A 72,089-nucleotide genomic window follows, 5' to 3' on the forward strand; every position below is an offset into this window, starting at 1 on the left:
CTCCTATACAATGTGTCTTTATAACAAAGACCATAGATTGTCTTATGAAATTGGAAATTTATGGCTCACAGTTATCAAGGCTGGAAATCATAAGATCAAATTGCCTAGCAGATTCAATGTCCAGCTGGGGCCCATTTCCTCTTCCTCCCCCCACCTTCATCATGTACCTTCATGTGGTAAGATGGGCAAGGGCACTCTTTTCATCATGTGTCTTCATGTGGTAAGATGGGCAAGGGTGTAGCTAGAGTTTTCCTGCCTGGCCCACAGTCAGGGCAAATCTCTCTCACCTGCCAGTCCCACAGCCACTCAGACCCAACCAAGTAAACACAGAGACTTATATTGGTTACAAACTGTATGGTCGTGGCAGGCTTCTTGCTAACTGTTCTTACAGCTTAAATTAATCCATTTCCATTAATCTATACCTTGCCACATGGCTCATGGCTTACCGGCATTTTCACATGCTGTTTGTCATGGTGGCGGCTGGCAGTGTCTCTCTGACTCAGCCTTCCACTTCCCAGCTTTATTCTCCTCCTTGTCCCGCCTACACTTCCTGCCTAGCCAATGGCCAATCAGTGTTTTATTTATTGACTAATCAGCAACACATTTGCCATACAGAACATCCCACAGCACTCCCCCCCCCCTTTTTTTTTTTTTCAAAAAGGAAGGTTTTAACCTTAACAAAGTAAAATTACAAACAATTTGGGAATTTGGGCGTAGCTTCTCTTACTACTTCCTGCTGGAGGGGGGCGCTGTATCTTATGGGGACACAAAGAAACTTTTAGGATTATGGAATAGTCCTTGAGGCTGTATCATCTGAGCCAGTTGCCTTGAAACCATTCCAGATGTTGGATCATCTGGGCCATGGTGTCATCGGAGACCTTTCAGGTGGTTTTGGCTGGTCAAACCTGATGTATCTTAATCTGGAACAAATCCATAGCCTTTGGCTTTCTGTGGGAACAAAAGCAGAGACTCTTTTCCAAAACAACATATCCTTATATCCAAATTCTGAAGTCAAGGTATTTTTAAAATATACACTTTGGCATAACTCAACAGCTTTTACAATCAAATGTTTTTCTGCAGTTAAAAATCCCAAAGACAACACAGTCCAGATTCTCTGTGTAATATTCATCTTCATGTGGCTTATTTTTTATATTAATTTTACTGTATCTTTAAAGACTTTATTTTTAAAAACTATTTATTTCTTTATATAACTGTATATATCACCTTTTTTGTCTCTTTCAAGCCTATGTATATTTTACACACATTGTAAACTATTACATCTGAATCTGTCTTATTGTGAATCTATTGCTTTAAACTGCAGCAGCTGTGGCTGCTGGCTCCACCCACCTCAGCTTCCCAACATGGCTACGTTTACCACCAGCTCTGGGAGCTATTGTGGGTCTATGCTTTTATCCAAGCAGCTTGTAGTCCAGAAACCTCTTTTTTTTGTTTTGTACCTGCAAAGGCTAAATCCACCATGCAGCTTAGTGTGCCACTTGCAGAGGCCTCATTCCTGCCATACTGCAGTTCGAGCGTGCACACCAGAAACCCACAAGGAGCTTAAACTGGCAGCTGCCGCTCATTTGAGAGAGACAATTAGGAACTGTTTGCCCTGACCGCGGGCCAGGCAGAAAAACTCTAGCTACAAATGGCGTCCAACGTGGTGGCAAGAGTTTCCACCTAAAAATTGAGAAAAAAGATTCTAAAACGGAGCTAAAAACAGCTTCCTAATTGTCTCTCTCTCAAATGAGTGGCAGCTGCCGGTTTGAGCTACTGGTGGGTTCCTGTGTGCGCTCGACCTGCCGTATGGCGGGAATGAGGCCTCTGTAAGTGGCAGATTAAGCTGCATGGTGGATTTAGACTTTGCTAGCACAAAACAAAAAAAAAAAAAAAAAAGAGGTTTCTGGACTACACGCTGCTTGGATAAAAGCATAGACTCAAGATAGCTCCCAGAGCTGGTGGTAAACATAGCCATGTTGGGAAGCTGAGGTGGGCGGAGCTAGCAGCCACAGCTGCTGCAGTTTAAAGCAATAGATTCACAATAAGACAGATTCAGATGTAATAGTTTACAATGTGTGTAAAAATGTACGTAGGCTTGAAAGAGAAAGAAAAAGGAATATATACAGTTATATAAAGAAATAAATAGTTTTTAAAAATAAAGTCTTTAAAGAGACAGTAAAGGTAGTATAAAAATAAGCCATGTAAAAATGGATATTACACAGAGAATCTGGATTGTGTTGTCTTTGGGATTTTTAACTGCAGAAAAACATTTGATTGTAAAAGCTGTTGAGTTATGCCAAAATGTATACTTTAAAGATACCTTGACTTCAAAATTTGGATATAAGGATATGTTGCTTTGGAAAAGAGTCTCTGCTTTTGTTCCCACAGAAAGCCAGAGGCTATGGATTTGTTCCAGATTAAGATACATCAGGTTTGACCAGCCAAAACCACCTGAAAGGTCTCCAATGATACCATGGCCCAGATGATCCAACATCCAGAATGGTTTCAAGGCAACTGGCTCAGACAATACAGCCTCAAGGACTATTCCATAATCCTAAAAGTTTCTTTGTGTCCCCATAAGATACAGCGCCCCCTTCCAGCAGGAAGTAGTAAGAGAAGCTACGCCCAAATTCCCAAATTATATGTAATTTTACTTTGTTAAGGTTAAAACCTTCCTTTTTTGAAGAAAAAAAAAAGGGGGGGGAAGTGCTGTGGGATGTTCTGTATGGCAAATGTGTTGCTGATTAGTCAATAAGTAAAACACTGATTGGCCATTGGCTAGGCAGGAAGTGTAGGCGGGACAAGGAGGAGAATAAAGCTGGGAAGTGGAAGGCTGAGTCAGAGAGACACTGCCAGCCGCCACCATGACAAGCCACATGTGAAGATGCCGGTAAGCCACGAGCCATGTGGCAGGGTATAGATTAATGGAAATGGATTAATTTAAGCTGTAAGAACAGTTAGCAAGAAGCCTGCCATGGCCATACAGTTTGTAACCAATATAAGTCTCTGTGTTTACTTGGTCAGGTCTGAGTGGCTGTGAGACTGGCAGGTGAGAGAGATTTGCCCTGACTGTGGGCCAGGCAGGAAAACTATAGCTTGTACTCTCTTCATCATGAGTCTTCATAGTTAGATGGGCAATGGCACTCTCTTGGGCCTCTTGCATGTGGGCACTAAATCCATGCTTTAGTCTTCTATACAATAAGTGAAACCCATTACAGAAGAAGAGTTACTGATTGGGAAAAAAGCTTTGTGCATGTTGGAACACCAAAATACGCAAAAATAAAAATCACAAAGCAGGTGCATTCATGAAATCATTCAACATATCCTGTATATTCAACAAAAATTCATGTAGCATCTGTGACAGATATTGGGGGGGTCAGGACACAACAATGAGAAGAAAAGGTCTGTGGTCCAGCAATTCCATCTTTGAGAATATATAAAAGGATCTGAATTCAGCATGGATGTCTATATTCTCAAGTCAATTACAGCATCATTCTTAATAGACAATTATGTAATAACTCTAAGGGTTCATTAAACAGTCTGTGAATAATTAAAACACAGAGCATGTACATAATAGGAAGTCAGCTTAAAATATTCTTATTGTGTGTACCACAGCACGTGAGTGGAGGTCAGGTGACAACTTTGAGGCGTTGAGTCTCTCCCACCTTTGCACGGGTTTCAGGGATCAGACTCAGGTCAAAGGTCTGCAAATGCCGGCACCCTCTGGGATATCTTCAATGGCTCCTATTCAGCTTTCGACAAGAGAAACAACGCAATTTGATACAACATGGGTGAACCTGGAGGACATTGTGCTAAGTGAAATCAACCAGGCACAGAAACACTTACACTGCACGGTCTCAGTTACGTGTGGAAAATAAAAACTCAAATACGTAGAAGTCGAGAGAATCCTGTTAGATATTAGGGGTCTGGGTTGAGGAGGCATGGTCAAAGTTAACGATATTTCAAACAGACAGAATAAAAAAAGAAAGTGATGGATATGTTAACACGATAGTTTAAGCGTGGCTATTTAATTATTTGTGAAAACCTTGATACCCAGTATATCAATGCAAAGAGGTGGCAGGTCTTTAAGAATCGGGTCCTGGTCGAAGGTTGCTGGCCTCACTTCACACTCTGGATCCCTGACTGGCCACTTGCTCTCTCCCTGTCACATGCTTTTTACCATGATGCCATTCACCACGGTCTGATACAGCCTGAAAGTTGTCCTTGCCAGGTTGATGCTGTGTTGTCTGGACTTTCTACATCTACAATTGTGGTAAAATGCACCTCTCTTCTTTGTAAAGCTGTCATGATTGAGTATTTTATTATAATGACAAAGAATGGAAGAATACAGTGAATTGGCTTTATTCCATAATTTCACACTGTATGCATACATCATACTGTATTTTATAGTTTCCAGCATTAAATAAAATTAACTAGCCTCAAATTCTGAGAACCGCATTACCCAGGGTTTGGATTTACCATATATAACTTTATACATATAAAGCACCATCCTTGTGCGCACATGTGATGGTTAAATCAGTAGAATGCCAGCCACGGGTCGATGACAGAAAAACAGTTTCTAGCTGAGTCTTGCTTGAGTTTCTCTCCTCTTTCTGTAGATTCAACTCTCCTGTTCTCCTCCCAGCCGATAGCAGTATTAACATCTGGCCATACTCTACAAACTGTCTGACCTTGAATTCCTTTAGTTAGCATCCTGCCCTCATCACAAACTTCACCTCCTTTCCAAAGGAACTGACAGAATGGCTTAACTGTGCGTGTATTAGTGGCACCACTGGACCTGTTGAAGTATTCTCCATCACTAGACAACAGGGCAGCTCGCTCTGGAATATGCTTTCCAGTGCTAGATCAGATAGTAGTCGATAAAGACATCTACAAAATGTTTATGTTAGTCTCAAGAAGTGCAGCATTTTTGGAATTTGTGGTTCTACACTGGCAGATGAAAGCCTTTTATTTATAAATATAGAAAGTAACGTATGTAGAATTAAACAAGAGTGCTGTGTTCATAGGTAAGTGAATAGGTTTGCTATACACGTTCAGAGCCTAGACATTACTGTTTGGCACAGCCACTGTTACAGATGGGAAAGAAAAAGTTTGCATAGTTCATTATACAGTTTCTACTAAGGACATTAATAGCCCCTTGCCTCTACCTTTGCTACACACTGTGTGGACAAAGATCTTCACATTACCAGGAAAGAAACACCATTTCTTATTGGTATTCAGAACCCTAAGCACTCATGCATGCCTCCACAAGTCAAATTCTATGTAGATCAGATGATTTTTTACATTGTTCAGTGACAAGGCGGAAATTCTTTGCTGTGAGTTTCACTGAGCAACGTAGGGTGAATAGTGTTGTTTTCTAATTTTTTGTAGCCTTAATAAAATTCACATTCCCGAGACCTGTGGTTGCCTGTGAAACTATTTCACCCAACAATAAAATATTTGGATTGGCTGACATGGGCTACCAGCTGGCTAAACACTGACGAGACTGGATGCATTGTAATGCCATCATGAGTAGAAGTTGGCAGATAGTTCCTGAAGGTAACAGCCACTAGGTCAGGACTGTATCCACAAATAATGGGAAATAGTCTAAAGAGGGAAGGTGTCACTCCAAGCCTCCACTGTTTGTAAAGTGCTGGGCAATTGTAAATGGATTCACCAAGCCGCTGCTCTCCTTCTTTTTAAGGGCTTAGTGGCATATCCAACATGTACTACCCTGTTACAAAAGGGAAATACTCTTTTGTGGAAACAATGGTGGTTTGTTAAGGGTCCCAGACCAAATTCCCCAAGAGACCACCTCATTGTTATTGTTAAGGTCATATTGACCTGCGCTCAGAAAGCACATTCTCAGCAACAGTCTTTACTCTTTATATGCTAGCTGTCTCCCATGATGAGCCTTTCAGGGCATAAAACAAGTGTATACTGGAAACTCACTGTTTGTTTTTCCTGGAGTTCTCTATAAAATGTCAGTACTTATTGAAGGGTTCTCCTTGAATTGAACTCTTGAGGTAGGAGAGTTCTTAGGTTGATTTATGAGTTTGAAATTCTGGAGTATTTCTATAAAGTGAGGATTTACAGTTCATAAATATAATGACAAAGTGGAGAAGATGCAGTCTTGTATGTGAAACACTGTTAGAACAAAAGCATTTTTCATAGAACAAGCAAGTGCTGTCATTTCCTTCAGACAGTGGTCTATCATGACCGCATGAAGTGGCTTTTTATTGCCACTTGTTTAAGATGAACTCCTTCCCAGTCCATGGGAAGCCACTTCCTCCTGAAAGGTTCACAGATAGAAAGAGGAACTGTATACAGGGACATTTGAGCAGTGACGAGCATAAAGCAACATCCTGGAAAAGCTGTGGAAAGATGGAGCACATTCTTCCTGTTTTGACCCATGCCTGGGCTCTGCTTCTAGTGCATTACAATTGGGTGCTCTAGGTCACACAGATTGGTGGTTGCAATCTTTCCTGGATACATCAGCAAGTGACCTGGTTATTAACTGATGCTTGATTTTCTGCTGTGTCAGGAAACATGTCATGCTCCGGTCTTTTATAACATCAAGGAGAACAAGAAGGAAATTGTGTTCTAGTGGACATTGGCAGATGATAGAGTGATAAGAGACTAAATAGCTCAGCAGAGAAATAGCTATGAACTCACAAATCTGGAAGAAAACATCTCACTGGGCAGCAGTGGCACACACCCTTAATCCAGAAGGCAGAGCCAGGCGGATCTCTTTGAGTTCGAGGCCAGCCTGGTCTACAGAGCAAGATCCAAGACAGGCACCAAAACTACACAGAGAAACTGTCTTCAAAAAACAAACAAACAAACAAACAACAAACAGAAAAAAACCAAACAAACAAAAAACCAAAAAAACAAACAAACAACAAAAACAACAACAACAAAACTCTAGACTTTCTTTCAATGTAGTTGTGAATTGAGTAATTGAGTTGACATACTATCCAAATTTAGGACAAATGTTGGAGCTTACCCTGAGGTTAAAGAAGGAATAACCTTCCAGCCTTGTTTATTTTATCCAAATTCTCAGAAAGGCAGAATTTTGTCTTCATTCTTATCTGCCCAAAGCACCTCTATAATAGCCTGATAATGTAGGAGGTCATTCTGTACCCAACCCCCTTGATGTCGGTGTTTGGTCCTAGTTAAGAAGAACTGATACTGTAGGAAAGAGCAGCGAACCAGAGGCCAGAGGAACTGGGTTCTGGTCTAGGATTCATGAGCAACAGTAACTAACTGTTCAAACTGGGATGCACTGAGAATGAGAGAGAGGGAGGGCGTGTGGCCCAGGTTTACTCTCACCCCATAGGAGTAATCCGGTGCCGTCCTGAGGAAACTGAATTCTTTCACCCAACTGTGCGTTTGGATAACACATTATTTTAAAGAAATTATAAAAACTAAAGTAGGATGGGTTGTTTTTGATAATCATTTCCTGTAAACGAATATAATTTTTTGAAGAGTCAACCTCAACGTGAGGAGAAAGGTGTATTTAGGGAAGGCTTAAGGGATCTCGTACATCGTGATGGGGTCATTAGGCAGGTCTGTGTCGTGTATATTTAGAATCTGACCTGCAATCTAAAGATCTGACATTTGGGGTAATTAGTTCTGTTGTTCATTTGCTGCAGTCATGCAGGTTAAAACGAAAGGACTCTTGGTTCTTCTCCTTCATAATTTGATGGTTCTTTGTCCAGTTTTGTGCTTCAGCCTTGAGCCTTCCATCGTATTGTTGTCTAGAAGATTGGAAGGAATTAATACACCTTTTGTAGAGCCCCTGTTCCCCTGCTGGCATCTGTGGTCATGGTTCATGTAGCCCACACGCCCCAGCCATCTGTTCATTCTCCTCGTTATGGATTCGAGCTAAGCAACAGGAGGCTAGTCATTAACAAACACCTTCTGTTGGCTTACAGACTGTGACCAAGAACCTTCAACTGAAGATCGGAGGTCAAATGAGCTATTCAACTTCTAGATGTTGGATGAGATTCAAGTACCAGGGCTGGGAAGATAGCCCAGCAGGTAAAATGCTTGTGGCATAGTATCAGGCCAGAGTTTGGATCCCCACAACCTAGGTAAAAAGGCAGGTGGGTACTGCAGCCCGTCTATAATCCCTGTCTGGGAAAGGTGGAGACAGGAAACCTCTGGAGTCAACTGGCTAGCCAGTCTGGCTGAAAGGTCAAGCAAGCTCTGGCTTTAGTGAAAGAGCCTGGCTTAGTATGTCAGGGAGAGCATGACGAGAAACACCCAGGGCTAACTTTGAGTCTCCAAATGTATTCGTGTGTGTGTGTGTGTGTGTGTGTGTGTGTGTGTATACCAGCACACCTATGTGCACCTCCACATATGCAGACGTGCACTTGAACACACATGACATGCACATACATATGCAAGGATTTTAATTAATAGATATTGTCATGTAAGCACCATAAACATGTTAATTAAATAATGCTAATTTGAATTCCATGGAGAGGTTTATACAGAACATAACTTTTTTTTTTTTTTTTGTAAAGGAGGTTCCAGTGTGGAAGAATTATCTGGGTCATGTGTCTTCCCTACTTTTCTCATTTCTGAGACCACATACCTGATGAGAAGCAGATTAATGGAGAAGGTGCAGTTCATCCCAGCAGGGAGCGACTCCAGCTGTGGTGGGCTCCACATCAGATTCTTCCTGGAAATGAAAAGAAATACTATTTCCTAAATACATTTATATGATCCACACATCTTATAATGTGCTAAGTTCTGAAATATGGGGGGAAAAGTTCCCTGGAATTACAATTTGAAGCACATCTATTCTACAGCATATTGTGTGAAGAGCACTGAGTGGGTACCAATAAAAATGAGACTATGTAAATTAGAATGTAAGGCTAATATCAATGAGAATTTAGAGCAGAGATACTAAGGCTATGCTATTATAAAGTTGGACTCCAAATTAGATTCTTCCTGGAAATGAAAAGAAATACTATTTCTTAAGTAAATTTATATGATCTGCCTATCTTATAATGTGCTAAGTTCTGAAACATGGAAAAAAAGTCCCTGGAATTACAATTTGAAGCACATCTATTCTATGTCATGTTGTGTGATGAGTACTGAGTCTCAGCCTAGTGGATAAGGTTCTCAGTCATGCCCTCAGTAAACAAACAGTGAAGTTGGTAGTTTATTGCAAACTCCTGGCAGCTCATGTGTGGATAGGATGCTGTAGCCTACACAGTGACATACTATATGCATAGCTTCCATAGTTGTAAATGAAACCATACCCTGACATAGAGACATGCTACACAGTCCTAATATGGACTCATAAGCACCAAGAAAGAAGAACTAAACATGTTAAGATTAGTTTTGTAAAGCGTTTCTTTCTTTCCTAAATTATTCAAAAATAATAGTTTTCATTTCTTAGTTTTATTTATTTATTTTGACAAAACAACTTCCTAGATTGGAAAAAAAAAGATGAGTGACTCAATACTTGAGTAACTTTAAAGATTCTAAGTGCTACTCTTGGAGATAGTACAGAGAGAGCAGGTACAGGTTCCAGGAAACATGAGTTTGCATTCTAGTGCTCACATTTATCATGCATGTGTGTGTTTATGTGTGTTTGTGTGTGTGCATATGTGCACATGCATGTGAGCAGGCTCATGTGCAGGACAGAGGTGTACATCCCGTGCCATCCTCTTCCAGGGATACTTTAGCATAGGGATCACAGGTGTATGCCACCACACATGCCTTTTACACGGGTGCTGGGGATTTTATCTAAAAACTTAAATTAAAAAAAAACCTAGAAAAGATCTATTATATAAACAGTAATAGAGATGAACCAAAATGGTTTTTATCAATATTAGACAAGAAAAATTTCAGCTGAATTGTGGCCAAAGACAAGGGAGGACAGTACTGATATATTGTGTGCCCTAATAAACTTATCTAAGGATCAGAGGACAGAGCCAGCCACTAGATTAGACATAGAGGCCAGACAGGGGTGGCACATGCCTTTAATCCTAGTACTGGGAAGTACCCACACCTTTAATCCCAGGAAGTGATGGCTGGGTGGAGAAAGGCATATAAGGTGTGAGGAAACAGGAACTAAGGCAGTTCAGCTGAGGCCCTTCCAGGTGAGGACTCAGAGGATTTTAGTCAGAGGATTCGTGGAGTTGGTGAGGTACTAGGTGGTGGCTGTGGCTTGCCCTACTTCTCTGATCTTTTAGCTTTCACCCTGATATCTGGCTCTAGGTTTTTTATTAAAAGACCATATAAGATTTGAACAACAGAGGACATTTCACAAAAGTAAGCTGATCAATTCATCAAAACCAATCCTAAATTTTTGTACAACCAAGGCATTGGTTATTGCTGTGGATATTGCTCTGTATGCTGTGAATGTGTTGCTCTGATTTGGTTGATAAATAAAATGCTGATTGGCCAGTAGCCAGGCAGTAAGTATAGTATAGGTGGGACAAGTAGAGAGGAGAAGTCTGGGGACAGGAAGGCTGAGTCAGGAGACGCTGCCAGCTGCTGCCATGAGAAGCAAGATGTAAAGATACCGGTAAGCCACGAGCCATGTGGCAAGGTATAGATTTATAGAAATGGGTTGATTTAAGATGTAAGATTTAGCTAGCAAGAAGGCTGAGCCATTAGGCCATACAGTTTGTAATTAATATAAGCCTCTGTGTGTTTATTTGGGTCTGAGAGTCTGTGGGTCCAGGTGGGACTGGAGAAAATTTCAGCTACAATACCCTATTTCATAAACCAAAACTTGATAATATGGATAAGAATAAATAAGTTATGGTTAGAAACTTCTTTATTATAATTGGAGCATTACTAATCACAGTTAAAAATTCCACTTTTTAAAATATTTTTATGGAACCAAAAGCAAAGTTCAGAAATGTATGCTCAGACTTAAAACTACTAACTAACTTGGCCCAAGTGATATTTATGGAATACCCCATACTTAGAAAATGAATCACAATGCAGTATATGTTTATTCATTAAAGACATCTCAACATCTTAAAAAGAACAAAATTCTGAGGGGTATCCTCTGACATTTAAGTACTTTATATATATTAAAGTACAATTAAGTAGTCCTAATTGTCAGTAACAAATACACAAAAATGTCTGAAAATATTTGGAAATTAAATACTGTATTTTTAGGTAACCCATAGGATGTGAGTCACAGGAAGTTTTAAATGCATAATATGCATAATAATAAGTGTCCAAACACATCAAGACTTGTAAAATAGAGCTAAACAAGTTTATAGGATTAAATTCATTGGACCAAATGCTCTCTTTACAAAAGAAAAATAAATGTTGTAAAGCAATGATTTAAGCTTTACTTTTAGAAATCATGAAAAAGGAACAAAAATAAAGGAAGCAAAACCACGCAAAAATAAAAACAGAAAGTACAAGAAAAAGTGATGTTTAAAAGAGTCAGTAAAACCAGTGACTGTGATAAATTCCTCTCCAGAGTGATGAATTGAGAAGAGAGAACACACGGGTTAGCAGTACCAGGAAGAAAAGCGAAGGCATCATTGCAGGTCCTCATGATGTAGTAGAAAAAATCACGCAGAAGGATACGGAGACAACATGGCAATAAATCTGACTATCTCAATGAAATAAACCAGTTTCATGAAATATGTCGTAAAAGCTTTCTCAGGAAGAAAGAGGTAGGTTAAACAGTTCTGTAATCAACGAATGAATGAATTTCACTGTTACAAATCTTCTCACCTGATCTGACAGGATGGCTCAGTGGGTAAAGGCACTTGTTGCCAAGCCGGACAGTCTCATTCTGAGAACCCGGATGGTGGAAGGAGAAAACAGACCCTAGCAAATTGTCCTCTGATGTCCACATGCTCATATTCTCTCTCCCTCCATCTCTCTCTCTCTCTCTCTCTCTCTCTCTCTCTCTCTCTCTCTCTCTCTCTCTGTTTCTGTCACACACACACACACACCATATACTCATACACATAACATTATATGGATTAAGCAGGTCATATTTATAGATACATATATATTTATATATTTAGGAATATATATAGTTATGAATATGTAACATATATGTAACAGAAATTAATCAAAAGAGGCCATGAATTTTAAGGAGAAAGGGGCAAGCAGGTGGGAGGATTTAGAGGGAGGAAAAGGAGGGGGGAAATGACATAATTATGTTATGATGTCAAAATATTAAAAATATTTAAAAAGTAAATGATTAACTAAATGTAAAAAAAATTTAATCCTCCTATTAAGAATGCTCAAGGCTTAGATGACTCAGTGGCGAGTTCTATCAAACAGTTAATAAAAAAATACTCTTTAAAAATCTTTTAGACAATTGGAGAGACTATTTCCCCCTCATTCTGTGAGGTCAGGCTCACTTTGCTACTAAAACCACATAAAAGCAGTACAAGGAGAGAAAACTACAGCCTTTATCTTTCTGAAGACTTCAAGGAGGGCTAGAGAAAATAAAACAGGAAGCATTAATGAATCTTGGTAAATATAAAATGTATTACCAATAGATCTTTAGGTCAAGAATGTAGAGGTAGGTATTTATAATAGTCAATATGTCAATTTGCTCTCTATCTCTGTATATCATTTCAAATGATGTGGAAAAAAGATTTGACAGAACTCAGCATCTATTCAAGACAAGAAATTCTTTGCAAATTAGATTAGGAAGAAATTAATCTAATAGGAAAAAATCTTTTAAAACAGAATCTTCGACTATTTTTATTCAGTGACAAAATCCCAGGAGCATTTTATTTAAGTTCAGGAGCAGAGCAAGAACATGTGCTGATGTCACGTGACCAGCCTTGTTCCAGCAAGTCCTTGGACATTCATTGAGAAACAGACAGGTTGTATAAATACAGAACTTGAAAAAGAATTGAGACTCATTTTATTCACAGATAATGAGTAGAGAAGCCATAAATAAACAAATTAATTAAAATCACATGAAATAAGTGAGTTTCAAAGGTCAGAGAATATAAAACCAATATACAAAATTCAATTATATATGTATAGATTATGACCTAATTCACTTCATTTTATGTGTATGAGTGAGTGCCTGTACGTGTATATGTGCATCACATGTGTGCCGATGCCTACAGAAGTCAGAAGAGGGTATCATGTCCCCTGGAACTGTAGTTACAGGCAGTGTGGGCCACCACTTGGGTGCTGGCAACCAAACCTGGGTCTTCTGCAAGAACACGTGCTCTTAATCTCGAAGCCACATCTCTGGTCTTCATCTGTATTTTCATTCAGCTGTCAAATAATTAAAAAGTGAAAGTTTTAAACTCCACGTAAATGGAGTTGAGCTTTAAAACCATGAAAGGTTTAGCAGTGATGTATCAATCAGCCTGCAGAAATATAAAATGCAAAGATGGAATACATTCGTGTTTGCTTTGGGTTGAGACTAGGTCCTCCTCTGCAGGCCCAGACAATGGGGAAGTTGCTCTTTCAGTTCAAAGGCTCACTATCATCTCTAGGTTTAGCCCCCCCTCCACCCCCCCCTCCACCCCCCCCCCCACCTTCTGATGAAAAACCCAAGGCCCAGAAAACTGCTACACGTGAGTGTTGTTGAATGGGTACTGACCCCAGATCGCTCCTCCCATGGGGCCATTGTGTTAAGTTCCTGTAAAATCTGCTTTCCGATATTGGAGTTGCACAGTAAACAGTGACTGGTTTTTTATGGAATGCATAACAATGGAAATCAGCGCACATACGTTTGTTTAGCTGCGAAGGTGCATTTAGCTTCTTTTTAACATAATTTTTATTGATTCATTGGAAACTTCACATCATGCACCCTAATTCTGCTCACTTCCCAGTCTCTCCATATGCTCCCCTCACCCCTGTACCATGCCCCCAAAAGAAGATTAAATATTAATTCAAAACAGAACAAGCAAACAAGCAAACAAAAAACCCACTGACTCTTTAGCACCTCTCAGTGGCGTTGGGAGCTGTGGTGTCACTCAGTATACCCTTTTGTCCACTTAGCTTTATTTGCAAATGGTCATTGTAACGGGTTATTGGTCTGGTTCTGTGGGTTCCTAGGGCCAGCAAAGGAAAGGACAGGGCCAGCTCAGCACAGCCCTTGATTTCAACATGCATGGTTCCTACGGCTCCCTGAGGTAACATGGGCCACAGAGATCAACACAGACAGCAGCTGAAGCAGGACCCAGGCCTGGCCCTTGGCAGCAGCTAAGCCAGGAAGTCACTATGGCCCCAGGTGATAGCACAGGCCACCCAGATCAGTATAGCCCTGGAGGCACAGCCTTCAGACATCAACATGGCCACAGGTGATGACCCAGACCCATGTGAACCTGGTGGCAACTCAGGCCAGGGACATTAACACAGACCCAGCTAGTGTAGGACCATGGACCCAGACACGGTCCTCGCCTGCAGCTCAGGCCCAGACATCATCATTGCCTCAGGTGGCATTACAGGCCGCTCAGCTCATGGAGCTTCTTTAATCCTGCTTCTCTGGACTGTTTCCTGTGTCATGTGACAGTGACTCCGTGACTGTTTCCTTTACCATTTTAGTCACCAGTTCCCCAAGAAAGTTCTAGAGAAGACAGTTCTCAGGGAATCAAGTTGTACCGCGGTTCTCGGCTGTGATTCTCCTGCATTTAAAAATGCAAATAATTTAAGAGGTATACCAACCTTCTGGGTCAGAAAACGATATTATTTTTTTGATACTAATTCTCATCCAAAGAACATATAAAATCAAGGCATTCTTTAAAGAAATCTCAACAGTCAGTTTCTACCAATATGATATTTTATTTGCTTATTTTTGGTTTTATATATATTTGTGTGTGTGTGTGTGTGTGTGTGTGTGTGGTGTTGGTGTATGTATATATACATGCTCAACTGTGTATGAGTGCATGTGTCCAGAAGCTGTCATCAGCTACCTTCCTGGACATTGAGGCAGGAACTCTTGCGAGAGCCCCTCTGCCTCCCAAGCACCAGGTTTTGTACGGGCGTTGGGGATTTGAACTCTGGCCCCCATGTTTACATAGCACGTGCTGGATCTAAGAGGGGGTGCCTCTTCCCTCCACCTCAGCAGTTATGTGAAATCGATGAGCTGTTTCTAAAGTACATACGGAAATGGTAATGATAGTTGAATACCTAAAATAATTTTTAGAGAGAAAAGGAAATTTTACACTATTTATTTTTATAATTGGTATAAAGTTATAATAATCAGGACAGTGTGACTTAGTATAAGGATAGATAATTGAGACCAATGTAATTTAATAGAGTACAAATAAAATGTGTGTGTGTGTGTGTGTGTGTGTGTGTGTGTGTGTGTACAGATACTGGTGCATATGGCTACCTGATTTTTGACAAAGTTGTTAAGATAATTTATTAGGAAAAGAATAAATTTTCAACAAATGGTGTTGGAATACCTGGATAAAAACTCAAACTAACTCACTAGAGAAATACCACCTTGAATGGCAGCATGATCCTAACTAAACCTCAGAGCTAAAACCACATGCTCCCAAAAGAAAACAAGAGACTCCTTTGTGATGTGAGTGAGACAAATCTGTTAAGAAACAAAATCATAAACTATAAAATGAAATAGATCATTTTAACTTCTACAACATCAAAGCTGTTGTCCTTCAAAAGGAATGGTTTTGAAAATGAAGGGTAAGCAGTGTTCTGGAAGACATTATTTTAAAAACATCTGTCTGATGAAGCATTTGTACTCAGAGTATATGAAGAATACTTTATCTAGAGAATAACTTAAAATTTCAACGTAATTTAAAAATGAGTAAATTGAAAAGAAATAAGAGATACAAAAGGAAAATAATCTCATAAAAAGATGCTTGAGGTCAGTTAGAAGAGGTCACTCCTGTTAACTTAGCATGCAAGGAGCTAAGACAGGAGGATTTTTGTGAGTTTGAGGTTAGTCTGGGCTACAGAGTGAGACATTGTCTAAAAACACAAACAAAAGAAGAAGACAAAGACTCAGGATCATTAGAAGAATGCATATTAAACTATAGCAGAATATTCTGGTGTAGGCATTTGAACAACTGTAGTCAAAAAAATGGCAGAGAGCTTGGATAAAATTAAGTAACATTTTTAAAGTCAAACACTTACTGTATGCATATCTGTAAGAGAATAAAACCTGTCTCCACATCAAGATATGAACATAAATATTCATAATATTTTCATTCATAGTAACCCAGAATCAATTGTAACATATTCATACCTTGGGATATTATTCAACATGAGGAACAGACTGCTGGTACACAAAACATGGATCAATCTCCAGCAGAATGCTGAGTGAAAGAAGCCACGCATAAAGGAATGGGTACTGTGTGATTCCATGCTGTGGAGATGAATATGATATGCTGCCCAATGGTGCATGCGTTAGTAGCTCTCAGCCATGTGGCAATGTTAGCTCATTCTATTGGGGTTCTGACCTAGTGGGCGAACATTAGACTGCAGGGTTGAATGCCCTCAAAAGGGATTAAGGTGGCTCTCATGGGACCGGAGTTAGTCCTGTGGAGACAGGGCTTTTAATAAAAGAGTAATTAGGCCCCTCCCCTCTCTGTCTTCCTTTCTTGCTCTGTAACTCAGTCGACCTATCTCCTGTTCTCTGCAATGGCATCTCTATGAGGTAAGGCCAAGGTATGCCCACCCATGCTAACGCTGCTGCCATGCTATTTGGATTTTCAGAATTCAGAGCTATGACTTAAATAACCTACTTTCTTGGTGAATTTCCTAGTGTCAGGTATTTTACCATAATATTCTATAAAGAGCAGCTCATAGTAATAGAGAGAAGATTCACTTTTTTTTTTTTTTTCCCGTGGCCACAGCAGAAGACTGAAGATCAACCAGGAAGATGCAGGAGAAGTTTTTGACATTGGGTGAATAATTTGACTACAGTGGTGGTTACAGAACTGGGAACACTGAGCTGCATATATTAAATTAGTGCATTTATTACATATGAATCCAGTTAAAATAAAGCTGGTTTATTTATTTAAAGAAAGAACCAGGAGAAATGGTTGATTACAGCTCTATGCAAGGAAAAGCAGCGAATGGGTCCAAGATACATGTTTCGTGCTTGTCAAAAGCAAAGAAATATGAAATGAGTAATCCAAATAAGGTATCCAAATGATTGAGAAGGATAGTGAAGTTCCACTGAGCTGTTTAAGGATACCATTTGTACCCAAAGTGATTATATAATGCACTGTAACTATTGGTGGGGATAAGAATCAGTGAATCCCAAATGTCATGAATAAATCAATGAAACAATACTCCTTAGTGGCACCGGGAAGGCTCTTAATAGCCAAATTACCATCAATGGATGGTAAAACTAGTAAGTAAAGCTTTTACAACAGACAGGATGATTACAAATCCAAACATGTTCCCTCCACTTAGCACTTAAATATAAAGTTGAAATAGTATTCTCAGTGGAGAAAGCTGGCCACCTTACACACGTGATCATAGACAACTACTAAGACTTGAGAGAGGTACGAACAGATTGGAAGGCTGAGAGATACTGTGACAGAGATGAACTTTGAGCCCTGCTTGGAGGTGTTGGGGAGTGTGCCAGCCAAAGGGGGCAGAGGACACATTGAGACAGACAGTACAGAAAGTACAGAGGGACGGGGATATAGGGACAGGCATGTTCAAGCTTGCTTTCAGTGGCTGAGTAGATGGGAGAGGGAGGGGGGTAAAATATGAGGCTAAAGAAGGGCCGGTGTAAACCAAGAGACTTCTCAATGGTGTATGCTGAAGAGATTTCACTATGCCTTGAGGGTGAGAGTTTTACACAATACTCAATAGACATGTTCGTCAGGATTGAAAAATCTACACTCAGAAGGCAATTTGAAGGCTGGAAATGTAAATTTAAGGTTTTATTATTTAGTTATTTGCATAGTGTGTGCATGTGCGTATGTGCATGTGCATGTGTGTGTGTGTGTGTGTGTGTGTGTGTGCATGTGCAGCCATGTATATGCCACAGCATGCATATGATGTCAAAGGGCAACTGTTGGGAGTTCATTCTCCTTAAATTGTGGATTCCTGAGTTTATGCAGCAAGTGTTAAATAACTAGTTTTTGAAGAAGAAGAAAGAGGAGGAGGAGGGGAGGAGAAGAAGGAGAAAGAGGAGAAAAACAAGAGGAGGAGAAGGAAGAGGAAGCATGCTGAGGAACAATCCTTCTGTACATTGTGAATATGAATTATTCTGATTGGTTTAGTAAAGAATCTGACTGGCCAGTAGCTGGGCAGGGTAAGGTTAAGTGGGAGAGCCAAACCAAGAATGCTGGGAGGAAGAAGTTCAGGGTAGTGGAGCTGCAAGGAGAGACATAGGGAGCAAGACATGCTGGAGGACAGATAAAGCCACAAGCTACCTGGCAATACATACAGTAGTAGAAATGGGTTAATTCACATTGTAAGAGCTGGTTAGTAATAGGCCTGAGCTATTGGCTGAGCATTTATGATTCATATAAGCCTCAGTGTGCTTATTTGGGAGCTGCTGGTGGGACAGAAACTTCTGCCAACAGAGGAAGAGGAGGCAGAGGAGGAAGCAGAGAAGGAGGAGGAGGAGGAGGAAGGAGAGGAGGAGGAGTCTAGGGAGGGTATACGGCCTGAACCATCTGTAATTGTAGTGCTTGGTAAAGACAGGGTGGGATGGAGTCCCCCCATAGAGAGGCTGGGATGCAGTCCCCCCATAGAGAGGCCAGGATGGAGTCCCCCCATAGAGAGGCCGGGATGGAGTCCCCCCATAGAGAGGCCAGGAGAACTGGGAGCGAAAAGGATGTGCATGCCCACAGGGTCATCAGTAGTTACAGGATAGCAAGAGGAGGAGACAAATGAACCGCTACAAACAAACAAACAAACAAACAAACAAACAAACAAACAAACAAACAAACGCTCGCCAGGGCAATGCTGGAGGACCTGGAGAGAACAGGACATTAACAATTACAAAAAAGGGAATAAAGGAAAAATTCAACGCTTTTACCCCAGATGCAATTGCCGGGCATAGTACTGAGTACCTGTGAACTCTCACCTGCAGCCCCCTTACAAAGTCCTGAGCTGAGGTAAAGGGACACAGGAGCTCATTCCCTTCTGTTTGTTTTGGGGGATCATCCTCAGAACGAGCATGGGAGACTTGCCAGCAGGGTAGCTGAGCTCTTTCCTGCTTCAACTCTGATACTATATATGTTTGTTCTGGGCCTGCAGCTCTGATTTCCTGTTAGGAGGAAACAATGTTAAATGCTTCAGTTCTCCATGGCAGGAACTGCAGCTGCCAACCACTTATTTTGAAAGGAGGCAGAGGCAAGCGTGTGGGAACATCCTTAAAACTTCTAAGACTCTGCAGCCATGTGAAACTTCAAGAGTTTCAAGCCGCCGTGGAAGAAACAAGCCTGCTGTTTGTTAGGGCAGCTCGACCACATGGCTTTAGTTACATCCCTAGATAGCCTGTGGTGTAGGGCTGAGGTTAAAAGTTTAAGAGTTTAATCTTCTGATAAACCAGGTGATTCAGACACCGTGCCAGACAGAGGCTCAACCAGACAGCCTCACCAGACCATTTCTGGTTTTCAAAAGGAAACTCACCATTCGTCTGCTTGGAAGTGTTTGTATACAGATATCATTTCTCTGCATTTTCGGAATCAGTTTTGCTTAGCAACAAGCTAATCAATGTAAGATTTGTGTCAGCTCTGCGCTGCCCACTTTTGAGCAACAGAAGGTTGAAAATGACACAGCCCAAGACCACAAGGAACTTCCAGTGCAACAAGGGCAGACAGACGGACATCTGCCTGTGTGTGCTCTGTGGGATAGAGTTGAACTGAGATCATGGCAGAGGCTGGAAAAGGAATCTTATCTCCATGTGTTCCCTTACAGCCACAAACAGTGCATTAGATAGCTAGGTTTGGGTTGTAATGGCAAAGGGCCTTTGAAGATAACAGGCACTATGCGTTTAAGCATGATCTCAGCAACGGGATCAAGTACAGGAGACAGAAAGAAGGACCCATATTTGAGACAGGATAAATCCCTTTGCCTCCTTCCCATGGAAAAGAAAAAAAGGAGTTTCCTAAAGATTTGGCATTTGTACAGTGAGGCGCCAATGCTCTGGTGGTCTGTGAAAGTATTGAGGCTTGAAGTTTAGAATGTTTATACATACAGAAAGCTCTGGAAAAGTCAGACATCGTATATTTAACAGTCACCTAAGCAGCACTTACTCTGTACCAGGCACTACGCCAAGTGACTGATAAATAACAACTCAGTGCCCTTAACAAACCTGTGAAGCTTTATTATTCCCATTTTGCAGCTAAAAATTGAGACACAAAGAGGTTAAATAATGGGCCTGAGTAACATTTGTCTTTTCATTTTATTGAAAGGTCTCCGGGGGAAAACAGCCTAAAACACAAGGAGGATGGGAAGTGCACCTCCTGACTAACGGCACTCCAGATGGCTGAGTCCCCAGGATCACAGTATTGATCCCGTTTTCTCTGCTGGATCTCCACCTACATCTGCGCACTATTCTGTCTCTATTGCTTATTTCTAAATCACTTCACAGTACTGCTGGCAGACGTGGCAAGTGGGGTTCCCTCCCTGTTCCACACTTCGAGGCACCTTCCCCAGTTCTTTTGTCTTCTGTTGCTTGAGTTTAGTCTAATAGTGCTGTTCCTGGGTGTGTTGTAATAGCAGCAGAGGTTGTTTGTGGTACCTGGTACCTATTGTTCTCTTTAGGCAACTGTCTGATCCTTCCCATTAGCACAGGCCAAAATGGTACTGCTGTGAGGAACTTCTTCCCGTCTGGTTCTTTGGAAAAGACACCACTTCCGTTGGCCAGTGTACTTCTTTCATGAGACTATACACGAATCGTGATGCTAAACCCACCTGTGTTGTGTTGGTTTGAATGAAGATGGTCCTCAGTGGCTCATACGTTTTGTCTCCAGTTGGTGGAAGTCTTTGCATAGGATTAAGAGGTGTAGACTTGTTGGAGGCAGTGTGTCACTGGGGTGGTGTTGGAGATTTTAAAAGCCCAAATCATTCCCAATCACCCCTCTATGAGCCTTGTGACTGTTTGTTATCTCAACATGTGAGCTCCCAGCTACTGCTTTAGGGCCAGGTCTGCATGCCGATACTACAATCTCCACCATAATGGTCATGAACTCACTCTCTAAAACTGAGACCCTCAATAAACTCTTCCGCTCTACCACTTGCCTTGATCATAGTGTCTTATTGCAGCAATGAAAAAAAGTAGTTCCTGTTCACAGAATACATGGGATGAGTTCTCGGTGCTGATCCATTGTCAAACATGTATGAGACATTCATCAACGTTTGCCTATCCATGTTCTGATTATGGTGCTGGGTCAGGAATGGTGGCCAGCGTCCTTTACACTATATGCACCCTACTACTAGAACCCACGGGGGTCCTTGAGTCCATCTAGAGGCTTGGTGGCCCATTTCCGAGATCAAGGATGACCACTTTAAAAACAGCTGAGGACTCGAGGGTCTACTGTCCCATAATGCCTGTAGTCTTTCCAACTGATATGTTCTGCTTCAGTTTTCTGTACAAATGCAGAATTCTATCCAATCTGTCCTTTTCCAGGGTAGATGAGGGATGTAGACTTTTTTTTTCTTTTGCATGAATAGAACAACTACTTTTGCTCTGTCCATGGCCCCTCAACTGCTCTTCTTGCTATTGCTGGTGTGAAAATGGTTGGAATGAATCATATTCTAGAAATGCAATGGTCATGGACTAAGGAATTCAAGAGAGGATATCACAGAAAGTTAACTGTTCTATTCCTAGTCATAAAATTCCAAACGGTAGACTGAAAATGATGAGTCCTTGGTCTTTCAGTTTGTGCCTCTTCAGCACATTCCACCTGCCTGCACCACACCAACCTACTAGAGCAATGCTTCTGAAGGTGTAGTTAGGACCCTTTGAGGGGCTGAATGACCCTTTCACAGGGGTCACATATCAGATATCCTGCCTATCAGAGATTTATATTATTATTCATAACAGTAGCAAAATTGCAGTTATGAAGTAGCAATGAAATAATTGTATGGTTAGGGTCACCACAACATGAGTAACTGTATTAAAGGGTCACAGCATTAGAAAGGTTGAGAACCACTGTGCTATGTTCACATTTCTCCACTACTATGGTTGGAACTTGCACTATCAATGAAGGAGCAATACTATTTGAAAGTTACTGGAATCCATGATTTTCAAGGTAGACCGTGAGCAATCCAGTATTTTAAACAACTGTGGAAGAGCAGGTGGAAAACTGTGTTAGGAGGCAAGTGGCAAGAAAAGCCAAGTTGCTTTAGAGTCTCATGAGCCACAGCCTTGTGTCAGCAGAACGCTGTCCCTTCAAATGTGAGGAAATACAGTTGTTAGAAACAGTTCCTGGAACAACAAAAAGGTGGTTCTAAGACTATCAAGCAAACAACAAAACTAAGCAACAATATCTCACTTCATTTGCACAGAGCAGACAATAAGCAAGTTTATGTTCTCTCTGCACACGTGGGTACGTTCTTCTCCTTAAGCCTCTCCTTGAATGTATCTGCAGACTTCATCTATCTGTTTGGGAGCTATGCTGTTAAAGTCTTCACCCCCTCTTTGCATTGCTCGCTGATGTAGTACAAATCTCCCTTCTCATCCTTGCTGTCCTTGGCATCTTTTCGAATCTAACTGCAAGCCACCTTTGGATGCAACTCCACCCCTTTGGCGTGGTGTTACTGCGCATGACATCTACAACCCTGCACTTCTGGCTGCTCTTCAACGCGTCTGCCTCTTTCTTATTGTTCCACATTTGGTTTTAATATCCCCGCCCCACTTCTGTCTCTTCCGTTTTTCTCCATTCAAATTATACTCAAGCTTGAAGGACTCAAATGCCTCCATTTCCCCAAGCCTTAAGTCAGATGGATCATTTTCATCTCTATGCTTATTTAGCTGCATGTCTTTTGTAGTTTATTTTCTATTTTCCTTTTTTCCCTTCTTCTTCCCCTCCTCATTACAAGCTGACTTAAGTAACATGAGGACTAAGGGGCCTGGCCAGGGTTGGAGTTCAAAGTGGTCAAACGGTTGTTCATCTCAGCAGAAACATTTTTCCTGCTGCCAAATTTGACATCTAGATGATTAGTTTTAGTAAAAAGAACCACACATTAAATTGATGACAAAACTATGTTCATAGTGGGAGCTGATAGTGGGAATAAGCCTGTGGGTTTCAAGACGGAAACCCTCATGATCTGTTGAGTAGAAGGGAAGACCAAGTCCAGTCTAAACTGGGGAGTCTAGAAGTCCTAATAGATGTCCTGCATCCAGGGACGTCAAGATCAGAGTCAGGGAAGGAAGGAGACTGCTCCTTATTGCTTTTGTTGTCTTAGAAAAGCAGACTCTGCCCAAGCTACAGCAGCCACGCAGAGCCCGGCATCTGCAATCTCTAACAGGTTTCAGATTTCCGAAAATGACTTGAAAAAGCCCATGTCAGCAAACTGGAGGAGCAAAGGGAAATGCTGATAGGGAATCAGTGAGCTTCACATGCTCTGGAAATTCTATGACAAAAAGATGCAAAACACTAATCAAAAAGTCTGCAATCTTTCCTTTTTCTCTTTATGACAGTGATTAAGTTCATAATGTCTTTCAGAGACTCGAGCAGAGAAAACAAGCTGGAAAATCAGGAGAGCAAATGGCAGCCGTACGATGGGTGTGGATTAGAACAGGAACCAGAGTCAGTGAGAACGCGGTGTTTGGGTGCCATTGTGCCTGCACAGGCCGACTTTGACCTGTTAAGTTTTGCATCTAAAATGTACAGAAACACACAGATGGAGTGATAGAGGCACAGACAGAATTAGAAAGGCAGTTTGGGGAGGAAAATCAGACACCTCTGATTTAATCTTGGTCCATGCCACATTATCACAGATGACACAGATGAAGTCTCCAGAATGGAGGACAACTGTCATCCAGGTATCTTGTTTCCTAGGAGTCTCTCCATAGCTTCATACTGTCTCTTCTTCTCCATTCCTTTTCATTCATCTGATTGTGCATTGTTCAATGCTCAAGCCTGTATATTTGCTTTGGTTTATATTACCACCATAGAAGAACAAATAGAAAACATAATTACATTTATATGCCTACTGTGACAGAACTCAGCTTGTGGCTTAAGGAAATGCCTGTGCCCAAGATCAATGATGGTGCTCTCAAGAGACTGTTATATCACTTGGGTCCTTGCACACAGCCTAAGTAGACTAGTGCTTGAACAGTAGAACTAGAAAGAAGACTTACTTTGTAAACTTATGATGTATACACACAACTTATTTAACATACATCTGTGGGCAATATTAAAGATTATTGTTTTATTGTAAAGGTTAGCCTCTAATATTTTCTAAATTTGGGTACTTAGAAGTGGAAGACCCTCACCCCTTACACAAATAGTGTTAGAGCATGTACTAATGGGTTAGGAAAAACATACAGATGGTTAGATTGCCATCAACCAGGAATTTGGAATGTTACAAGTGAACATATGCATGGAAACCTGAAAAAGCTGTTAGAAATTAAGTTAGCATTACAGTTATATGTTTAAAATAACTTTGGAGTTGGTCTATGACAAAAGCACTTTTTGGTTTAAGCAAGTATAGCATTTAGTTTCTTATTTTTAAAAAGGGGCTATTTGTGCAGCTAAATAGAAACTCCAGATTTTTCAAACACTCTCCCCCTTGGCACTCAAGTTTCAAGCAGAATTTGAGTGAAGATGTAAGACAGAATCTTAAAGATTATTCTTCTCTGGGAACAGGAATCCTGGGGTCCAGCCTCAGAGCCATTCAGCCGCAAGCTCACATTCAGAAAGCCCAACCAAGAAGCCATGTAGACAGACTGCTTCGGAAAGATCAGCCTAAATGAGTACCAGTTCTCAGACCAAATCCCCCATGTCAGAAGCCCTCTGTAAAGCCCCGTGTTCTCGTAGGAAGAAGAAATCTGTCCTCTCTTCAGGTTCATTGATTGTTAACACGACACGTGGGTGAAAGGCAGAAACCAGAGTCAGGGACAGCCATGGAACTCTGGCTTCCGCAGGCATAGGGTGGGGCTCCAGTGGATTTCTTTTCAAAACTGGGTTAGAAATGTGACCTAATGCTTGAGGTCTGTCGCTCCCGAAAAGGAGGAAGCTATGAAACGTACTGGTGAGGATGGCTGGTTGCCATCCCAACAGAATTGCACAATCAGCTTCCAGGATGTGTTGCTTTCATTTTTTTCCTCCCCAGAAATCAGTAAGCTACACTAGAGGGCAGGCTAACCCAGACCTTTATTTTTCCCCTAGAATGAGAGTTTCGCCCGTTGTGTTTGATAGGAGACACTATAGAAATAGAAGGGCACGGTGAAAAGGATTGTGGCGCTCTCTTAGCAGCGATGGAGATTGTGCTCTGTGTGATATGCCTTTATTTAACTTTGTCCTTGGAACATGTAAACCTTCCATTTAAGTAAAGCTTAAAGAAAACTAAACCAATGAAAGACTGAAAATAGTGAACAACACGTGATTATTAATCATATTATTTGAAGACAGGCATTATCTTGACTATTAACATACAGATAGATACCCTTCTGCAGAGAAACAGGAAAGACAGGAGACATTGTCAACATGGTGCAAATCAGATGCATAATGCCAATTTATATTTAATATCTTGCTTTTAAATGTTATATTTGATTTCCTTTTCTTCTGTGTGATTTTCAAGCACACTGGGGATTGATAATATAAACTGTGTAAAGTAGTCAATCCCAACGAACAAGGTCAGCATTCCTCAGGCTGGGTTTGCCGTATACCACCTTAGAATCCTCAGGCCTTACAAGGATTTTAGGATGTAGTCGAGAGTGGCATAGCATTTTCAGACTGAACCCTGGGCACACATGTTGTCAAGACACTGGTTGGTGACAGCCACAACTGGCTGCTTGCCGATCCTTGATCATATCATGTAGAAGACTGGCTTATTGTCTGTGTGTCGTGTGCTACTCCAGCTTCTCCACAGACACAAAGACAGCAGGACATACAGGTCAATACATTTATCAAAGAGGATTGGTGCATGCCATTCTGCAGTCTGAGAAGTTTCCACATCTGTCGTTAGAGCCAAGTGTGGTAGTACACATCTGTAATCTCAGCATTTGGGCAGCGGAGGCAGGAGGATTACTAACATTCTGAAAATGGCATGGGCTGTACAGGAAGACATGATCTCACAAAGAGACAAACCAAATCAAATCAGGAAACAAACACACCTGTAATCAGCAGACTGGAGACAGTGGCATGGTTTCACAGCTGACTGTAAAGAACAAAGAACCATGAGAGCTGAAGATGCAATCTCATATCTGAGTCAGAGTTTCAGAGAGGCTACTGACGCTGCACCGAGCAGGTCAAATGCACTGGAGTTCTTCTTGCTCACCTGTGTTCTATTCAGGCCTTCAGTGGACCTGAAGCTTCAGATGAAGCTGCTCTGAACGTACAGGCTTTATTGCTTTGCTTGGTCTACAGATCTAAATATTAATTTCATCCAGAACCAATCTCCCAGACATAACCAGAATTATGTTTTCCCCAAATCTGGGTGCCTCAAGGCCAGTGTCACAAAAATTTAACCCTCACAGCTAGTCTCTTGCTTTGTGTTTATCTTTAGGCTTTAGAGTATACAAAATTCCTCTCTGTAAGCATTATCTCAATTAGTTCTCCACTTGCAGTCTGTGCGCTAGGATGTGCGTGCTGTTGAGATCATCACCACAGGTTACTATAATGAGAAGAGATTGTTTAAACTAATGGTGCTCTTCATGTGTCTTATGAAAATGAAGCTTAGAGAGATTTCATAACCTGAGCACCATGAAATTTGTATTACTTTTTCTAACTCTTAGTCCTAGGCTTAAAAAAATAATGTACACTTCACATTTATTTCAAAGTCTAAACAATGATAACTACAGGAAAAAACCCAAGTCCCCGAAGATGACTAGTCTGGCAGACAAGTAAAATGTCCTCTGACTAATCTGCTCACATTAAACTGGTGCACAGTGTATCTCTGGTGGGCTCGGTACGTTAGGATAAATGCGACATGAGCTCAGCGGTGGTAGAGGCAAACGTGACCAACACATGAGTAAGTGTGTCCTCACAATTAATAACAGAGCCACAGGAACACCCCGTGCTGGGAGAGTCCTTTCTCTCTCATGACTCATTTTTTCAGAGATTTCTTTGTTGGCTATTTGTCTCAAATAGCACTTCCTCTCCTCAAATAAGATAATCTAGCACTTCAGGAGGATCTGATGCTTTCCTTTGGTGACGAGGACATCTGGGTCCTTTAAGAATTGAGGCTCGTGGTGATGGTAGAGGGGACAAAGGGGAGCGAAGGGAACAGGAAAAAGGGATGCTGTACTGGACACATATGTTTTTGTTCTTTTGTTCTTACGTTTATAATCCAAAAAACTAAATATCTAACCTTTGTAGTTTTCCTCTATCTGTAGTGGGTAGCTGCTCCAGCTTTGACCTGGAACTACTACCCACAGTGAGGCTTCCTTCCGGTAACTGTCACGCCTACCTATGGCCTGCCCCTGAGGTGGGGGCCAGGATGGGAGTCCTTAAGACGGAGATCTGGATGTGCTGGTGCTCTTGGTTCCTGGTGATCCTAGATGCTGTATGTAGACCGAGCAGAGTTCTCCAGAGAACACTGCTGGACTGCGCTTCACCTCTCTCGGATCCTGTAGCCAACCCCTTTACTTGTTGTTAGTTACCTCAAAATAAACCTCCCTTTTAACTATGTGGAGTTTCCTTAATAACTCCTCCAATATCTATTCTTCAAGAATTCAGTTGCCTAAGACAAGACCTAAAGTTAGTATATATTACAAAAATCATGTACAAACAAAATTTTCCTAAAAAATATTTTAATTTTTATTTTTTGTTTTGTTTTGTTTTGTTTTTCGAGACAGGGTTTCTCTGTGTAGCTTTGCACCTTTCCTGGAACTCACTTGGTAGTCCAGGCTGGCCTCGAACTCACAGAGACAATTTTTTTTTGTGTGTGTGTGTATTTGAGTGTTTTGACTGCATATAGGTCTGTGCACCATATGCATGCCTAGTTTCCATGGAAACCAGAAGATTACCTAGGACTGGATTTATAGATGGTTATAAGCTGCTATGTGGATGCTGGGAACCAAACCCAGGTCGTCTGGTAGGGTAGCCTGTTCACTTAACTTCTGAGTCATCTTTCCAGTCCTTCATTTAAGATCTTGGACTGTAGTATAAACCCTGCCTAGCAATTTGCATGTGCATATATTTGTATAGTGTATAATATATGATAAAAACACATGTACAAAATTTAGAAACAGAACATTCTGAGACCAAGGCTGGCCGTGGCACTGTATGATGTGAGGAATGGCTAACCATGGTTACCTGAGTATCTCATGTCTCATTTTCATTCACCCCTCAGCTCCAGTTTATTCAGTAAAATGGCAACTTGGGTTGCAAGGCAATTTTCTTCCACGAGTTTTTTTACTTTTATGTAATTTCAGACCATGAAAAAGCTACAATGATAGCATAAAATTCCTTAATGTTAAGATTTTAATATTTGCTTTGTTCTTTCTCATTCCTGTGGTTTTGAGTATATTTATAAGCAATGCTTGTTTTTGTTTGTGTGTGTATCATATTATATCTTAGAGTGATGTAATCAGTATTGGTGTCGTGTGTTAGAAACCAATAAAACTAAATAAAGTGATGATCCCCCCAATGATGACCTGGCCAAGTAAAATGAATCGTAGCAGCTGTGAAGAATAAAAGATCACTGTAAGGATGCTATTTGAGTTTACTTATAAAAATCTTTATTTAACAAAAATAAAATCTTTTTCTAATTTACATTACTAATATGCTATTACATACTCTCTCGCCTTTTTTAAACATACAGATGTGAATGGCATGTAAGAGCTCATGAATAATTCAAAGATTCATTGTGTCTTACCCCTGGATTCTTTTGTTCCCCAGACAAGGAATATGGCTTTCAGTTTCACTGGAGCTGGAAGAATCCTCACAGGCAATATTATTGTTATTAATGTTACTGCAAGTGATTATTTTTTTAACCAGTAATTACTAAGATCCTGTATTGAGTGGTCTCCAAACATCAAGACACATCTCTTTCATTTCAAAACATAAGTTACTGCATCTTAATGTGTGTTTGACTGTAGGGTTGCTTAGTAAGCTGCTGCCTTGTAGAGAGTTAAATGTCTTTAATGTTTTTGAACTTTGCACAGGCTCAACATGTGAATTACGCTCTCTCTAGCAATATGTTCCAGGTTATAGAAAACAACAAAACCTGTGAGAACATAGTAAAGAACATCCAAGCACAATGCATCAGCTAAGCCAAGTCGACATCTCCTGAGTAACACTGTCAGCCGCTGTCTTAAGTGTTTGCAGTATGGTTGAGCATGGTTTCCAAATTGTAGTACATCTGCGTAATCCCTAGGATTGCTGTTGTTTGCAAAACAGACTGGTTTGTTTAAGTTAGCACATCTCATCCCTCAAAAGGCTTTCTTCTTTTCTGATGTGTGTCAGAAATGATCAGCAGTTGCTCCGAAGTTCATGGAGAAGCCATCTTTCCAAATGAATGCCTTGGGAATGCAGAGGAGGAAGCTATTTGTGTTCATCTTTTATGTAGTATGGACTTAAGGCACCGACGTAAAAGGACTTCAACAAATACTTGTGACTGGACAAAAATCACTCTTGTGAGTTTTGCACAGTGCCAGAATGCTATGAAAGGAGACTTATAGTGAAATACTCAAAAGTGGAAAACATGTCTGTTCTGGATCTACCAGGCACTAGTGCTGCATACTCACAGCCTTGGGTGAATTACCTGAGGGAACAAGGAAAGGAGGAAACACCCTTAATGGAGAGTTCTCTGAGGTAAATGTTTAACAAGTTCAGTCAACTCATCTGCACAATGGTTGCACATGTAGCCATTATTGTCAGGGGAAACAAAAATATGAGGAGGATGAGTGATGTGTCATATTCCAAAAGCTAGGCAAGTGGATGAGCATGGCCTACTGTAATGGTTAAGGTTTAGGAAGAGATGTGGAGGTTCAGATCCTCCATCCTGGTTCTAACATTTCCTGGCTGTGTATTCTAAGGCAAGTGTTTATTTTTCTTATATTTAAAATTGTTAAACTTACATTTTAAAAGTTAGACTTCCATTGTATCCATTTTCTGTAACCTACAGCTAAGGTATCACACGGAGCAGTTTATATTAGTGCAAATCCTAACTACTTATCATTTCGTGGCTGGAGGTTTTGCCCAAACTCCCAAACCTACATGGCTACAGTTTTGTCACTTGAAGAGCACAGGTAGTAACAAGGACTCCCTTCTCCCTGTATGTGAGGACTGGGAAAAATCACAGGAATGATTTATTTTGCAAAGTGGTGTATGTGTGCAGACAGACTGTCTTCAGGTTCCATGGGAACTCATGAAGAACATTGTATCTTTGCTTCTGGACTCTGAATGAAACCCTGAAGTTCCCTGTAAGAGCCACCGACACACTGCTTCTTACAGCCATTTATCAGCAACACTTTCACTCAAATGAGAAACTTTTTATTTTATGCTTATTATTTTTGACGGAAAGTTGCACAATACATTTTGTTTTTTTTTTATAGAATAAGAGTATTATTGAGATTTAAGAGTGCTACTAGAGTCCAGCAATCACACTTTTATGGTATTATAAATCTCCGTCTTCCACATGTCTTGAATATTGTTCCTAGTAACAGAAATCATGTTAAAGGGGCATATTGCCATTTTAATACCCACAGGTGTTTCACTCTTAAGCTCCTTTCTTGCCCACATTGCCACACTTATCCAGTACTGAAATAAATGCATATTAATTTTAGTGTTATTTTATTTCTGCAGGTGCGTCTTAATTTCAGAATCCAGTTAAGCCTGTCTAGACCTTAAATGCCACCAAATCTCTTAAGCACACACTTTAGATTTTATTGTTTTTGTTGCATTCTTTATTATTAGAATTAATGAGTGCAGTCTTTTATAAAGCTTATTACTAACCCCGAAGACTGGATTTGAATGTACCACTCTGGTGTGCCGAGCGAATGGAGATTTAATAACAGATATTTAATTGCTTATTATGAATTTGATGGACTAGGACTGAGTAAGGCCTCTGCACTGTTTTCCCTCTGTAAATCCGCTCCTGGAGCTTGTCATGTACTAACTGCTCGCCTATACGATTTTACCACTAACCTGTCAATCATCACTGCCTGGGATTTTTGTAAAACACAGCATGCTTGACAATAGTATTTATGATACACTTACTGTACTTATATATAAGGGGGGTATTTTGAGGACAAATGGCAGCTTTAGGAGAAGTAAATTTCCAAGCTAGATGAGAAGATGGTTTTCTTTTCAGAGAAACAACCACTGGAGTTTTGAAATCAGAAAAACCAAAAATTCAACTGAAGTACACAATAAATTTACAATATATAATTATATTTATTCTCACAAAAAGTAAAGCACAAAACATGGTATGACTTTGAGGGTCCATAAATGTGTTAGAATGCACAGCCATGATCATAACTAAAACTGATTAAAATTTACAGATCCTTTTTATATTATTTTGATGCACTATTATGGGAAAATTTTATCTCACACACATTTAGTGTACCAATTTTAGTCACAAAGTTTTCTTCCCTAGGAATATATCTACCCCACAGTATAAAATAAATTTAAAATGTTTATGTGATCCCATTCGTATGTGAACCATTTTGATTAATATGACTCCTGATGTAGTATCAAAATGTGGTCCTTTCATAAATGGCTTTTATTTTGCATTTCCATGAGTATCATATGGTGAGATTCTTGGGCATCAGGGGCTAGATGTAGGGAAGGGAGAAACGACTCAGTAGAGGACATTGAAGTGTATGCATCAGTGCACAACAGAATCTCTAGGGAGCTTAACTCCCATTCAATTGAGAATGCCTCCTCTCCTCCATCTTGGCATTGAGTACAATCAGCTTGGTCAGTGAGCTCCTGAAGCTATAGACTGTCACAGCTGTCTGGATAATTCTTTCAGAAAGAGTTGCTGCAGTAGATCTATTTCATGTCAAGGCTGGATAGTCGTGGTGTTGTGTTTTCACAGTGACCACTACTAACATCCTGGAGTCATTGCTTCCCACCCTGAGGCTGAGGGTTCTGGTGCAGGCAGTGGTTCGAGATGATCCTGACACACACCTAGACAGTGGTGTGACGTTTTGTTTAATTACCTAAACAGCATCTACACAGGAGTCACTTTCTTCCTGAGTACTGGGACATGTTTAGTACTTCAGCAATGTGTACTTCCATTCCACTGTGACTACACTGTGGACCCATGGCCAATCTCTATCCTCTCTGTCATGATGAATTTTTGAGGGCTTTTAGTCCTCTTCTCTCATGCATGCCCTTTGTCAGAAGTACCTAATTCACACTGTTAGGTTTCAACGATATGAGCCTATAAGAAATGAATGGCTATTTACCCATCTTTTATACTGTAACTAAGATTTCTATTGAACACCTATGAAATATCAGTCTTGCTCCCTGACCTATTCATGATGAATTTTTTTCATTGAAGAAGTTGTTTTCATGAATACGACATATTTTGTGAGCTATTCCACTCATGGAATTAAATCAGCTTGTCTTTGGATGTGGTCAAGATTATAATTTAAATGAGCTGATGAACAGTAATTTAGTGGATATAGTCTTCATTTAAAATATTCCAACTAAAATAGCTGAGTTTTCATAATTGAATATAATTTTTAATATTTTATGAAAAGAATCTTGGGTTCTCATGGGACAGTGTTATGAGGACAATTAATAGATATTATACCGTAATTATTACTAACTGCACTTCACATCTTATCTTTGCTTACTGTTTTCTTTCTCACTCTCAGGGAACTGAATATAAAGAGCACTGACAATAGTATTTCAGGTATATTTTTTGACCTTTGAAAATTCAGAATATTTGATATTGATGTGATAAACTTTGAAAATAGTTCTTCATTCCACGTGGCCTCTGGGCACAAGTCCAAATCAGTTAGTGGTCTTCACAGAATCAGTTGGGACATAAAGGAACTATCAACACAAGGATGTGAAAGTAGGCTTTCTGAGTGTGCCAGGCTAGGGTCTGGCACTGAATTACAGATTGATGATGACACAGTGACTTAAGATAAACATCAACACTTTCTTTTCCTGAATTACTCCAGGAGGTAAATAGAGGCCATTTGAATGCAAGACACAGGATACAGGTGACTGTAACAAAAATAGTCAATGCTGTTTTCTTAGAGCAGGGCATGGAGAAACATCTCCAGCTTGGCCTTTGCCCCACCTTAAAGAGTTCTATGGCACTGATACTGGCATAAGGAGGTAGTCAGTAACACGGAACATTCCCCAAACATTGGTATTAAGGCCAGTCAATGGCCAATACAAGCAAAATCAGGATTTAGGCCAGCACATTTATTAAACTGAAACATTAAAATGCATATGCTGTATTTCCCTTGAATAATACATTTGCAAAAACTTAGGTGACTGGTCCTAGGGAAGGGAACACCAAGCATTCTAGTATCTCAGAGGTTATTTGAGAAAATGAGTTGAGGCTGTATGTTGGGGGTGTCAGCTGAAGAAGGAGGTCATCTTTCATTATCTCTGGTCCTTCTTGGTGGGTTTGTCGTTATGGACCCTGTAATGGAAATTATTTTCAATTCACATTTCTTCAACCTTGTGTCTTTGGATGCAATTTTATCTGATTATTCTTGCCTCCCCGATAGTTCAAGAAACTTTAACACATCAAAGCCATAGCCAAGGGAGTGGAATTCCTCATTTATTATAGGTTGAGCCTCTAGTAGTTGTTTAGCTGGATGCTTTTATTTTAGAGCAAAAATCAGAGTTACTGGTAACAACAGTGATTATGACAGTCAAGATTTATGCATTATGCTGTGTAAGTAACTAGGATTATTTCATTTAATCCACCTGACAATCCTGTGAGGTAGGGGACTCTCATTCCCTCTTCAAAGAGAGAAAACTGAAGAACTTCAAATAATTCGTAAGTATAAAGAGAAACATGGTCTTAGTAGTCTGGCTATAAAGACAAAAGCTTACCTACTGCACAGTGCTGCTTTTGTATTTGTGTGTTTGTGCATGTGTGGTGTGTGTACACGTGTGTGTGTGTGTGTGTGTGTGTGTGTTTGCATGTGAGTGTCTATATGTGGGGGTACACATAATATGCATGAATGCACATCCATGTGTGTATGTTGTGTACATATATATGCATGACTGTATATCTATGTGTATATGTACATGTGTGTATGTGAGGTTCATGTATATGCATGGGTGCACAATTCACTGTGTGTATGTGGTGTATATAAATATACAAATGCTTTTTGAGATAGGGTCTTTCTCTAGATCTAGCTCACCAGTTAGGCAAGCTGGATGCTGAGCAGCAGGGCACTTGTCTCCACCTCCCCAGCACTGCGAAGATACTTTACTCAGCTCTTTGTGTGGGTTCTGGAGAGCTGCTCAGGTCCTAAAGCTTGCAAAGCAGATGCTTTGTGGACTGCACTATGTTTCCAGCCTGCTTCTTCATTTTCAGAATGAAATTACTTGCAGAATAGTGCATGGCAATTTCCTAGAACTGTAGCCCAGATTCTCTACTTCTTAGGCATTTACAGTTAATGGATTGCACTGAGCAGTGGTGGTAGCCATTGGTTTGAAGAGGCGGGGGAGGAGAGGCAGAGAGAGAAAGAGTCCAGGAGAGTCTTTTATTGTCTTGCTTGCTTTTTAATTTCTTATTACACGACTTTCCCTCTTCCTTTTCCTCCCTCCAACCACTCCATGACCCCATTCTTTCTCTCAAATGGGTGGCCTGTTTTTCTTTGTGTATATATACAATTTGCTGAGTCTGTGCACGATTTTGGGGCAGGGCACTTTGCGTGGGTTAACCAGTTAGGGCTCATCTCTGGGAGAGGTCAGTTGCCCCCTCTCAACAGCCATTTGTTGCCTATGGTTCTTTTAAAAGAAATTCAAAAACTCCTTTATCTAAGCAGGTGTTTGTAAGCTAGGAGCATCTTTCTGAACTTGCAGCTCCACTGTCCAGACGTTGAGTCCTCCTTCCATTTTGTCCCTGTAAACAGAAGGCTGCTTATCCTTTCTTCATTTCACACTTGTGTCTCTACCAATTGAGCAGTCTTTTTTTTCCTACTAAAGACATTATCATACAGAAAGTACATGACGATATATGTAGATTAATTAACCATACACTCTACGTCCCCAGGCTAGAAAGGAAACACTGCCAACATGAAAAACCCTTTGTGGGACTCTCCCCCCATTGTGATCTCCAACTTCTCCAAGGATAGATAGCTTCTGTTTTAAATGTTAATAAGTTCGTGTGTGTGTGTGTGTGTGTGTGTGTGTGTGTGTGTGTGTATGTGGGTGTGTTTGTGTTTGTGTGTGTGTGTGTGTTTGTGTAGCTTATCAGCTATGTATATGTAATACTGCAGTTGAATTTGACCAATACAATTTTTCTTTCTTCTCCTCTCTTACTGCCCGCCATATGTTTTTGCTTTTGTGACCATCACACCTTAAGCAGAGAAACCCTTTGTTTAATCTTTTGGAGGTAAATACCTAATCACCACATTAGCCAAAGTTTTTCTTTATTATAGTAATGCACACTTATTTCTTGTGAATTCTTCCCTTCTTTCATATTTATTTCTTCATCTGTTCAGTACATCACAGCATTTCTTAATTTCCCGAAGAGAAAAGAAATTCAGGACTATGTTGGGGAAGGGTAATTGGCAGTGTGGTACTCATGGCCTTTTGTCATTTGGAGACAGTGGCTGGGGTGTGGTCCAACATCTGGAGTACTAACTTCTCAGTGGCTCCAGATTCATTCCTCCTGTTCCTCTAAGAAAATACTTCTTACTCCACCATCCTGACCCAGGAACAATCCTAATGGAAACACACAGAAGAAAATGCAAAATACTTATTAGAAAAAGCCCATGATCCTGTCCAGCTCCAAATGTTCTGATATTTGTCCATTAAAGAAAATGACCCTGTACCTATCCCAAATTGTGTTTTGTGTATCATTTAATGGTCTTGAACAATGCTTCTATAATGACTAAATGTAAAAGCAGAATTTTAAACTCCCCACAGTCCACAATTTCAATTTTAGCAAATAAATGCAAAAGGGAAAAAATAGTACAGGAAAATATTCCAAAATATTGAAAATGTCTCTGAGTTATTTATGTTTTTTCTTTGTATTTTTTGTATATTCAGGATTTTCTATGAAGAGCATAAATGTTACTTTTACACCCAAAAGATACATGTCTACTAAAAGAAAACTTGGAGATGTTCCATTTGTCTGAGAAGACAAAGAACAAATTCCCAAAGGCGGAAGATGTCATCCGTGTGTCTGTCTGGAAGGGGCTTGGGTTTGGTGACAGGTCGTGGACTGGCAGTCCTTGCTCTTCCTTTCCATTTGGAAGCTGCTTGGCTCTTAGGCACGTCTCCTCCTTGACCTTTTCACTTCACATATCTGAGCATATTTCCACGTGATCTGATGGGAGAGGTTCCCTGCCCCCAGGAAGCACAGAGTTACTTAACTTAAGGATCATCTCTGCCCAGGAGGCAGGAAAGCTGCATCCACATGGCCGCCAGGGGTTCAAGGGGTGCCCGGCTGGGGCAACGCTGAATGAAGACGTTCACTGTTGGTTCCTTTCTGGCCCTCTGAGCTCATGCCTCACCCTTTGCCAGGGATTGTTAGGCAATTGGCACCACAAGGAAGCAAATGGGAGCGCAGGGTTTTTGTGCAAATGGAAGTTAAGGTTGCAGCGCTAATTGTAGTTTTCAACGGGATAAAGATATCCAGATGTGAGAGACAATGAAGTCCTTTCCTGCACCACTGAACAGATGGCGGAGTTCAAAGGAACTTTTCTTCTGTGAGCGAAGAAAACGAATACACCTGTGCTATCTTGGGTCCGCTCTCATGCCCCTTAGATTAAAGTGAACTATTATACAGGTCATATTTACTGAAGAACAAATGGAGTACTGTACCAAAGTGCTTTTGATGTAAACTGTTCAATGAGGGAAGAACAGAAATGCATTTATATGATATTTATGGATGCACTAAACCTTTCAAGAAGTGTATACAAAATTTCATATTTCCAAACCTATCATATACATTTTATCAATGGAACATTTGTGAGATGTTATACACTTTTGAGGTGTACCTTGCATTTCATTTTTTCACTATAATGTCTAATAAAATGAATGGCCAAATCATAGAATTTGGGAGTTGGATCTAAATGGTTGAAGTCATGTAATTAATGTCTTATATGCAAACAAGACAAAAAGACAGCATTACTGGGGCCAAACATGTCACAAGTTCAGCAGTGTTGTATTCATATTTGTTGATTGACTAGTTGATAGCATTTCACTACTATGAATGATGAAGAGAAGATACTCAGCAAGAGCAGTAAACGGAGAGTGAAAAACGATCTACCATGAATTTGGAAACTAAGTCTTTACATAGCAGGGAAATAACATGGCTTTTATTGCTACTAGTTACACAGCAAAAGTCTTAGTGTTCCCAACCCAGATGACGGTATTCATCATCACATACAAAATAAAGGATAGCATTGACTGGGGATTAGAAAGTGAGGGCAAGAGGGATGAAACTGGGCCAAGTCTACAGAAAAGCAGTTCAAATTTCTTATAAAGTAAAAGAGTAAAACGATGTCTTTCAAGTTCTGGAACAGTGTGCTTCTGGCAAAATTTGATTTTCAGTTCACAATAGTGATGGCTTCAGATTAATTTTTTAACATCAAACAGGCTTTTTTTTTTCCAGCGACTCATTTTGATGAGTTCTGATGGGTAATCAGAAATACATGGATTAACTCTGCTTTCAAATAAACATGGGTTTAGCAATTAAAGAGAAGAAAGCTTGGCACAGAGAGTACGGAGTTCTGCCAAACTCTAAACATGGGGCTAGTCAGTTGAGGGTATTGGATGAGAACATGTGATCGAGTGAGGCCCTCTCCTCCAAGAGGATCTTAAGAAGCTTCAGGTCCTACCGCTTTGCTCAGCCCCGTCCAGGGCTGGGAAAGAAGATGCTATGAGCTAGCTGTTTTCCTATACCCTTTGCGCTGGTGGGACATCACATCTGTGTCCCACACTGACTGGAGAATTGAAACTATCTCCTTGGGCTTGTCCCTGGGGCCTACAGAAACCACTCCACTTTTACTGTGACTTTTCCAGAGCAATTTGAGAACACAAAGAATTCTATTTATGCTAGTTTACTTTCTTATACCTGAATACAACCTTAGTGGGACACAAGCATGGCCTTCCTCTTGACTCTGTTCAGACCTTGGGATGAAAGATGAGAGAGGAAAGCACCAGGCTATTCACAGTGAAGGAGCAATGTTTCAGCACCTCACGGTTGTCCACTAGAGTCCTGACAGGGGCAATGGGGTCTGGCTTCTCCACAGAGCTCTTGCTCTCACATCCACAAGGATAGGATTTGACATCAAGAACTATGTGAGAAAAGATAACATATGAGACTGAGATCACTGATTTAGGGCATAAACTACCCTTGGCAGTGGGAGTAAATCATAGAATCAATGGCTATCTAGAGTCTGTTTAATGGCCCAATAATAATGTACTAAATTTGTGCATCTTGCTAACGTAATGTTAATTTTCTGCTTTTCATCCCACTTATACATGAGGCTCTGCCATCCTCATCTACTGGATGAGCATGCCCAGTTTCCTTGTGTACAGGCTACAGTTTTGAGCTTTCCAAGTAGCAGAAACTCAAGCAGCGCATATGAAATTCCAGTTAATATTCAGTTTTTCATCTTGCTTGTCCTTGGTGAGGAGGCAGAGCCTCTAAGTGAACACTGGCCTCATGAGGCCAGACAAGAGTGTGGCATATAGTGAACAAGTAGATTCCCACAGGGGCAGGAATAGGATGACAGTCATATGGTTGACAAGAAAAGCCAGCTTGTGGAGGAGTGAGCCAGCTCTTGGACCAAAGTCAGACAGGGAAATCATTACCCTTAGTCTGTTCATGGGTTAGGTTTTCATTCAAGAGTTTTATTGGAACAGACTGGACTCTGAGATCAGACCTTAGTTTGAATCCTGCTTGGCGGCATTGGAATTGTGCTCAAGGCACTGTAGTGGGCATTGGGCCCCAGAAACAGGTCACATCCCTAAGAATCCAAAGGTTGAAGACAGAGAAGCAAGCAAGGAAACAAGAAGTGAGTTTTGTCAATACTGTACAAGGTAAAACATGCAGTTTTTGAAAACACTTTAAAAATAGTGGGTGGCTTAAGTAATTGTTAGCTGGAAAGAGCCCCAGAGCCAAGTGGACATCGTGGACAGACTCAAGGAGTGAAGTGCTATGACTGATGTTTGGTGGGTAAGTCCAGTGGAAAGTAGAGGGCATGGGTTGGAGTGACTGAAAACACCAGAAAAGTAACCAGAGGCAAATCCATTGAGGTCCTGTCTCTCTAAGGGAGGAATGGGGAGCCAATGATGACATTTTCATTGGGTTTGGGATGGTCCAGTGTATGTTTTAAAAGTCTACTCAAGCACAGAAAAACTGAGGGCCAAGATTGTAGGATTAGAAATAGAGAGATTAGTTAGAAAAAAAAATCTGGTAATAACTCCCAGGAGGCATCAATGTCTTAAAACAATAGCAGGAGAGAGGGGACTGAACAGGATAGTCAAGAAGAAAACGTATAAAAATGGAATTGTCTGTGGGTGGCTTTGCTTCAGTGGCTCACTAACTCCTTACAGAACACCCTTGATCACCCCTCCTCCACCCCTGTGGTCACCTTTGGTCACTTCACCACACTGTCTCACTGTGGCCTGTGAGGACATGTGTGTGCTTAGTTGCTCACCTTTGTGGACAAGGGCTTGGCCTCATCTCTCATCCTTGCCATTGAGAATAGGTCCTGGTGTCATTTAGACACACAATAGACAGTCAACGAAAGACTGAAAGCTGATCATGGAGATTCTCAGTAGTAGAGACAAGCTGAACTCTCAGGAAGGAAACAAAATGAGGTTGAGGTTTGACATAGCAAATGTCAAAGGTGTCAACAGACCCGAATGAGCCTCCCTCCGTGAGCTGTAAGAATGGAAAAGGCAAGTGTGCCATCATCAGCTAAGATGCACTGAGTATTTACTATGTGCCAGAAATGATTCTAGGCACATCCCACATGCTGGTGGGTTTAATGCTCACAAAGCCCATGGAAGCAGGTCTCACTGTTCTTCTCATTTTGCAGATAAGAAAAGCCAAGGCTCGGGGTGATTTAGGAAAGTCATCTGTTCAAATCAGCATCCAAGTGAAACGCTGAGTATGACAATGTCATACTGACAACCGCAGCACCGTAGCAGGCAGAGACTTCCTGATGCCAGCCTAGTTCCACGTTCAGCAAGGGAGATCCTGTCTCAAGGGAACAGGAAGAGTGGTAGAACAGGACGCCTGACATCCTCCTCTGGCTTCTTCACATGCATTATGTTTGTGTACATCTGTGCACACACAAGTGCATGCACTGCACATGTATGGAGAGAGAGAGAGAGAGAGAGAGAGCGAGAGAGAGAGAGAGAGAGAGAGGAAGGTTGTACAGCTTACATGACCAATAAGTGCTGGAAATCGAATCATTCTTGTTCTTCTAGAAAAGCCTCAGAGTTGAGTGTAGAAGGTGAACAGGAAAAATGTTACAAAGATTCAGGAAGAAGAAGGCCAACCATGTTAACAACAAGACAGTTTGGGAAGATGGAAAAGTCAGCATTATCAAATGCCGGAAGAAACAGAATCAGGCAATTGTGGAGTTTAACTTCGCTATTCCCAGAGCTCTTTCCGTGGCGTCTTCATCAGAAGATGGGTAACAGGGCGAGCGGAGCTGGAGGTGAGGCGGTCTACGAGACCAGGGCTTCTTAAATATTTTCCTTTTGCAACATCCTTTTCCCTAGAATATTTATGTGACCCCAGGTATATAGATATATAAAATGGGTATATAAATCAAATACTTAGTACTAATAAATCATATAGATATCTATTTTAAAACAATTCATTGATGATAAGCATATAATTTTAGTGTTTGTCAAAATCAAAAGCAAATCTGCATGCTGATGACATGGATGTGCTTGTTTTCTTAGGTGAAGAAAACTCTTGGCCGAATATTCAATCCTGCAGGATGTGGAACATCTTGGGTGCTTTTCAGAGTCCATCAATATTTTTATATCTATCATCAGGGTCAGGGCTGAGAACTTCACTTCTCACAAACACATAGGACAAAATGACAGAAGTATGCTTAGAGCCATTTCAGAAAGTGGGGAAAATTCTGTCACAATCTCAAATCAAAATCCCTTTACTGAGTTTTAAAAATAAAACATAAGTCAGCAACACATGCATCAATTTCTAAAATAAATACTCTGACAGTCTGGGGACTGATTCAAGAAGGTTACACGTTTGAGGACAGGTTAAGCTACGTAATAAGACTGTTTAGTTAAGAAAGAGAGAGAGAGAGAGAGAGAGAGAGAGAGAGAGAGAGAGAGAGAGAGAGAGAGAGAGAGAGAAAGAAAGAAAGAAAGAAAGAAAGAAAGAAAGAAAGAAAGAAAGAAAGAAAGAGGGAGAGAGGGGCAGGGAAGGAGAGAGGGAGGGAGGGAGGGAGGGAGGGAGAGAGAGAAGAAAAGTAGGCAGGGAGAGAGAGAGACAGAAAGAGAGAGAGGAAGAGAAGGGGATAGAGAACATTAACAATGAGAACAAAACACAGATTTTGCAGGAGGGCTGCCGCGGTTCTGAGTTCTGCCTTGGCTGGTGTTGTTTTAAGATCCCGTCCCTTGTGAGTTTCACTTGATAATATGGATTTTAGATCAGTCTTAGGTCTTTATTACTGCTCTCTATGCACAGAGATTTATGACCCTGGATCTAGAAGCCTCTGCTCAGATTCTTCCACAGTGCCACCTGCAGCTGGCCTTAGGTGACAGTGGAGTAGCCCGGTGCTCCACGGGGCTCCTCCGTCCAGCTACCTGCTGCCCTGCATAGCAAAGTCCCCACTGCCTCTGACATCCTGGGAATAAAGGAACCCAGTCCTACCGTCTATATAAATAAATGCTGCTGTGAGATTCAGCTCAACCCTTAAGAAATACACGTGATGGCTGGAAACATGGGGACTCATGGAAAAATAGTACACCTAGAGACAGGCGAGGACATATCCGCTTTCCAAATAGTTCATCGTCTTTAATTCCGCCTCAAAACAAGTGTCGGTAAACTAAGAAATGGCAAAGCAAATACCCAGCTCCGGAGTGTCTGATTTAATTGAGTGGCAAAAGACACCACGAGTGGCTTAACCACTGAGAAGGCACCTTGAATATTTTGGCCCTCAGCTTTTCAAAGACCAGGGAACTAGGAGCCCTTGAAGGAAACGCCGAGGCCCCGATATCCTCGCCCTTTCACCTCTTGCAGAGTTCCAGTTGATTCTGACCGAGGGCTCCCTCATCGCTTTGGCGTACAAACCCTTCACATTTTAGAGCTCTCTTTTCCAACAGGTGGCTTCATATTCTCACAGGTCTCTTCGTTACTGAGGAAACGGGTCCGATTTCACATTTCAAGCCAGAAGAGGCAATTGTTACTGCTATTATTGCGGGGGAGTGGGAATGGGAAATAAGAGGCAAAATTAAAGCAGGTCTGCTCGCTTCACGTTCTTCTCTTAGGTTCCTCCTGATCTGCTGGAATTTGCTTGATGCTTTTCGATGGAGAAAGCTCGCATATGCCTTTGGTCACAATGAACATATTTTTCTCTTTCATATTATGAAGAACATTAAAAAATAATAGTCTGGTGATGCATTGGGGAGTTATGCTTTTCCTGGTGTGTGGTTCTTGGCCCAAGGTATATGATGGTTGGAAAAAAGTCAACACAGGCTGCTCTGTATAATATTATGTCTCTGGCAGAAAATGGTTTGGAGGTTTTTATGGAGTACAGATTCTCAAGGTAAAACCTTCAGCAAGTCACAACTCTGAGAGAATAATCAAGCCATGCTTTCAAACCTTGCATAAATAAACTAAAAACCTCTACAAAAAAGAGAACTGCCAAGACTTTGTATTTGATTTGAATTACTGCATTTTAATACACTTCAAGTCCAATATTCCCACCCTCTCTTTTGTAAACTCACACAAACATGCTGACTTCTTGGTAATGCGTGTGTTTTATTTTATGTGATAGTGTCCGATAGGATATTAATACATGTCTTGTGAAGTTGTTTGTCCTTTTCTTTCTCCCATTATTATTTCTAGGCATAGACTTTATAGTGTTTCCTTCAAAACACTTTGAATACCTCTTTGCACTCAACATATGTGGACTCATATTTGTTTATTTATTGTATTATATTAAATCACACCAATTCAATGAACTGAGAGATTTCACTATGGAACTTCTGGACATGCATACATTGTTCTTGGTTTTTGTTCACCCTCCCTGATATTCTTTATACATCTCATTCTTTCCAAGAAGTCAATCCTTTTTTCCCAAGTCATGTTTATTTGTTTGTTTCTACATATAATATAAATAAGGACTATTTACCTTTCTACATCTCTATAATTTTGTGTATGATGATAACTACTCTTCATTTTTATGCAAATAACACTACACCATTCTTCTCTATGGCTGAGTAATGGTCTACCTTATGTATACACATCATCTATTTTTTATTCATTCATCTGTTGATGGGCATGTAGACTGATCCTGCACCTTGGCTGTGAGGAACACACATGGGTATGTAGTTATTGTTCTGGTTTGCTGACATCCTTTCCTTTGCAGCATATCTACAGCTATAGATTTATCTGTACATGTATGTATGTATGTATGTATGTACATATGTATCAATCTATTATCTTCTTCATTGAGTGATGTTGTCGGATCGTATGGTAGTATTATTCTCTGAAATACCTTTAATTACTTGATTGGCTAGGCTACATCTGATATAAATAATAATAAACATCATTCTCCCTGTGTCTACAGAAGAGAAATGATAAGGTTGGGCAGCATAGTGTCAAGTCCCTTAAGATATTGCTGCATCTCGGTTGTACCCCTAGATGCTGTCACCAACAGTGCTTACATGGGCAAGCATGCTCCACATGCTCGCTAATATCATCATCAATTATTAAAATATTTTGATTTGATGAATTTTAACTTTATCTTACGTTTAGTGGAATTTAATTACCTCTGACTACACTTGTTATTAAGTATCTTATCATAGAGTCAATGGATACGTGCATTGAGTCTTCTGTGAATAAATTTAGATAATCAAAAGTAATGGTAAATCATCCAGTAATTTCCCAGTTTTTAAATGGATAAGGACCTGTAAACTGCTCAGTTACTCACAGTGGCAACTGTACCCACTAGATCCCAATAGTCTCTGTGAATCATCCAGAGCTTATTTGTTTTCTCTGCTCTAGAAGAAGTAACAAGAAACAAAAAATTTTGCACTTCTTTTTTATTTTTAGAAGTGAAGGTATCTTTAGTTAGAAAAAAATGGTAAATGAGAAAAAAGCTTAGGTAGGAAAAAATAAAGCCTAATACTTACTTGGCTCATAATTTGCAGTCAAAGAAACAGACGCAAACATGTGAACGCATTTTTGAGAGGTCTTTTGTACTTTTAAATATTTGAATTGCCGTATATTCATTGTACACAAAAGTGGGCTTTGTGTTTTCATTAAGGTGCACCTGTACTTTGAGCACATACGAGTTCACATTTGACATGAACCCCTGTCTCCAGCCACAATGGTATTTCCCCCTCTCTCAGGCATACTTCTTCATTCCTTGTACTTTCAGGTCCGTCTTTCAACCTTGCTCATTTTGCTTGAATATGAGAAACAACACAAAAATCTGTACTATGAGGTCAGTGAGCTATCCAAACTGGCACTTCCCTTATAGAAATACAATGTGAGGCACATACATTACCTAAAATTTCCTAATAGGTGCATCTTAAAATGTGAAAAAAGAAGAAAAGAAAAGAGGTAACAGAAATATGTTTCTTTTACTCAAACCCTAATCATCTCAACATAGAATTAATATAAGAGATGAGATATGGTATCTTGATTAATTTTGGATGTAAATCTTCAAAAATCACTGTGAACTTGAGAGATGGCTCAGTGGGGAAGATGGCTGGCCACCAAAACTGACCACTGAGTTCAACTGTCCAGAATCCACATTGTAGAAGGAGATTCCTACACGAAGTCCTCTGACCTCTGACCTCTGCAAAACACAGAGCTGTGGTATGTACAAACACATAAGTGCAATAAATAAATAAATAAATAAATAAATAAATAAATAAATAATAAAAGAAATCAGCATGCAACCTATCTTTCAGGTCATTTCAAGTTGTACTATCCACATTTCAGGTGCTTAATAACCAAATGACTTCTGCTCACCTTCTTGGAAAGACTGAATGTAGATCATTTACAGCTTCTTTCTTTCTTTCTTCCTTTCTTTCTTTCTTTCTTTCTTTCTTTCTTTCTTTCTTTCTTTTTTTTTTTTTTTTAGTTTTTGAGACAGGGTTTCTCTGTGTAGCTTTGTAGCCTGTCCTGCAACTCACTCTGTAGACCAGGCTGGCCTCAAACTCACAGAGATCCACCTACCTCTGCCTCCCGAGTGCTGGGATTAAAGGCGTGTGCCACCACCGCTGCCCGGCTCATTTGCAGCTTATTTCAATGTCACTCATGTTGAATTTCCATTCTTCACCTCAGCTCTTTCTCCACCCCTCACTGTATTACTACTCCATCTATAATCCTGGTATCTTTTCAAATTAGAACAGAAGTGAGGTGGTGAACTGAACAGGATTGTCCTGAGTTGGCTGTGGAACAGTGCGCCTTACTTTTCACCAGTAGAACCTCCCCTAGGACCAATGCCTACCTATCATTTACTGCAGCTGTTCAAATTAGGGTAATCACCCTAATTTTTGTTTCCTTTAGCACAACCTAATTCCAAACTGCACAAGTTTTGTCAGTAAAGCTAGAAAGGATAATTACTTCTGTCTAACTCAAGTCAGGGTAGTTGGGTTACTGGCTGAACAAGCCATAGTTCAACAGTGATACACACGGATATAGAATTTAGCTGTCTGGACTCTTTGACCAATATTTATTGTGTTTGTTAGTCAACATGAACAGTAAATATCTGTGATAAGATCTAGACCAAGTGACTAAAGTTTCCTTAACTCTCTAGTGTCTATCAAGGTCCTACAGCTTGATTCTCTCTCAGTACAAGGGTTGATGAATGCACACGTGGAAACGCAACAGACTTCTCATTTGTTCCACTTTCTAGTAATGTGTGTAAAATACCATCATGGAGCTTCAAAAAAACAAAACAAAACAAAAAACACCGATTCAGCAGTTTCCTGGTAACTACTCAGAAAGTGACTTTCATGTAAACTTCTTTATGTTAAATAATAAAATAATAAATAACCATGCTTATGGCCTGGGCTTACCTAAGAATAGACGGACAGAGTCTTGAAAATAGACATGCTATGGCAAGTCTACGCTTGACATTGTGACTCACCAAGTGGGTGGGAAGAACATGCTTAATTCAGGCCTAAGCTGTAATCCCTCCCACCCCTAAATGTCAGCTATAACAATGCAGTTTGAAAGGTACAAGATGTCTTTGTGAAAGCTCCTTAGGAAATTACTGGGGAGGTTTCTGTAGCATTTTTCCTCCCTGTAGTGTGTGCCAGTGAGGCAAATGGGAAAGGAGACCTGGCACATTAAGTCATGCAAGTCGTTTGTACCACCCTTGAAGTCTGGTGTTTTTCAAAGGTCACTATGAAGATTTCTCTCAAGGAAGATTAAGTGCTATTGACTATTTGGCCACTTGAGGAAATAGCATCACGTTGCTTTGCAGGCTGGGGTTTCTTCTGGATTGTCATACTCGGAAGTTTAGAATTGTGAAGTCTACTCACTGCTGATGATGAGCTGAAGTGCAGATATTTTGTGACTCAAAAGGGGTCAATATGTGAGAGAGTGGGAGAGATGAATAGAAACCCAAATTCATTAACAATGGTTGCTCAAAACCAAAGGGCTGTGGTTGACTGCTCTTTGTTTCATTCATTCATTCATTCATTCATTCAAGAGATTTTATGATGAAAACTTCAAGAGAAAAAGATACTAGAATGTTCACATTGTAAACCTGTCTGAATTTAATAGATTTAACCTGTCACGTAAGCTTCTTTCAATAATATAAGATAACCACGTAAATGTTATATTATCAGTATTGGCCTTATGCCTGTCCGCCACACAACATCTGTCAGTCATTGGAATCAATGATGAGAAACCAGGTTTGTTCCACGCCCATCAACCCTAGCTGTGGTTAGGGTTGAGAACACAGCATGACAGTGTTTCCCAGATCACCTCCCCTAAAAAGACTTGGTGACTCGGTCTTCTTAAATTTCTCCTAGCTATGGAACCCCAGAGCCAACAATTCTCCACTAGCCCATGGAGTGCTGGTCTCCTGATAACAACTAAAGCACAACCTGCTTTTTGTTACGTTTCTCTTTTCCACATGTCTACTACGGTCCTGTTCAACCCTTTTCACATTTGGTTTTACTCTGATTCAGGGTGTCTTTGGGGACTTCAATGGGGGTTGGGCAGGGACTGCTCTGACTGTTGTGGCTTCTCCTGTTTTCCATGTTGTCTTAGGTTTCCTAACTCCCAGCTCAACATGATGCTGAAGTCAGGAACAATTCTCTACCCAAAGTCACTGAGTGATTTCAATAAGAGTGCCAACGTGCCATAGCTATTGCCATCTCTCCTGGACATGCTTCTGGAACATATCTGAGGTAGGAATCCTAGAGGGTAACACACACTTTTCTTTGCTCATGAAAGCCTCTGCTTCTCACACTACCACCATGTAACATGTGTGTGTGTGTGTGTGTGTGTGTGTGTGTGTGTGTGATTACATGGTGCTCAGAGCTCAGGTTCCCAGGTTGAGTATATATATTCCTTCTATAACATTGAAGGAATAAATTTAACTTAAAGATGTTTCTGGTCTTTACCATCGTTCAAGATGTGAAGTTTTTGGCATCCAATTAATTTCTCTGTATTTGCAGTTATTAATAAAACTTGTAGTCAATATAATAACATTTGTAGTATGATGTCTAATAGAAAAGTGCAGCTACTGTAGGCTGTGATAAGAACCATAGCATTCTTTTATGTCATGTTGTAAATAAATATTACACCAGTGCTAATTTTGAGTCATGAAGTAACAGTGATCAAAGTGGAGTGGGGAGGAATTGGCCAATAGAATACAATAATAACATAGCATTTCCACCAAACGGGTAGAATTGTTGTACATAACTTCACGGGTATAAGTAATAGTAAGATATCAGGAAGTGATAAAAAATCTCAGTATCTGTTATATTTCCTTTGTATGTAGCTTACATAACTGTAGACTTCTACAATGTAAATTTTAATAAAGGGTTATGTTAAATAAGTGCTCACAAAATTTTTGGAAATTTAAAAAGCAAGTTTTGAAGGCCAGCATACCCTCTTTCCTAGTTCCAGGAATCCTGTGTGTGTATAATGAGGCATGGCTAATACTTATTTTCAGAACAATACAAACTATCATAACAAGTTGTTGTGAATGCATATATAAAATAGAAATGTTTAGGATAATGCCTAGTACCTTGGTGCTCAATATGTTTTGGATAAATGCAAGAGGACAGTCTGGCACAAAGGAAGGGCAGGAATACTTGATAAAATGTTTACATATTTGGTATCCTAAGCAAACCAAGCATTCACTCTAATAGTGCTGAGACTGTGTGCACAGATTCTCTCCAGCTCAGGGTAGACCGTATCCTACAGTTAGAAAGGGAAAGGAAAAGAGGGCCCAATGACATCATTTCTCTTGTGCTCCTCAAATGGTCCTCATTAAGTTGACTGCACAGACTATAAAGAGGGATTTTAAAAGCCTGGAAAAGTTGAAGGCAGACAATCTCTTGTTCAGAGGACGAAACGGGGTAAACCATAACACATGTGCCAAATAATATAGCCTTTGTTTTACGTAATAATTTATTTCCCTCCCTGCTTTTCCGTTCTGCAGGACAGACAGAACTGGAGGTCAGTATTCAGCATCCCTGGCGGCTGGAGAGTAACCAGGGCTGGTGTGCTGATTCTTCTGTCAGGAAAAGGCTGAGCCCACTGCACAGTGGCAGCCTCCTAGGTTAGATTACTGCGGCTGCTTTGGCCAGACAGGTCTCATGCTTTATGAGGCTGATAGTGTCCTGTATTTAAACCATTCCTTTGCATCTGGGGAAGCCCTGACCAGGAAAGGCAAAAAAGGTCACTTTTTGTCACAATGGTTCTCAGAGCCCAAATGGGATCTTTCCCGAGGGGCTGGCTGGGAAACATTCAGCTTTTTGTTGTGACAGAAATCTTGCCTAATTGAGAATCTGGGAGATAAAAAGATCTTTCAGTGAGATACTTAAACTCATTGACAGATATTTGCCTACTAATGATCAGGACTAATGGCTAAATATAGTGTGCTGCTGTCAGTGGAAAGGATCTTTAAAACTTGTGGGATCTTTTCCCTAGAGTCTCAGTGATATTTTCAAACTAAGAAGAGAACTGACAACCTCCAGTGAACTTCATGAAATATAGACCTGGAAAAGTTAGTTTTCAAACTTAGTTCCATGTAACTCCAGAGTTAACTGAACTTTTAAGATGGTAATGACACTCATGATAACTAACTTGAAGGTAGTGAGTTTACTGTCTGTGTTAGTTACTTTCCTATTACTGAGATAAAACAGTATACAGGCACAATGTAGAAGGAAGGATTTATGTGTGTGTTGGGGGACAGGCTTGCGGTTTCAGAGATGTAAAGGTCTATACCCATCACAGCAGCAGGGAGGTACGGCAGCAAGTGGGCATAGATGCTGGAGCAGCAAGCTGGGACCTCATGTCTTAAATCACAAGTAGGAAGCAGAGAGAGCAAGCTTGAAATGGAGCAAGTCATTATAAGTTCTCAAAGTCTCCCTTCGGGAAACACTTCCTCTGCCAAAGCCACACCTCCTAATCCTTCCCAAACAGAGCCACCAACTGAGGACCAAGTATTCAAATTCCAGGACTATGGGGACATCTCATTCCAACCAGCACACTGTCCTCATACTTTTTATTTCTGTTTCTCCAAAATACAGCCAATTATACTGTGAGGTAGCATGTATGTGTGTCTAAAAATGGCAATGCTGTGCAAAAGCATGCAGTAGGTTCCAACACCTGGGAGTCATAAAAGAAAAAAAAGGTTACAAAATTGGACTTTTTCAAAAGGACAATGGAAGTTTCACCTATAAGATCTTGTTAAGAATATGGCAAGGGTAGTCACAGATTGACAAATAATCTTCCTGATCGCATATTCAATCGGGGGTATAATCAAGGATCTATGAAGAAGTCTGAAATGGGTGGAAAGGAAAATATTGCCATGCAATTAGAAGACAAGGAAAAATGTGAGGAGACATTTTAGAGACAAAGACAAACAGGGAAAATAAACATTAGAAAGGTTTAGCAATCGGAGCCACAAGAAAGATGTGAATGAAAGGAATAATGACCTATCAATACATACTTATCAGAGTGCCTGATATAAGAGGGGCTGGGATGTCATTGACAGTATAGTGCTTACCTAACATGTTCAGAAACCTGGGATGGAGCTCCAGCATCATGCATGTGTATACATATGTGTGCATTCATATATCAACACATAGTGACCACATAGATGCTCATAAATATGTGGGCAAACTTGGTCACTCGTATCTTTTTGTGGGGAATCTAAACGAGTACATCCATTCCAGAAAACAGTGATATATATATATATATATATATATATATATATATATATATATATATATATTCCAACAATGCACTCATGTGCACTTATCCCAGATAAATCAATACTTATCATTTACACAGAACCCTTAAGTGGATTTTTATGGCAGCTTATTCATAGTACTAATAAATTGGAGACAATTTAGACATCATTTAACTCTGACTGGTTCAAAGCTATAGTGTTACTCCTGGGTATTTACCCAAAGTTCTCCATGTTGACATATTCCAGAGATACTTGCAAGTCCATGTTCATTGCTTCTCTATCTAGAAGAGCAAAGAGTACCAGTGGGAACAGAGTAGGCGAGAGGATACAGCATATGGAAGAATATGCTATAAATTCATTATATACCTGCACAAAATGGCCTTATGTAACTTCAGAGTAAGTTTTAAATATAAAAATAGATTGATGGGCTCTGTGTTAAAAAAAAAAAAAAAAACCTGTGGTATTTATGTAATACTACTTGACCATAAAAGTGAATACATTCTTGACATATTCAACAACTCCAGTGAACCTCTGGGAAATTATTCTGGGAAGCATCATTTTTCCCAAAGCTTGCATGATATAGATTTCATTTGTAGCTTGTTCTAGGAATGGTAGGGTTGCAGAGATGGAGAAAAGATTAGTAGTTGACAAGGGCTGAAGGCAGGAAAGGGGATCAGGAGGTGGGATTGTCAATAAAAGAATAGGAGCAGGGGCCCCTGTGGTGATGGCTTTGTTCTCAACGTTGATCATTTCCATACCAGTATCCTGATTTCAGCATTAGCTAATACATTTGTAAGACATCATCAAAAGAACTAATTGGGGTAAGCAAAAACTAGGTCTCCGTGTACAATTTTTATTGTGCACAGATATACATAAATACACCACACACACATACACACACACACACACACACACACACACACACACACATAGTTCCCACAGTTTTGTATATTCTAAACTAACGCTTCAACACTGAGCTACATTCGCAGCCCTGAGAGTATAGTTAAAGGAATAAAAGACCTTAAACCTTGTGAGAAAATTGAGAAGTACAACTTTCAAAACTGTGTCAATAATATGGAGGAAGAACGAAGAAGAACCTTCTGAAACTGGCAGCTGTTTTGCACAGGGCGCATGGTTGAGACCTGAATAATGACTTTATTAGCCAGGGTTCCTAACCTGCGAAGGGCCTGCAGCTTGCTTGTGGAAGTGAGCATTATCGGAGTGGCAGCTTCGGGTGTCATTGTTCAGTAGAGGGGCTTCCTGACGTGGTTTTAAAAGTTTCAAAACTGGATATGAATTTTGTGGCTATTATAGCCAAGAGAGAAAAGTGCAGCAGCTGAGAGGAATTTGGGAACAGAGATGTACCCCGTGTTTCTTTGGTGAGTCTTGCCCATCTCATCGTTAGGATATATACAGACATAAAATGCATGCATTCTCAATTTATTTCCAAGGACATTAATAGCCTTAAAACAAATTTTTCATCTCCCAAAACAGGCATTAAAGCAGAACTGATTGCATATTCACTATACACAAATGGCATAATACCAAGACAGTTGTTGGAGAAGGAAAATTCCACTTCAACTTACAGGTAACAGGCCACTGAATGTTTGAGAGATTTTCATCCATAGTGACCCTGCACAACTTACTATATATTCCTAAAAACAATGATAAAAATTCGGCAATATTTTCTCCCCAGAAGAAAAATATGATAAATTTCCTAGATTTTTACTGAAAGAGGCTATTATAGTGATATAAGATGTAGATTCAAAGGAAACAGAAACTTAGACTTATTGCAATTTTAGGAAAGAGGTTACAGAAATGTCCTTATTTATTCATTTATATTTTGTTGGTTAGTTTACCTACACGTAATTTACATGTTTTTTTTGTGTTTGTATGAGTGTGTATTAACATGAATCAGTGTAGATGTGTGCCATGGAGGTCAGAGGACGATCTCATGCTTTGGTCCTCACCTTCCAACCTTTTGCAGACATGGTCTCTTATCATCGACTGCTGCATATACATAGTTGGATCATGAACTTCCATAGAGTCGCCTGTCTCCTGTACTTTCACACAGGGCGACAGGGATCATTGATGTATACACTACCACATCTGGCTTTTACGTGAGTTCTAGAGATCTGAACTTGGGTAATTAGATTTGCATGGTAAGTGCCTTAACCACTAAGCCATCTATCTCCCTGGCCCTCCTTACCTGCATTTTAATCTAACAAAGAAGGAAGGGATAAGAATTTTGTGGTGGAAACTAGTAATTGCACATACAGTGTCTTTTCTATGAAGTGACAATGAATTGTGTGCAGTTCATTGTTGAAAGTACATCATTCCTATGCTGGGTGAATGGAAACATAAATAGACTGTTGGGGCACCATGGATGGAATAGTAAATTTGTTCTGTGGTCAGCTGGTTCATTTAGATAGAAATATTGTGGTAAAAAATTAAGGCCCTATGTTGGATTCCCCTGGCCAATTTCCTGTTCGTGTATATGGCTTGTCTAACCAGACCTCATCTTACAAAGCACGGTTGTCACCAAAGACACTTATGACATTCTGCTGTATTTCAAGTCTGTTAGCACTTGAAAGCTGTACTGATTACAGATCAGTAAGACAAAGGAATTAAATGTGGAAACCCAGCAGTCAGGCTGCTCAGCAGACCTTTCTCCAACCAGATGGACTAGAACAACAGCCCTGAACTCAGACGTTGAGCGTGATACACAAATTACAGGACCAAGAAGCACCAGAGGCTTTTTTTGTTCCCAATGTAAAACTATTAGCAGTCGTACAATTGGGGGATGTGGTTTTGGTGAAAAGCACGAGTCCGATTCCTCGGGCATTCAAAAAGGTGCAGTGTTTTCTACAGAGGAGAGGGTGCTGGCATCAATAGGAAACAGAAGGTGAACATGGGCAGACCAAAATCCAGGAGAAGAACACCTGGGTTACAACTTACATTCTCCTGAGAATCCAAATCCAAATAAAAAAATCGAGAAAATGTTATTCTGTTTTCAGTATGAGAAGGAAATGACCACAACCTCAAACCACAGATTGTAGAGCAAACCATCCAAAAACTGAAAAATCTATACCAATGAAGGCAAAAGGAAGTCAAGCACCCACGCTAGCCTTAGCAGATAACAGGCAGGATAAAAATGTCCTTAAAAGTCAGTATTACAGTCTTAAAAATTCCACCAAATTTCACTAAAGAGACAAGACCTTCAGATTGTGTTCAAACCAGGAAAAAAGACTTGTAAACAGCTCAGAAGGACAAGGGTCATTACTTACGATCTGTCCTCCTAACCTAGGTAATGACAGAAATAACTGGGCCTATAATAGCTTTTACAATGAGATAACTGAGTGAATGCCATGTTTAAACAGAAGCACATATTAAATGGGGGGGGGGCAGGCAGTGAGCAATTCAAGATAATGAAGCTGTAGAGTTGTCTGCTCTGTTTAAGAAGTATTAATGGCCTACTTCCTACCAGAACTAGTGTTCCTGTTGACTTACAGCAGTGAAGAGGAAAAAGGCCTCCGTTTTCATGCAGCTTATTTTTGGAGTGCAGATGCATTTATGTCCGTATATGAAGACTCTTCCTTACATTATAAGTGAGCATCAGAAAAACATGAGTTATATATGTGAAAAATGAATAAAATAAAGCAGAAAATGAACTTCAGAGAAGCAAGATTATAATTAAGATTATAATTTTGACTTTCGTCAACACAAATACAGATTTAATATAAAGAATATATGAGTTCTGGAGGAAAATATGCAGATTGAACCCAAACCTTTCCTGTTGCTTAGGTAACCCAAGGATTGTCAGCACCAGAAACAGAAAAAGAGTTTTTAAGAATTGTGCATGTATGTGCATAAATGCATGCACGTGTGTGATCATGCATGCCACAGTGTGTATGTAGAAGTGAAAGGGTGCCTTGTGGGAGTCAATTCTGGCTCAAATTGATGAGTGTTAACATCTACATGCACCATAAGTCTAGACCTTAAGCCTGTGCACATAGGAATGAGTACTAAGAATAACAGAAGACAGGAAAACATGGGCTTTCTGAAAAGACAGATGACTTACTTGCTTTATAATGGAGAAAGGATTCATTCCCGAGAATTTGTAATTTCAGGCTCACCTTCCCATGAACTCAGACCTGTGAACTTTGAGTACCTGAGCAGTTCAAGAACCCATGACAAAAATACTAAATTGAATTAAAGTAGTCTTAAATTGTTAATTCTCCACAGTCCATGGAAAAAAACAAATGCAAAATTTCTCAGGAGAAATATCTCCTCAGCTAAAGATCATCATAATAGCCACAGATTCAGACTCAAATAGGAGCTGACAATCAAAATCAAGGACTAGCAGATAAGCAAGTCTACGACAGTAGTGAAAACAATAAACTGCAGGATTAACTCTCTAAGACAGCCACAATTCCAGACATATGTAACAACCATAAAGCGATTACCTTGAAATGTGTAAAATAAAAATAGGATGAACCTTGGAGGAACTTGGAGACAGGTGGAGGGTGAATATTATCAAAATCCACTGTGCACGTGCATTAACATTTCAGGGAATTGATAAAAAAAAAATCTTATATTGAAAAAGAATGATATTAAGACTTCAAGAATGGAAGGGACAGGTCAAAAAAAGAACTCATGGAAATGAAAAAAGTTTCACAGATAGATGAAATTGCAAGCTAATATAATGAAAAAGAACTATAGACACCCATAGACAATTTTGAGAAAACTACACATACTATGTGTCTAAAGAAGAAAAGCGAACCGGGCGGTGGTGGCACACGCCTTTAATCCCAGCACTCGGGAGGCAGAGCCAGGCGGATCTCTATGAGTTCAAGGCCGGCCTGGGCTACCAAGTGAGTTCCAGGAAAGGCACAAAGCTACACAGAGAAACCCTGTCTCGAAAAACAAAAACAAAAACAAAAACAACAACAACAAAAAAAAAACCAAAAAAAAGAAGAAAAGTGAGAGAAAATATGGGTTTAAAATGGGATAGAAGGAGGAAATATAAATATGTCAAATTGGAGTTTCCAAAGGAGGAAGAGAAAACAACAGAGTCTAGTTTAGAGGTAAGTGGTTAACACGTTTGTAGTCACCACATGTAATTCCAAGAGGAAAAGTACGCGTTCCAACAAGAATGAATTCTTGATAATGTTTTTATTTATTCTTGGACACCTTCTTACTTTTACACAATGAATTTTGATCACATCCACTCATGACTACTGTCCTCCAACTTCTCCGTGTGACCCCGACTCCATCCCTTTCCCCAATTCCTGTCTTCTTTGTTGTTATTGTTATTGATACCTACCCGAGTGTAATTAGTGCCGTCCATGTGCACATGGGTGTGCTACTATCAATGGAAGCTCCTGGGCAGCCTATCAGGAGCCAAACCCCCAGAGGAGATTGACTTTTCCCTCCCTCAACAGTCATCACATTTTTTTTTTTTTTTTTTTTTTATGCCATGGAGCAGCTGGAAGAATTTCTAAAGACACAGCTTAAAAAAAAGGGAATGATCCTAAAATGAGAGTTTGAGATAAAAGAAGAAATATTTTTAATAGTTTTTTAAATTTATTCTTTGACAATTTCACAAACACGTGTGTGTGTGTGTGTGTGTGTGTGTGTGTGTGTACATGCGCACGCACGCATAAATCACCCTCCCATTTGTTTCCCTGACTCTCATCCTACTTCCTGGAAACCCTTCTTCCTAACAGGCCTGGTTCCCATTGTTAGTCTCTTTGTTTTGTTTCTCACCCACTGAGCTTTAATTAGAGTTGCTTGCATGAGAGCAGCTCTGGGTGTATTTCCTGGATGATGGACAACTTACCAGCAGGTAAATCACTGAGGATCCTCTGCCGCCACATGGCTGAGATTGCGGGGCCTCCTCTACCATCTCCGCTGGAACCTGGCTTGATCTTGTCCACACAGGATCTTGAACACGTAAGCACAGCTGTTGTGATGAGCGCAACAGCCACGCCACATCCAGAAGTCATTTCATTGATCTTCTCCTTGTCCTTCACCTCTTACATTCTTCCTGTCTCCTTCTTCCTCAGTATTCCCTGAGGATGGGGTAGCGTAATACAGATGACTGACTTTCCACAGCCGAGCACGTGCAGCTACTTACACTTGGCACTTTGACCCATTATGAATCTCTGCAGTAACTAAAACTGGCTGCAAGAAGAGCCTTCTCTGACAAGTTGAGAGCAGCAACCGTCTATGGGTTTCAACATAAATATTTAAAAGGCAGTTTGACATCATGACCATTGAACATACAAGAGTAGGTTTCCCCCCTGGGCCTATGATATTCCCAGTCATGAATTTTTAATCAGGTTTTATAGTACCACGCATGAAACAGCTCCCAAGAATCAAGCCTCATATCCAATTACAGAGTACAGTTAGTTCCCCCAAAACCATCATGTCACTATGGACCAGTGAGAACATCTTGCCAGGGTGGTCAATATTATAGGGCTGGGAGAGACCATTAGTGTCTGTTCTCCCCCAGGAGCCTACATAGTACTTTCTGGTACTGTGTAAAGTGGCCAGCAGAGTTTCCTGGTCAGTTGAGGCTGATTTCTTTAAGTCTGACATCCACATGAGTGGTGTTTTCAGCAATAGGGTCTTAACTGTTTTTCTACCTATCACTTACTGTTTTGGCAGCCAAGAATAAGGGTGATAGCCTGTGTTGCCTTGGGTGCCACTGGGGCCTCCCCGATCAATAACTCATGGGAAGGCATCCCATGCCTAGCACGGACATTTTCATTATAATCCATTTCCTCTGTGAGTACCATTGTCCAGCTATACAGGACGCTATTGTAGAATATTAATTAAAGATGTGTTACATTCTTTGATGTTGTGAAATTTTTGTTTTGATGATGCAAAGATGTGTTGCATTCTTTCACGTTGCATTTGTATAACTCTGTGAAACTGTGTTGCCTTGACTGCCTAAGAGACCCGATGGGTATGTATAATAAAGAGCTGAATGGCCAATAGCGAGGCAGGAGAAAGGATAGGCAGGGCTGTAAGGCAGAAAAAATAAACAGAAGGAGAAAAATGTAAGATGAAGGAGCAAGAAAAGGAGGAGAGAGGACTCCAGGGGTTAGTCACCCAGCTGCACAGCAAGCTACGGAGTAAGAAGTAAAGAAAGGTAGGTAGAAAGGAAAAAGCCCAGAGGCAAAAGATAGGATAATTGAAGTTAAGAAAAGCTGGCTAGAAACAAGCCAAACTAAGGCTGGGCATTCATAAGTAAGAATAAGTCTCCGTGTATTCACTTGGGAGCTGGGTGGCAGATCCCCAAAGAGCAAAGAGTGAGAGTTAAAAAAAAAAAAAGCTACAGGCACTTCTATTTAAACTTATTTTATTAATATATTATGTTTTTAATTAGCTCACAAGCTAAAAGTCAAAATAATGAATTTCAAAATACGTACCTGGAGGCCTCGATTTAAAATTCAGAGCACTCAAGACTAATGAAAACATTTCAATATTCAGAGAAAGAAGAGCTATAAAGGACATAGGGCTGTATTGGTGACTGACACCTTCAGCCACAGTGGAAGCATGGACAGCGTGAACTAAAATCTTTAAACTGTTGAGAGAAATTTATTGTCAGCTTCGAATATTTTTCCCTAAGAACAAATAGGACATTTCTAGACAAATCAAACTGAAAATAGACTAATATTAAACAATAGCTAAAAGAAGGTCTCAGATATTTAGACAAAAACAGGGAAGAAATTGAGCCCCAGAGGGACTGATATTCACCAAACAAGCATGTAAAAGAAATTCTGGGAGATGTTGGTAATTTTAAAATATGACACACTTAAACAATAAAAATATAATAAAAACCACAAATAAAAAACTTGAAACAAACAACCAAGAGTGTTAATGACCATAGAAACACAAGAAATCATAGGATGTAAGTTGAAATGTGATGCAAACAGGTAGTGTGGTAAGGTCTTTGTATAGTACATGAAGAATGTGAAAGTAAATAATCTTTGACCCCATAAATAATCAGCCCAACAGTTTTAGGACATATCAAATATTGCATCTGGAAATAAGAACAACAATATTCCAAATATCACATAAAAGTGGGGAGGCCATTGCAAAACAGGACAAATTGAGATTGTAAAATTTTAATAATAGAAATAACAAATAGATGAGTAATCAGAATATGTTTAAACAGATCATCTGCCTTGGTTACAAGTTTATATGTCATATTGACGACAACAATGATAAAAGCCTTTGCTACCTCACAGATACACAGAAATTCCCAAATAGTACATGCATTAAGATATGTAATAAGATTTGGAGCACTTCAGAATATGAGTAGTGATAGTGTGTATTGCTTGGAAATTTAAGAAAAACAGTGAAAAAAATCACATTTCTGAAATGGAGGGTCAAACACCTGGTTTCCGAAAGATCTCAAATAACCTAAGAACATTTTATTTCCTAAGGTTATGACTGGTAAAAATGTCTATTCAATAATTTAGTCTGGGAAACAAGGATTTTATAGCTCATGGAAGGAAGCTAAATGACACGGAAGACTTCTATCTTGAGCAAGTTATAGTATGAAGACAGAGAAGAAGACCAGGCACAGAGGATGGGTCTGGCATATGGATAGCCATTGTTTCAGCAAAGCCTCAAATCTGTAAGGCTTGACTTCAGATGGGGGTCCTCAGTGGATACAAGCACAATGTGCCCTCAAACAACGCCGGCATGCATGTTAAACAGTTATGAGGACAAAGGGAGGTGAATTAAAAATCAGCTCAAACACACCCGAGAATGCTGAACGCAATACCGCAGCGGTATCTAACACAGATCCATGTAAGTGTGTTTGGTCAGGGATAGGGAAAGCTGCTCCTGAGGGAGCTACCGCAGTGCCTGGCAGGAGCGATGGTGGGACTTACCTCGCGTTCGGTCTGAATAGAGAAGGGAGAAAGCTTTGTTGGGAGACTGTCCTGAGGCCACAGGGAGCTTCGCTGGAGGACACAGGTCTCAAACAACTCCACAGGAAGACAATCAGGAGACAATGTCTCTGATGTTCTTCTTTTATCTGCCCCCCCCCCCCCCCCCCCGCCCCCAGGATTCCAGGATTGCTGGGAGCTGGAAGGGTGTGAGCCGAGGTGTCCATGGCGGTGATTCTTAACCTGTGGGTCCCGACCCTTGAGCTCACATGTCAGATATTTACATTACAATTCATAACACTAGAAAAATTACAGTTATGAAGTAGTAACGAAATGATCTGATGGTCGGTGGTCACCTCAACATGAGGAACTGTATCAAAGGGCTGCAGCGTCAGGAAGGTTGAGAACCCGTGCTCTGTGGAGATGCCCATTATCAGAAGTCCCCAGCAAGCTTGCATTCGGGTAGAAGTACATGGAAAAGAAGACCAAGCAGATAATAACCCAGAATGAGCATCCTTTATGTTCCTTGGGGGAAAGCAATATGCTAAGCATAAACAAAAATACTTTCAGCATCTCTGACTAAAATAGCCAGCAGACTTCTTTCTGCTCCTGGGAATAGAGAACAAAAGAATATTCTGCTCCTGCTATAAAGAACAGCTAAAGGCCGGGACGCCTTTAATCCCAGCACTCGGGAGGCAGAGGTAGGTGGATCTCTGTGAGTTCGAGGCCAGCCTGGGCTACCAAGTGAGTTCCAGGAAAGGCGCAAAGCTACACAGAGAAACCCTGTCTCGAAAAACCAAAAAAAAAAAAAAAAAAAAAAAGAACAGCTAAAATTACTGGAGAAGATAATATATTATGTATATGTGTTCACATATACATGTGCATAACCCATATTTTTATATATAGCTGTATATAATATATACTATTATATGCAGATACAAAAAATACGTATTACATATTAATATGCAATATTTGAGGACTTAAATATTTTTCATATGTATAAGCACAAGAAGATTGAAAGGTAGAAAAAAGAAATCAGACCACCAAGTTCCCTGGGATCACTGTTTGCGTTTTCACTGGTGGAGTGCCCATTCCTTTGTCTCAAAGGTGGCTTTCCCCTCAAAATTTTCTTTCCCTCTTTATTTCATGAGCTGTAACTATTTGTTGATCTCAGGTTTTATTATCCTTCTTTGATCTCTTATCTAATTTACTTAGCCTTTTCTTTTTCTAAGACCACACATGTTCCAACCTCTGAAGAGCCTGTAAAAATCACACACTATGTGCTTTCTCCATCATAAAAAAGCTTTTGCCTCTGTTTCTTGGAAAGGAGTGTGTGTGTGTGTGTGTGTGTGTGTGTGTGTGTGTGTGTGTGTGAAGGCAGGCATGTATACAGAGTCTCTGAGTAAGTGTTGTCTATGTTTGATCCTTATAGCTTTGACTTATCTTTAGACACAAACTACCATTTCAGATCTAGCTTCCCTCTGTGACTAGTGTGAGGAGGATAAGCACAGAATTCATATTACTCTTATGCTAGAATTCAGGCTTGTTGTCTTAAAATTCTTTTTAAAAATCTGTTACTCTCAGTCATGGAATTTATGATAATCTCCAATAAACAAAAAAGTCAGTCTCATTAATTGTCAAGAAATGACAACTTGGAATCACTGTTGAATATGACTACATAACTACTTAAATGGATGTATTAAAAAGGATTGATTGTATCAACAGTGGGAGAACCCAAATTGCTGCTAGAGTATCACATGCCAAAGGTGGGAAGTGTAAGCTGGCATAAACATTTAGAACAACCAAAGTTAAATAAATATTTTATTTCACTCAAAATATGTTTTGGTGACCAGATAGCACAGAGACAAATATTAGTAATGTTAGAGGTAGTGGTCCTATGAAGGGGGAGCTCAATAATATGTATTTTGATGCTTGCATGTATATTATAACTCAATATAATGCATATTATAAAAATATAGCATTTAAAAATTGGATACTGCTGGGCGGTGGTGGCGCACACCTTTAATCCCAGCACTCGGGAGGCAGAACCAGGTGGATCTCTGTGAGTTTGAGGCCAGCCTGGACTACCAAGTGAGTTCCAGGAAAGGCGCAAAGCTACACAGGAAAACCCTGTCTCGAAAAAGCCAAAAAAAAAAAAAAAAAAAAAAATTGGATACCTACTATGTTCAAGTCCTTTGCTCTATTGAATTTGTGTTCATCTTTTTTTCTTTCTTAGCATATTACAATGTAAGTGTGGGGAAATGCAGAATAATAAACAAATGGTTCAAATGTAGATTGATTCACAAGTGTTTTCTGCTAAAGTCATTAGCGTTTTTCTAAGGTAGACAGTTATGGGATGTTGGGAAACTATTTGACACAGTCTGCCACCAATCTCTGATTTGTGTCCTTTGAATTGCTAATTAACTTCTGCTAGACTAGGCTTCTCCCACGTTTTTTAACTTTTAAAATTTCAGAGGTTTGCTGTGAATGAAGGTAGCGGACAGAGCTCTGGGGAGATGGGATTACTTCTTCTGCTGTAACACTACCTACCTGGGTATTACAACGTTGGGTCAGAAAAGATCGAGGCAAGGAGTAACATGGCTGTTCTGAGCAGTGACGTAGTCAGGCTTTAGTGCAAGACGTTAATTTCTTACACCAAACATTAGAAACGAGTATGTCTATAGTCAACAGAGGATCCACAAGCCATGGTCTATTGGGTAATTATTCTGCCCTTGAGCCTTACTGTGTCACCTCCAAGCCCAGTTGCCATGACAACTATAGAGTGAGAGTCGGTACTCCATGGAGTATTTCAGAACCAGAAGAGATACGAGATACATACAGAATTTCAGTGAGGCCACAGGGAAGAATATTTGGCTCTTGCCTGAAGGGCCTTGAAGCGTTTCAGGGGAGATTGTCTTAAGGTGAATAAAGAGAATTGATTTTGGCATTATTAGAGTCATTAAAATAGAACCCAGAAATTTATAAACATTAAAAAAACTGGCTATTTTTGACTCCAAGCAGATTAATATAATAATGAGCACTATAAAATAGAGCTTGAGGAGCACAAAAAGAAGTAGGCAATTTGGTGAGCTAATCTTCAGTTTTGAACGTGTCTCTTCTGTGGCCTTCCAGTTCTGGGTATATACTGAAACCTGGTAGTGTTATGGGGTCACCTTTATGCCCACCTCTCTCTCTACACTGTTTCTTTCAAAAAATAAGCAGACCCGGCGTGTGCACCTATGTGATCAAGTTTCAGGCTAAATATCTTATATAAAAATCTTCAGAAAGCAGTAGGATGCACCCACTTAGGAGTTTGGGAATGGGAGCCAATTTTTAATTTGTTCCTCCTGTTTGCTGAAAATATAGTATTTCTCTTTCAAAGACTTTACTAGAAATCTGGTTTTCTTTCAGGAACATAGAGAAACAATTCACAGTGATGCATTAGCGTTGATGGTTTGGAGTCAAAAGGTTGTGGTGTTATTAGGAGTTGCTGTTTTTTCTAATAGGTTTTAAAATTGCACAAAAATTTCAGATTTTAAAGGAGCTAATTAAAAAAAAAAAGCCTACCTAATAATGAGAACCATGACAGTCAAGATGCGGGTGGTCTGAGGGTACCTGGTGATGTGCTGTGCCCACACACTCAGTTTGATCGCAGATTCCTCCATAAGGATAAGTGCAAGGAGACACCATGGCATTATTAGATTTATGTCAGGAAGTCTATTGTCAAGGTTTCGATTGCAGCAAAAAAAAGAAAACTTGCATTAAGTCATTTTTTTAAAACCATAAAACCAAAGCAAATATAGGCTTGGTGCCCAAGGACGAGGGTGCACCTTCAGGAGACACCCGAGCTGAACTACACAGCAGAGCAGGAGCTGACTCCGAGAAGAGCTGGCCACCAATCTTCTCCACGGGGAAGGAAGGAAAAAGTCATCGCAAAGTTGGGTGTGGAAAGGAAGGGGAGTTTGCAATCGTGGTAAGGGAGGGAGTGTGAATGTGTTCAAAACACACTGTATGAAATCCTCAAAGAATTAATAAAAATATAGAGAAAGCTAAAACCCACAGTCAAGAAATGGAAAACGATGATGAATGCAGATAAAGAGAAATAAGCCAAATACACGAAGAGTCTAAGAGGCCTTCACAGTTTTAAAGGACTCCACCTAAAGGTCAGAATAAATTCATCCTCAAGGCACACCAAGAACTTTCAAAGGAGGTAGCAGCAAAGAATCCTGGGAAGAGTTCTGAAGCAAGTTCAGACGCATGCGCAGGCAGCTCTGTGGCTTTGCGCAGGAAGGGGCAAGGATTCCACAAACTAAGAGTGTTAAGGACAACTGCTGTCCTCTCTTGATATTAAGTCACAGTTTTATTTTTGATCATGTTAACATTTTTGAAAATGGGAAGTAACTAATAACCAATTACAGCGTGTCCTCTCTAGCCATGAGAACTTGTGTAAGCTGTTATTACCACAGACACATTAGTGATTACTGGAGGCTGCTAAGCAGTTTTGATACATGCACTTGGATTCAACCCAAATTTAGATTGTGTGTGTGTGTGTGTGTGTGTGTGTGTGTGTGTGTGTGTAGCACAAATCTTAAAAGGTCTTATTAATAAAAACAAACCTGGAGCCAAATATTGGGGTGAATGCTGAAAGATCAGAGAAGCAGAACAAGCCACAAGCCACAGCTACCACCTCACCTTGCCAATTCCTCAGCTGATCCTGTTTTCCTCAGACTGGATGCCTCTCAGCTGAACTGTGCTGCTCCAAAGCCTAAAAGCTTAACCAGCTCTAGTTCCTGGTCCTTATACCTTATATACCTTTCTGCTTTCTGCCATCACTTCCTGGAATTAAAGGCTCACTTCCTGGGATTAAAGGCGTTAGTCACCATGCCTGGCTGTTTCCAGTGTGGCTTTAAACTCACACAGATCCGGATGGATCTCTGCCTCCCAAGTGATAGGATTAAAGGCGTGTGTGCCACCATTTTCTGGCCTCTATATCTAGTGGCTGTTCTGTTCTCTGACCCCAGATAAGTTTATTAGGGTACACAATATTTTGGGAAACACAATATCACCACAGTGTGTTTGTGTGTGTGTTTGTGTGGTATTTGTACGTGTAGTGTTTGCACAGTATGCGTGTGGCATATGTGTGTGTAATAAATGCACAGTATGTGTGTGTGGTATATGTGTGTTGACACATACACAGTATGTGTGTGTTGTGCATGTGTGTGTGTGTGTGTGTGTGTGTGTATAATGTGTGCACTGTGTGTGTGTGCTTGCATGCAGATACATATCTCTACATGGGCACACTGACAGAGGCCAGAGGATGAGGATGTCAGGTGTCTTACATCTTGCTCTGCTCTCTGTCTTATTACTTTGACACAGTATTTCTTACTAAATCTAGAGCTAGCTGTCCGCCAGCAAACCCCAGTGATCTATGCTCTCCTCCTCCTCCGCACGCTTGGGCTACAGGTGTGTGCCACCATGCAAGGCTTTTTATATGAGTGATTAGGATTGAAACTTGGGTCCTCACACGTGTGCAACAAGTACTCTTCCTACTAAACTACTTCTCCAGTCCCCTTTCTTCTTTTTTGTCATTTAAAGTAGCACGTGTGCGTATACACACACACACACACACACAAATCCATTGCAGTGTAGCCTAAGAAAAAACAGCTTTGTTGGTGGAAAGCACGCATTTACAGAGCCTTTCAGTTGTGAGTGAAAGGTGTGTTCATGCTCTCTGAGATAGAATATAAAACCCTGAATGTTCGAGAACTTGATGTGACTAGTCCAGCTTTCTCTCTCTACCTGTTAAAAAGTTCCAGATGTATTTTGAATTTTATTAACAGTTAATCATAAAAAATAAAATGGACAAGGATTATGAATACATGTCTTGAAAGGAAGAATATCATAGGCTACGTGCTATATTTTGGTTCTTGGTAAGTAACAGAGGACTCATGTTTATAGCAGACCACCCAAGAACTTCCAGTTTAAAACTTGTACCCCACAACCAACATCTCCCCATCCTACTCTTTTACCTGTCATCCCAGCTTTTGTTTATGAGTTTAATTTTTTAGATGCCTTATATAAACGAGATCATCCAGTAATCTCCCCTCTGTGTCCAGCTTTCTTGTTTAATTTCCTGCCTCCCAGCTTTATCCATGTAATGGATGGGTAAGGCAACATGGTAGAGTAAACATTTTGTTCTGTATGCATACCACACTTTCTTTAGGTGCTCGTCTCTTGATAGACCCTTAGGGTGTTTCCATGTCTTGGTTATGGTGAGCAATGCTAAAGAGAATGTGGGGTTGAAAACGGATTTTGTTTACATGTATCTTATGAATAGAGCTAATTGATCATGCACTGGTTTGCTTTGCTAGATCTCACTAGCAAAGCTGCTGGAAACTGACTCCGTTCACCTGTATCTCACTAGCAGAGCTGCAGGAAACTGACTCCGTTCACCTGTATCTCACTAGCAGAGCTGCTGGATCACGCATTGGTTTGGCTTTGCATAGTGACCTCACCAATCTGCTTTCCTAACACTGTACAAGTGAACCAATATACAGCATGATAGCATGATTGCATGATGATAAGCGGGCATTACATCCTTGAAATTTGATAAAAGAAAAGATTTTAATTGTTTCACACTTCCTGCGACATATGTATGTATAAAAACATGCAAAACCCATAGTTACTGATGGACATGCTGATTAATTTGCCTATGGTATTCACAATAAATATATGCACATATCAGATTATTTCATTGCACTTCTTGAACACATATGTTTTCACTTGTCAATTAAATATTTTAACAGAAATTTAAAAGTGATTTAATCACTTTAGACAATTGGTAAACTGGACTTCATCAAAATCAAAAACATACTACAAAGGACATCACCAATGGGGGACAACTCTGGGATAAAATATTTATGGATTATCATTCTGTCAAAGGAATTCTGTTAGAGTAAAAAAGGATTCTTAAATGGTTATTCTCAAAAGACAACCACAGTGCTTCATTGCACAATGAATCTGAAAGAAGACCTAACAGTTAATTAGCACATGAAGAGATGCTCAACACCATCAGCTATTAGGAAATCACACGACCGACCGCACTTCACACTCAGGAAAGTGTCTATAAGGAAGGACAGCCAAGAATATGTGTTGTTAAGGATGCTGAGAAAAGAAATTGCCAGCCATTGCTGGTGGAAAAGTTGGGCAGTGACTTAAAATGCTGTAGAGAGTGTCCCAGAAATTCCAGTCTGAAACAGCTAACCGAGAGAAAGGAAAACACGTTGTTCTGGCTTTAATACAAATCATCTCCCCGAGGCTCATGTTCGGAGCACCAATTCTTTGTTAGTGGCAATGTTTGGATGGCTGTGGGATCTTTAAGAGTTAGATACTAGGTGGTAGCAAAGGTCACTCATGGGCTGTGGGAGGTCTTAACTGTCTTTGCCAGCCTTCTCTCTGTGCTTTCTGGTCAGGCAGAGCATAAGTAAGCTACGACAGCCATGAACGCTGTCATGCTGTCCCACTTAGAATGTGTTTCAGTTCAACCCTCGGACTCAGGAGGCCAAAATGAGCCTTTCCGCCACTGAGTTCTGTTGAAGGTCCTGTTGCAGCAATATGTAAAGTGAGCAATACACACATGTCCACACAGCGATGCATTTAAATGTTTATAGCAGCGTTATTTATAATGGCCAGAGAGTGGAGACAACTCAAATGTCCATTTGAAAAGTGAATACATAAAACAAGAAGCTTTTAGACAATGAAACACTATTTAGTAATTAAAATGAAATATAAGGCTGGGGATATAGCTCAGCGGTAGAGTTCTTGTCTGACATTAAAGTCGGGCTCCAGGTTTAATCCTCAGTACCACCAAAATGAATAATCAAACAAATAAAATAAAGTACAGATAGATGCTACCATGTGTACAAGCCTGAAATGCTGTATTTTATGTAAGAAATCTGTCACCTTATTGAACACGTACTGCACACAGCTCTTCCAGATCTGCATAGCAAAAGCAAACTAGGTACAGAGTGTTGGTGGGGTGAAGGGAGGAAGTGTACCCGCATGTCAGGCCGGGGCTGTCCGTTATAGAGACCAAGATTTCCTGTCAGGGTGACAAAAACGTCCTCAAGGCAGATTATGGTGATTGTTTCCCAGTATACTAAAAGCCATTAATTGTATACTTCAGGAAGGTGGATCGAAACTGAATAATTCCTGATAAGTGAAGGGTAACACAGGGACCCGGGACCAGATGCCTTAGTAAGATCTAGCAAATAACACTTTATTTGCAGATGGGGCTATATGCCTCCTAGAGCCAAAAATACCATAAGGCTGCTGAACTTGGATTCTATGCATCTCATAACTTCCCGCTGGCCAGTGGGACAGCTTTGGGAAACACGAGGTGAAATCATGGTGAGTTTGGCAGTTTCACAACTAGACAAATACACTAAACTGGTAAGTAAATACTGATGGTAGAGGAATTCTTCATTGTGAGATAGAACATTCGATACTAACTTGTATAGGAACCAGCATTTCTCAGTGATTTGGAATATGATAGATTTGGGGGAATAATCACTTATAGAATACCAGAAACAAAATGCTAAGTATTGCTGACGAAAGACTTCAGTGTATTTATTCACTAATATCCATCTGGATGCACGCAATAAGAGAATCAAATGAAATAAAAGCCACAAAGTTTTTCTTGGGATTAAAAGTTTGCAGCTCATCAGGCATTCTTATGTTTCAAATGACTTTTAAAAAGCTAAAATTTAGAGTGAAATTGGGTCTCAAATATCTACTTCTGCTATTTCTCTAGAATTTCCCCAAACTGTAGCTCAGCAGTCTGTAACCAAAGCCACTGGAAGACAGAGACACACAGAGCAACTTGTTAGTCTTGGCCAGGCACAGGCCCTATGGCCTAGAGCTGAGTAGTGTATGGAGCTAAGCGGGACTTTGTTTCCAGGTAGAATTCACTCCTAAGCAGAGGAAGGCTAAAAGTCTCCTGAAAAGTTCCCATCCTAAAAGAACCCAGAAAATCAGCAGGGTTACTGTTGCCATGCACCTAGTGTTCCTCTGTTTTGTACACCAGCTGCTCTGGGATGTTTATGGAGGTGGAAAATCCAAGTAAGGCATGTCTTTGCAACTCACTACCTGCAGTTCTAACCCACACTCCGGGTGAGCCATCGTTTAGAGGCCTCCTCACAAACACTGCTGTGTTCATTCATTCAATGTTTACTGGAAAGGATGCTGTCTCCTGTTTTCAAGTTTTTCCTTCCCTTTATTTGTTGCTGTTGTGTTGTTAGGATGTATTTTCCCCCCTTGGGAGCTTTGAATGAAGTTGGAAGCTACTGTCCTGCCAAGACACAGGTTGCAAAACACTTCGGAGTGACCTCAGATACTATACAAACATGAATCACTGGAGTCCATGCTTTCAGCACTGGGGCAGAGGTCCTTTATGCAATGCTGGCCCCTTCTCCCGTGAAATGGATATTCAACGCATTTGTTCAGCAGCCTGCTTACCGTGAGCCATGCGAGGCTGACAGTGGTGGAGGTTAGCAGGATGAATGTGGAAGATTACATTTCCTGTCTAAAGAAGATATACTTTGCGAGGGCTTTAATCAATTAAGTATTTGAGAATGTTGTATTTTCCAGCAAAATTTTTCTGATAGCATTTCTGTCTTTAATCATAATAACGGAATGTAGTCCAAACCACATGATTGCCTTGGTTTGGGCCCTGGCCTGCTTTGCCTTGATTCTAGAGATTTCAGTGACTCTAGCAATAATAACATATACCGTGTATTGAGAGAAGTGCTGAGCATTTGTGCCAAGCACATGACATGCAGCATTTCTAAACCTTGTAACAGTCCTCTGAGATATACCCTCCCAATACTGTTTTTTGTGAAAAGACACCAGAATGCAGATGGATCAGATGTTAATCTGACTAATTATTCATTAATAACACTCAGTATTAAAGATAGGGACCGGCTAAAGTCAGCTCCGTACATGGCTGACCTACTCTGCTCTCCTCTTAGCATTGTTTAGTCACACACACATCCCCCCCGCTGCTCTTTTGGGTTTGCAAAGCTCTGCTGTCACATAACGGGAACATGCTCTTATCTTCAGCTTGCTATGCTGTGTATGAGCAAGAGCAGCAAGCATGAGGTGAGGAAAAATTACTTCACTCAGGTGTTTGTTTGATTTTATGCCTTCATTTTTAATAAGCCCTGTTTATTGCATCAATTCTCCATAGGAAAGGTTACTTTCTCAGTTGAAAACTACACAGTTGTTCTACTTACATTTCTTAGGCTCTGTATCCTGATTTTCAAGTCTGAGCCCTTGAAATCTTTTCTTGTGCATCATAAATAATATACTTCATTTTTTTCTTTTCCTCATTCCTTTATCTCTGTATTTACATTTACTCACATACTGAATAGTATTGTTGACTGAAGCATCATCATACTTTTAGTCACGGAAATATGAAGCTAGTATCAACTTAAAAATTTAAAAATCCCAATTCATTTGCTCTGTAAATTCTTTATTGAGTAGGAAAAAGGGACATCCGGTATTGCTTTTGTCTTATCTATGTATACTTTTGGGGTGTGATTTATTACTCAGCTTGGCTCACACTCATGAGCCTAACTGATCCCCTCCTTGGATTCCCTACAAGGCAGGAACCACTGGTTGTCTGTGTCTTTTGACAGTCCTTTTTTTTTTTTTTTTTTTTTTTTTTTTTTTCGAGACAGGGTTTCTCTGTGTAGCTTTGCGCCTTTTCCTGGGACTCACTTGGTAGCCCAGGCTGGCCTCGAACTCACAGAGATCCGCCGGCCTCTGCCTCCCGAGTGCTGGGATTAAAGGCGTGCGCCACCACCGCCCGGCTTGACAGTCCTTTTTAAAAAGCAAAACACACAAATCAGAGCACAAACACACATGAGAGAGAAAAGGAGAGAGGAGGTGTGAGAGAGAGTCAGAGAGGTGGGATGGGGAAGGAGAGAGAGAGAGAGAGAGAGAGAAAGAGAGAGAGAGAGAGAGAGAGAAGAGAGAGAGGTGGGATGAGGAAGGAGAGACAGAGAGAGACAGAGACGGGGAGAGAGAGAGAGAGAGAGAGAGAGAGAGAGAGAGAGAGAGAGAGAGGTGGGATGGGGAAGGAGAGACAGAGACAGAAACAGAGACGGAGAGGGAGAGACAGAGAGACACATACAGAGAGAGGAGAGAGAGAAGAGGAGGATGGGGAAGGAGAGACAGAGAGAGACAGAAACAGAGAGGAGAGAGAGAGAGAGAGAGAGAGAGAGAGAGAGAGAGAGAGAGAGAGAGAGAGGGAGAGACACACACACACAGAGAGAGAGGAGAGAGAGAGAGAGAGAGAGAGAGAGGAGAGAGAGGAGAGAAGGAGGAAGAGGGAAAGAGAACAGATTGAAATTCAAGCACATTCTAGGGGTATAAAGCATATCTAGGATATATTTTAGGTGTGAGACAATGAGATTTGAACCCAAATGGAGGGATAGAAAGTGCAATGTGATATAGGAGCCATTATGTAGATAACACCTATTGAACTTGACTGTTAACTGGATGACGCTGAGAAAGATGAAACTCTCTCAAAAGTGATACTCTGAAATAAGGAAAATTGTTTTGAGGGAAACAGGACATTTATAGATTCATTTTCATTTAGGACTCCTTCCCTTCCCTCCCTCCCTCCCTCCCTCTTCCCTCCCTCCCCTCCCTCCCTCCCTCCCTCTTCTTCCCATCTTTATAGTTCTGAAGATTGAATCCAGGGCCTCACATGTGCTTAGCGGTCACTTTACTCATGAGTCCTCAAATAGACTTTCTTGTTGACCTCTTTACTCCTCTGTCATTTAGGTTTGCTTAGCATAATTGCTGACCTTAGGAATCAGCATAGACTAAATCCATTTTTAGTGAGTGACTAAAATTGATGATGTGTTTGGGGTGCTAATGAATCACTTAACAATGTAAAGGAGACCAAAAAGAAATGATCAAAATCTATTTCTGTAGGTTCTGTTTGTTAAACTTGTGTTAACCATAATTTTATTTTGTTTTGCTATACACAGATGCCCAGTATCCCAGAATCTTTGTGCTCTGGCTGGCTTCCTTGACTCCATCTTTTCTTTATTTCTTTTCAAGTCTGGCTGGATTATGAATAAAAACTGAATATGAGAAACGAACCTAATGCTATCCTCTGGCTCTCCATTTTGAAGAGTGACTTACCAAAAATAAATAATTTAAAAGAGTTTTTATTTATTTGTGAAATAAATATTAAGCCATAATATTTATCTTCACCTGTTTTTATAACTTTGGGGGGTTCATAAAAGCTAAGACTGAATACTTATTGTACCCAGTGTTCTAGGAGGAGG

The 72,089-nt window shown here is 40.3% G+C and overlaps 1 long non-coding RNA gene across 1 annotated transcript; it reads right to left on the bottom strand.

The window, feature by feature from the left end:
- Positions 1 to 7,502: 7,502 nt before the first annotated feature.
- LOC131921914 (uncharacterized) lies at positions 7,503 to 8,697 on the bottom strand. Its single transcript, XR_009382146.1, has 2 exons — positions 8,603 to 8,697; positions 7,503 to 7,760 (listed from the first exon to the last, which is right to left on the bottom strand). It is a non-coding gene; the product is annotated as an uncharacterized LOC131921914 (long non-coding RNA).
- Between the last annotated feature and the right edge of the window lie 63,392 nt (positions 8,698 to 72,089).

The sequence above is a fragment of the Peromyscus eremicus genome, chromosome 11 (genome assembly GCF_949786415.1).
Source record: "Peromyscus eremicus chromosome 11, PerEre_H2_v1, whole genome shotgun sequence".
In the NCBI taxonomy this organism is placed as follows: domain Eukaryota; kingdom Metazoa; phylum Chordata; class Mammalia; order Rodentia; family Cricetidae; genus Peromyscus; species Peromyscus eremicus.